Source organism: Oncorhynchus kisutch, linkage group LG14 (genome assembly GCF_002021735.2).
Source record: "Oncorhynchus kisutch isolate 150728-3 linkage group LG14, Okis_V2, whole genome shotgun sequence".
NCBI classification, from domain to species: domain Eukaryota; kingdom Metazoa; phylum Chordata; class Actinopteri; order Salmoniformes; family Salmonidae; genus Oncorhynchus; species Oncorhynchus kisutch.
In genome coordinates, this window is record NC_034187.2 from 11,167,402 (window position 1) to 11,239,490 (window position 72,089).

The 72,089-nt window shown below is 43.7% G+C and overlaps 2 protein-coding genes across 8 annotated transcripts in view; both read left to right on the forward strand.

Annotated features, from left to right (window-relative positions):
• Positions 1–8,907: 8,907 nt before the first annotated feature.
• On the forward strand, positions 8,908–53,651 carry LOC109904306 (syntaxin-binding protein 5). 3 transcript variants are annotated; one of them, XM_031787805.1, is made up of 28 exons: positions 8,908–9,620; positions 10,356–10,453; positions 22,499–22,580; positions 23,848–23,948; positions 24,266–24,400; positions 25,490–25,553; positions 25,696–25,779; positions 29,718–29,841; positions 30,059–30,137; positions 30,238–30,392; positions 31,204–31,276; positions 31,486–31,633; positions 31,748–31,815; positions 33,507–33,547; positions 33,964–34,190; positions 35,284–35,471; positions 35,739–35,864; positions 39,651–39,802; positions 42,667–42,732; positions 42,908–42,967; positions 43,090–43,137; positions 44,447–44,497; positions 45,627–45,866; positions 46,350–46,701; positions 46,825–46,990; positions 50,030–50,141; positions 50,388–50,608; positions 50,857–51,186. In XM_031787805.1, exons 1-28 carry the CDS (start codon positions 9,483–9,485, stop codon positions 50,896–50,898), a joined length of 3,441 nt encoding a protein of 1,146 aa, XP_031643665.1. In that variant the 5' UTR covers positions 8,908–9,482; the 3' UTR covers positions 50,899–51,186. The 3 variants fall into 3 exon arrangements, with proteins under 3 accessions (XP_031643665.1, XP_031643666.1, XP_031643667.1); XM_031787806.1 differs by lacking the exon at positions 43,090–43,137; XM_031787807.1 differs by lacking the exons at positions 42,908–42,967; positions 43,090–43,137 and having other exon boundaries at positions 8,909–9,620; positions 50,857–53,651.
• A 13,509-nt stretch (positions 53,652–67,160) lies between these two features.
• The window catches only part of LOC109904287 (SAM and SH3 domain-containing protein 1), a 101,049-nt gene continuing 96,120 nt past the window's right edge, over positions 67,161–72,089 (forward strand). For 3 of the 5 annotated variants that reach the window (XM_031787809.1, XM_031787808.1, XM_020501531.2), the window contains exon 1: positions 67,458–68,497. In XM_031787809.1, the coding sequence (XP_031643669.1) occupies positions 67,919–68,497 (579 nt within the window). In that variant the 5' untranslated portion in view covers positions 67,458–67,918. Of the gene's footprint in view, positions 68,498–72,089 lie in introns of all 5 variants that reach the window. The other 2 variants (XM_020501530.2, XM_031787811.1) reach the window with 2 other exon arrangements.

Consider the following 72,089-nt stretch of genomic DNA (forward strand, 5'->3'; position numbering starts at 1 on the left):
TACCTAACAGTGATCTGGTTGATACCTCGATAGTCAATACACAGGCGCAGAACTCCATACTTCTTCTTCACAAAATAGAAACTTGAGGAGGCAGGTGAAGTGGAGGGCCGAATGTATCCCTGCCCCAGGGATTTGGAGACATATGTTTCTAAAGCCGCCGTCTCCTCCTGTGACAGGGGATACACATGACTCCTGGGAAGTGCTGCATCTACCAGGAGAATTATCGCACAATCCCTCCGTCGATGGGGTGGTAATTGAGTCGCCCTCTTCTTACAGAAGGCGAGAGCCAAATCGGCATATTCAGAGGGGATGCGCACGGTGGAGACCTGGTCTGAACTTTCCACCGTAGTCGCACCAACGGAAACTCTTAAACACCTCCCCGAGCACTTTCGTGACCACCCCGTGATAACCCTCTGTTGCCACGGAATAGTGGGGTGATGACAGGCCAACCAGGGTTTGCCCAGCACCACTGGAAACGCAGGAGAATCAATAAGGAACAGACTGATTCTCTCCTTGTGACCCTCCTGCGTCACCATTCCCAGTGGAGCGGTGGCCTCCCTAATTAGCCCTGACCCTAATGGTCGACTATCTAGGGCGTGAACTGGGAAGGGCAAATCCACTGGAACAATAGGGATCCCTAAACTATGGACAAATGATCTGTCAATAAAGTTCTCCGCTGCGCCTGAATCTACGAGCGCCTTATGCTGGGAATGCGGGGAAAACTAAGGAAAATTAATATACAAAAACATGTGTGCAACAGAGGGCTCTGGGTGAGCCTGGTGCCGACTCACCTGGGGTGACACGAGAGTGCCCTGCCTGCTGCCTCGACTCCCAAAGGAACCTCCCCAGCACCGACCGGCAGTGTGCCCTCTGCTGCCTCGACTCCCAAAGGAACCTCCCCAGCACCGACCGGCAGTGTGCCCTAGGCGGCCACAGATGGTTTTGACCGGCTCCTCCTCCGGTCTCCCTAAGTGCAGCACATTCCAGCTCCATGGGCGTAGGAGCGGTGGTGCTGGGGGATGGAATCGACAGACCCCAATCTGGACGTCCGCTGGTAGCCAGCAGGTTATCCAACCAGATGGACAGGTCCACCAGCTGGTCAAAGGTAAGAGTGGTGTCCCTGCAGGCCAACTCCCGACGGACTTCCTCGCGCAAACTACAACGGTAGTTATCGATCAGCGCCCTGTCGTTCCATCCCGCGCCGGCGGCCAGGGTCCGAAAGTCCAAGGCGAACTCCTGTGCGCTCCTCGTCCCCTGCCTAAGGTGGACGAGACGTGAAATCCTTGAATTGGTCCAACACCGCTTCTCCTTCCTCCCATACGGCGTTGGCACACTCCAGGGCTTTCCCTGAGAGACAGGAGACAAGGGCTGACACGCTCTCACGGCTCGAAGGAGCCGGGTGGACGGTTGCCAGGTAGAGCTCCAGCTGGAGTAGGAACCCCTGACATCCCGCAGCCATCCCATCATACTCCCTCGGAAGAGCGAGCCGAATCCCACTGGGACCGGGTGAAGGAGGGGTGAGTAGTGGTGCCCTTGGTGGTGCTGGTGGAGGCGCTGGAGGAACTCCTCTTCTCTCCCAGCGATCCATAGTCTGCCGGACGCGATCCATGGCGGTGCCGAGATGTTGTAGCATGGCCACATGCTGCCTGACGCGATCCTCGACCCCAAATATGTGGGTATCTGCTCCTGCTGAATCCATATGGTTGGGTGCGTGATTCTGTCAGAAGGTCAGTGTAGCTGGTGCATGAAGTCAGGCGCAGGAGAGCAGAATGAGTGAGCAACATACTTTACTCAAAATAAAGGCACAAGGTAACAATACACTTTACCAACAATAAACGGTAATCAATTACGCACGGGTGAAAACAGCACCCGTCGAAATCCAGCCACAACATCCCGAATGAACAAGAAACAATCACGCACAAAAACATGGGGGAAACAGAGGGTTAAATACATTAACATGTAATTGGGGAATGAAACCAGGTGTGTAGAAAACAAAGACAAAACAAATGGAAAATTAAAGGTGGATCAGCGATGGCTAGAAGACAGGTGACGTCGACCGCCGAACGCCGCCCGAACAAGGAGAGGGACCGACTTCGGAAGAAGTCGTGACACAAGGACATCCCGGCCGACCAAACCCTTCCCTAAGCCGGACGACGTTGGGCCAACAGTGCTCCGCCTCATGGGTCTCCCGGTCGCAGCCGCCTGTGACACAGCCTTATGTATGTCTGCTTGAATTAATTTCCCAGTTCGGAGTGATTCTTTTCCCACGCATTGTATTTTGTTGTTTATTAATTTTAAAAAGTGAAACCTTGATCCTTATATTTGCTGGCATGTCGTAATTTAGAGACAGGTTATTTTTACCACATATCTGTTCTTTGCTATGCTGTAGTTTTACTTTGCTGTGTCCTCAGACTCTTCATTGTGCGTCTAGGGATCTGTTCTATATACGCTATGGGCTGCTGTGCTATACACTGCCTACACTCTGTAGCACTCAACCACATTCAGGTTTCTGTCTCTATAACATATGGGCTGGTTTCCCGACAAAGGTTAAGCCTGCTCCTGTACTAAAAAGCCCTTTCAATGAAGATGCTCCACTGAGCATGTGTTTAGTCCAGGACTGGGCTTAATCTGTGTCCAAGAAACCGACCCTATATCTTCAAATTAACTTCATCTTGAAAACTGTGAATCTGACAGCACCCTAATAGCTGATACTGTATATTACTGTATATTAAACATGGCCAGGTTTGGTGCAGCACGACAGTCATGATTATGGTCATCCATTGCGTTTTTAGTTTACCTCCTTTGGTAATTAATTGTGCCTGAGGGAAAGTGACTGAGAAGAAGGAACACAACTTCTAAATATGGATTTACGTCCTAGATACAGGAGAGACCTAGATTCAGGAATCAAGCTGAGATGTTGCCCCAAATACTGTTACACTCTGGACAAACACATAATATCTCATTAATAACACATGAATAACATTTCCATTATTGATTATATGCTCAGAAATGTGACATTTTGAATTAAAGACCCTTTATTCAAATCAAATTGTATTTTTCACATGCTTCGTAAACAATAGGTGTAGACTAACAGTGAAATGCTTAATTACGGGCCCTTCCCAAAAATGCAGAGAGAAAAGTAGAGAAATAATAGAAAAATAATAACACAAAGAATAAATACACAATGAGTAATGATAACTAGGTTAATACACGGGGTACAAGGTAATTGAGGTAATTATGTACAGGACATATAGATAGGGATAAAGTGACTAGGCAACAGGATAGATAATAAACAGTAGCAGCAGCATATGTGATGAGTCAAAAGAGTTAGTACAAAAAGGATCAATGCAGATAGACCGGGTAACTATTTGGTTAACTATTTCACTAACTATTTAGCAGTCTTATGGCTTGGAGGTAGAAGCTGTTCAGAATCCTGTTGGTCCCAAACTTGGTGCATCTGTACTGCTAACCGTGCGGTAGCAGAGAGAACGGTCTATGACTTGGGTGGCTGGAGTCTATGACCATTTTTAGGCCTTCCTCTTACACCGCCTGCTATAAAGGTCCTGGATGGCAGTGAGCTCGGCCCCAATGATGTACTGGGCCGTATGCACCATGTTCTATGGCGACTTGCGGTCCAATGCCAAGCAGTTGCCATGCTAAGGGTGATGCAGCCAGTCAAGATGTTCTCGATGGTGCAGCTTTTTGTAAAACAGCCACTATCCACAGCAGTGCCATCCCCACCACAAATTTAACCTGTTCTAATGCTTTTTCAATTCCCCTCTTTTCATTCGCTCTTTCTCAGGGATCAATTCTATTGACCTCTTCTGTTACAATGTTATAAAGAATTCTGATGAGCCAAACTGTTTATTCAATTGGGAAGCATGTGTAGTAGCTAGCACCAGATACTACTTTATGTTGTTTATTGAATTGCCACTGAAGGTCTGCGATACTGGTATCATCCCAGCCCTACTATTGACCAGGGCCCATAGGGAAGTGCACTATTTTGGGAATACGAAGCAGACACACTTTCTGTTATCTGGCTCTTCTTTCTCTTGTACTGCATGTTGTGCACCAACCAGTGAGCTTTAACTAAAACTGCTCTGTCGTTTGTTACGTACTTTAGTCTGACACTGACATCACTGAAGTTGTTTGTGGTGACGAGGGACAAGAGAGGTGTTGTACAAAACAACGTCATCAGCGATTGGATAATCTCTAACCAATCAGATTATCAAAACCAATGACAAATGTGTGCTGCTTTACCCACGTGTGTTCTGGCTCTGGCCCAACCCATCGGTTTTTAGACCAATCACACGGCCCCGAATCTGTTCGCATTCGGTGAAGAGTCGTGGGAAGTACTCAGATCCAGACTCAATGCAGAGAAGAAATTAACGTATGTGGGTGTGGCATAGCGTTTGGCCAGAGCAAGGAGTGTGTGTAGCCAGGCAACCATAATCAGTGGCGTAAATTACTGAAGTAAAAATAGTATTTGGGGGGGGGGGATCTGTACTTCACTATTTATATTTTTGGCAACTTTTACTTTTACTTCACTACATTCCAAAATAAAAGAATGTACTTTGTACTCCATACATTTTCCCTGACACCCAAAAGTACTTGTTACATTTTGACAGGAAAATGGTCCAATTCACACACTTATCAAAAGAACATCCCTCGTCATCCCTACTGCATCTGATCTGGCAGACTCACTCAATACAAATGCTTTGTTTGTAAATGATGTCTGAGTGTGCCTCTGGCTATCTGTCAATAAAAAATATAAATAAATTGTACTGTCTGGTTTGCTTAATAAAAAGAATGTGAAATGATTTACACTTTTACTTTTGATACTTATACACATTTCAGCAATTCCATTTACTTTTGATACTGACGTATTTTTAAAACCAAATACTTTAGACTTTTACTCAAGTAGTATTTTACTGGGTGACTTTAACTTTTACTTGAGTCATTTTCTATTAAGGTATCTTTACTTTTACTCAAGTATGACAATTTAGTACTTTTTCTACCACTGACCATAATATATTGAGATTTCAGTGTTTTGATATTCATAGAAAACATAACAATAAACCCCTCAACTGGTCCATGTGTCACTGTCCATGGTGCTGATTTCTATACACTCAGACCTAAAACACTCTGTCGGTCCTCAGTAGGAGAGAAGGACAGGTTGAGGAGAGAGGGTAAGGATGAGGAGAAAGGGAGATGGTGAGGAGAGGGGGATAGGATGTGGAGAGAGATTGAAACCCTGTGTTCAATATTTCTGATAGATATTACCAATTCCCATCGACGTCACCAATGTCTTTTCTTCGTTTTCTAGTTGTTCCTTCCATGTCGGTAACTCTGTGAGAGTGACTGCTGGGTAGCAATGTTGGTAAATTGTGCCATCTAGTGTACATTTTCCATAGCCTGAGCACCAGGCTGTATGTGCTATCATGCCAACTCCTTGTCACTCACATGCCAAACAATGGCTTGAGCAATGGAGTTGTCATGAACATCTACAGAGGGACCAGGCTATCTTTATCACACTCTGAACTCATAGGTAATAGCTATTAGCCACCTCCAGTAGCAATATTTGACGAATGAAATAATTATATAATGAATTCTCTCATGAGTAATTGTCTGTTTTAATGTTAAATAGTGTTTCATACTTATAAAAAAAACAACGCCGATAACAATGAAAACAACAATATATATTTTTTCTTCCACTGCATGTCTCTGAACATCAGTAAAACGGTCCTCTGGTCATGAGATGCAGACACAAGGTGGTAGGAATTTGGCACTTTTATCCTTTTTTTTCTTCCCCTTTTTAATTTTTTTTTAGTAACAACAAATCAATACAAAAAGTACCTGGGGAAACAAGGATATATAAAGAATATACCAAGGACAATTGGGCTAGGGGCGGGGCTGGACTAGGGGCTGGACTAGGGGGTACAATATCACACTACACAAGGACCTTAAGGGACATACAGACATTTATAATTCTAACATCTTTTTTGTTGGCAGAGTATTTAATTGTCTTAAAATACAGTTACATTTATTTTTGCAAGGTAATAAAATGTGGTGTTTTGTTTGTAAATATACATTTGTGAATATGAAATTTGGCCAAAAGAATGATGAAATGAACATCATAAAATTGTTTCAACTTATTTCTATTGTAGGTAAAGAATCCAAGCATCACATCTCTCCATAATAATGTAAAGTCTTCATAAATGTGTTCAATTATATATCTACTGATGTCTTGCCACAGATTCCTTACATGAATACAAAGCAAAAAAAAAAAGATGCAACACTGTTTCTGGGTGGTCATTACAAAAAGTAAAATTTGAATTTATGTTTTTCTTTTACTTCTTCGTATAGTGGTTGGTAGGATAATATTTATGAATAATTTAAAAAGAAACGTCCTTAATTTTGTTAATAAGTGGGAATGTAGGTACATCCAAACTTTTCCCCAACACATATTATCAATAAAACCATTTCAATAAGGCATGACATAAGGTATAGATCCAACATCCTGTTGAAACAAGGCTTGTAGAGCCCTACTGTTGTTGCTAAAAGAAAAACAAATCTTTCCAACTGATGAGTCAACAGGGGTAATCGTCGGTATGTCCTGAGGGTCAGGTCTTGACACGTTCCTGAATAATGAAGAAACACCTGAGGGAATGGCATCTAAAACAATTGCAAAATCTTTAGGTGTTACAGGGACCTTGTAAAGTGATAATAATTCCTTAAAATTAACTAAAAGACCCTCTGAATTTACAAGTTGGCTCACCAATAGGATATATTCTAAAATCAAGGCAGTATTTTTATACAATATGGCCCGACTTTTCCATATATAATATCTGTGTGGAGAAAATTATGCTTATAAACTAAGGACCATGACAAGAAAACCTGTCTGAATTTGTCACTTTACTTATGGTATAACTGGTCCGTGGTACGCCAATGGTATACATATGCGATTTTGTGATACTTTTAATGATGAGCCACAGAGTTTCTAAACCCAGAGTTGCAACATTGCAAGACTTCCGGGAACGCGAAACAGACCAAACAGACTTGGCCGTTGTTTGGGGTTTGAGAGAAATGAAACATTCTTCCGTAGTTGTTTTCTTGAAACCTAAAGGCTCAATCTAGATTCAAAACAATGTCAAGTAGTTGAACATGTTATTACTCCAACCTCCTAAAGGTGACCAACCAATTTTCGTCCAAAACAACTTTATATAAGAAACATTACTGTGCAGCCGTATTCATTGATCTGGCCAAGGCTTTCGACTCTGTCAATCACCATATCCTCATCGGCAGACTCGACAGCCTTGGTTTCTCAAATGATTGCCTCGCCTGGTTCACCAACTACTTCTCTGATAGAGTTCAGTGTGTCAAATCGGAGGGTCTGCTGTCCGGACCTCTGGCAGTCTCTATGGGGGTGCCACAGGGTTCAATTCTTGGACCGACTCTCTTCTCTGTTTACATCAATGAGGTCGCTCTTGCTGCTGGTGAGTCCCTGATCCACCTCTACGCAGACGACACCATTCTGTATACTTCCGGCCCTTCTTTGGATACTGTGTTAACAACCCTCCAGGCAAGCTTCAATGCCATACAACTCTCCTTCCGTGGCCTCCAATTGCTCTTAAATACAAGTAAAACTAAATGCATGCTCTTCAACCGATCGCTACCTGCACCTACCCGCCTGTCCAACATCACTACTCTGGACGGCTCTGACTTAGAATACGTGGACAACTACAAATACTTAGGTGTCTGGTTAGACTGTAAACTCTCCTTCCAGACCCATATCAAACATCTCCAATCCAAAGTTAAATCTAGAATTGGCTTCCTATTTCGCAACAAAGCATCCTTCACTCATGCTGCCAAACATACCCTTGTAAAACTGACCATCCTACCAATCCTCGACTTTGGCGATGTCATTTACAAAATAGCCTCCAATACCCTACTCAACAAATTGGATGCAGTCTATCACAGTGCAATCCGTTTTATCACCAAAGCCCCATATACTACCCACCATTGTGACCTGTACGCTCTCGTTGGCTGGCCCTCGCTTCATACTCGTCGCCAAACCCACTGGCTCCATGTCATCTACAAGACCCTGCTAGGTAAAGTCCCCCCTTATCTCAGCTCGCTGGTCACCATAGCATCTCCCACCTGTAGCACACGCTCCAGCAGGTATATCTCTCTAGTCACCCCCAAAACCAATTCTTTCTTTGGCCGCCTCTCCTTCCAGTTCTCTGCTGCCAATGACTGGAACGAACTACAAAAATCTCTGAAACTGGAAACACTTATCTCCCTCACTAGCTTTAAGCACCAACTGTCAGAGCAGCTCACAGATTACTGCACCTGTACATAGCCCACCTATAATTTAGCCCAAACAACTACCTCTTTCCCAACTGTATTTAATTTTTATTTATTTATTTATTTTGCTCCTTTGCACCCCATTATTTGTATTTCTACTTTGCACATTCTTCCATTGCAAAACTACCATTCCAGTATTTTACTTGCTATATTGTATTTACTTTGCCATCATGGCCTTTTTTGCCTTTACCTCCCTTCTCACCTCATTTGCTCACATTGTATATAGACTTGTTTATACTGCATTATTGACTGTATGTTTGTTTTTACTCCATGTGTAACTCTGTGTCGTTTTATCTGTCGAACTGCTTTGCTTTATCTTGGCCAGGTCGCAATTGTAAATGAGAACTTGTTCTCAACTTGCCTACCTGGTTAAATAAAGGTAAAATAAATAAAAAAAATAATATCGAAGGTGTGCCTTTGATTTGACGGCCATCACATGCGCAGTTCGGCGCGAGACAACCGTTAGACCCGATGACGTGTTTGTACGCATGAGCCTACTTATCCAACGTCGCCATGACAGCGCCTATAAGTGTGATCGTGGATTTCAGTTTTATCTTCATACTGTACTGTCTGTGAATGAGCGCTTGGTTTGTGACTTTGTCTAGTAAGCTCGATGGATAACACAATTGACGAATGTTACTCTCTTATTCAGTGATTCATAATTTGTTTCCAACATAGGTTTCCAAAAATACAGATTTATTTAGATTTGTACTTTACTGGCTCCAATGTGTAGCTTACATCCGTGTTGCTGCCTCTATCGCGCAGACTCGTCACTGCGGTTCACTGCGTTTCCGTGTTAGCTGGGCTGGCTAGCTGATAGTGGCTGTCGTCAGGAGAGCCTACGATCGACTCCGACTGGATATTGTATCGATGGATAAAACAAATATTTTCGACAATGCATTAATGTTCATAAACTGTGTACTTGTGAATGATGCTATGGAAAGTGCGGTGACTACACCGTCCGTAACATGCGATATTATCAAAACAAGATATTAGCCAAGTGTGCGTCTTAAGAGCAGTTTACGTTATCTAGGTAACTGTTACCGCTATATAACATTTATGGTGGCTTCGTTGATCCATTTTTTGTGTTTTGTCCTCGTCTGTATTGGTGGAAAATGAAGAAGTTCAATATCAGAAAAGTGCTGGACGGCTTGACGGCTTCTTCCTCTGGCACTGCATCTCCACAACCAGGAACTAATCAAAACGATGTGATCCAAGAGACGCTACAATCGGAGCATTTCCAGCTCTGCAAGGTGGGCTACGATCAACTAAGCCGCCGACGATTGTTTTGCTGGGAATCATTGAAGATAACAGCGCGTGATTTCTAAAACGTCGACGTCGGCTAGTCAGTTTTCTGTGTGGCAATAGTAGTTTGTATTTTTGTTATTTGTGTCTATGCTGATATTGCATTGGTGTGGATCTTGTAGCTAGGGGGGTAGCCATCTAGTTAGCTACTAGTGTTGCTAGTTGTCAAACCTGCAGAGGAATGTATTGCTAATCAACTGACTGCCTCCCACGGTCCCCGTTTCTGATATTGCCATTTGCCATAGCTTCATAGCTGCCTAACTAGTTAGCTAAATGACGCCAGGCTAGTGACTATTAGTGTCCACAACAGCCAGCCATAAATTAAATCTGAATAATCCAGTTTCTCTGGATTATAAATAGATAGCTAGGTCATCCAGACATTGGCTAGCTAGCTAACAAACTACAGCAGCTGTCCAGTGATCTGACAGTGAAAGAACATAGCTTGGTTGTCAAGATAGCTACCTTACTAGAAATCTTTGGCTTTTTTGGTTCTGAGAAAAAGCGACACACTCAGCTAGATATTGATTTAAACTGAGCATAAATCGTTGGTATTTAGGTGAAGATTAATGCCTCTCAATGTTGGACAGTTTCCTGGTTATATAAAACATGAGATGACATAACCGTACTTAACTGTCTGTAAACTAGCAGCTAGCTAATGCAGATTGTGTTCTTCTCTCCTCCAGACTGTGCGCCATGGCTTTCCCTACCAGCCCTCCTCCATGGCCTTTGACCCTGTGCAAAAAATTCTGGCCATCGGGACTCAGAGCGGAGCTGTGAGACTGTATCCTTTTTTCTTTTAATAGGAAGGAAACTAAACTACCAATATTGACAGTCCCAGTGCAGTGCCCGAAACAATACAGATGATTGCTTTAGGACCAATTTCCCAGACAATGTCTTAAGTCTTGGTTTAGTCCTTGACTTAAAAGCATGCTCAATGGAGATTCTATGTTGGTAGAGTTGATATGACCTTATATTGGCTTCTATGAAGATCATCATATACAGTTAATGGAGGAAACTGGTTATAGAGGATCACACACTATTACTATCTGTATGTCTGAGCAGCAGAGTTGGGTTGTGTCCCAAATGGAACCCTATCCCCTATTTAGTGCATTACTTTTGACCAGAGCCGTGGTGAAGCAAGTTTATATTATCAAATACAAATATATAGCTCAGTTGTATAGCTATATATTAGCAGGTTGTATAGCTCATTTGGTAGGGCATGGCGCTTACAACACAAGGATTGTGGGTTATTTTCCCGGGGTCCTTATACTAAAAATGCAGGCATGACTCTGTCGCTTTGGATAAAAGCTTCTACTAAATTGCATATTATTCTATTATACACAACATTAAGACCACCTGCTCTTTCCATGACATAGCTTTCACCTGGATTCACTTGTTCAGTCTATGCTCCCTTATTGATGTCACTTGTTAAATCCTCTTCAATCAGTGTAGATGAAGGGGAGGAGACAGGTGAAAGAAGGATTTTTAAGCCTTGAGACATGGATTGTGCATGTGTGCCATTCAGAGGGTGAAAGGGGCAAGACAAAAGATTAAAGTGCCTTTGAATGGGGTATGGTAGTAGGTGCCAGGCGCACCGGTATGATTGTGTCAAGAACTGCAACGCTGCTGAGTGTTTCATGCTCAACAGTTTCCTGTTCATATCAATAATGGTCCACTACCCAAAGGACATCCAGCCAACTTGACACAACTGTGGGAAGCATTGGAGTCAACATTGGCCAGGATCCCTGTGGAACACTTTCAACACCTTGTAGAGTCCATGCCCTCACAAATTGAGGCTATTCTGAGGGCACAAGGGGGTGCAACTCAACATTTAGGAAGGTTTTCCAAATGTTTTGTACACACAGTGTGTATGTAAGCTACATTTGAATCCTGGTAAGTTGACCAGCGCTGACCTTGTGTTTAGCCAAGCTTTAAGCTGGTAGTTAGCATAGCTTGAGGGCGATAGCTATCTGCAGCCGGTTAGCATAGCTTGGGGGATAGCTATCTGCAGCCGGTTAGCATAGCTTGGGGGATAGCTATCTAATAGCTGGCTGATATTTATCTGTCAAATCACAGTTATGCCAAGGTAGCAAGAACCAGTGTCTGGAATGCATTTAATGAGACACTTGTTTAACAACATCTTCCTACTTGTTTGAGGTATCAAATAATATAGCTTGCTAGCTAGTGTAACCAACTCACCGTCACCAACAGCACCAGGCACAGTCTCACGTTTGACAGCTCACAGAATTTGTAGGTAGTGTTGGATGTAATCAATATCCTGGCCATCTGATTGTTGAGCAACTTTACGGAAGACCATTTTCATGAGAGTAGCTATTTAAGTTCCCGATCCATTTGAGCATTGCACATCAAGCTACTGCCAAAGACACCGTGTTGTCTGGGGATCGTTTTGCATTGCACAGTGCGCCGGGTGGACTGGGTTTGCACATTTTTGACCGTTCCATTGGTCCTCCTAAGGAAATGTCTCCGCCTACTTGGGGCACCGATACATGCAAAGCGAACTCGCCCAGTCTTTTCCCAGAAAACACAGCGCCACCACGTGTTGATAGGCAAAAGGGGGCATGAATTGTTGAGGTAATTGTAATCCAGCCCTAAGGGGCAGTTGACCTTTAAACTCGGCTTGGGTAAACTTATGACTTTGAAGGTCATGCAAACGCATGGCACCAGTTTATATCGTTCCCAGAACAGAGAGTATTGTTTTTGCATCATGTCGTTCTCTGTAATTTAGGTGTTTTTCATTGTTCCTTCTTGGTCTGGTGATTATTGTAAAATATGTCTCCAATTAACTTACCTACTTAAATAATATGATGATAATATCAGTGATCTATAGGGATGGGTGATCTACCATTATAGCAGTGATCTATAGGGATGGGTGATCTACCATTATAGCAGTGCTCTATAGGGATGGGTGATCTACCATATAGCAGTGATCTATAGGGATGGGTGATCTACCATACAGCAGTGATCTATAGGGATGGGTGATCTACCATATAGCAGTGATCTATAGGGATGGGTGATCTCGCATATATCAGTGATCTATAGGGATGGGTGATCTACTATATAGCAGTGATCTATAGGGATGGGTGATCTAGCATATAGCAGTGATATACATTGTATTCAGGCCCCTTAACTTTTTCAACATTGTTACGTTACAGCCTTATTCTAAAATGGATTAAATGTTTTTTTCCCCCATCAATCTAAACACAAACCCCATAATGACAAAGCAAAAACAAGTTTTTAGAAATGCTTGCAAATTTATTGCAAAAAAACCCTGATATCACATTTACATAAATATTCAGACCCTTTACTCAGTACTTTGTTGAAGCACCTTTGGCGGCGATTACAGCCTTGTCGTCTTGGGTATGACAGTCCAAGCTTGGCACACCTATATTTGGGGAGTTTCTCCCATTCTTCTCTGCAGATCATCTCAAGCTCTGTCAGGTTGGATGGAGAGTGTTGCTGCACAGCTATTTTCAGGTCTCTCCAGAGATGTTCGGTCGGGTTCAAGTCCGGGCTCTGGCTGGGCCACTCAGGGACGTTCAGAGACTTGTTCCGAAGCCACTCCTGCGTGGTCTTTGCTGTGTGCATAGGGTTGTTGTCCTGTTGGAAGCTGAACCTTCGCCCCAGTCTGAGGAGTGGCATCCGTCTGGCCACTCTACTATAGAGGCCTGATTGGTAGAGTGCTACAAGGATGGTTGTCCTGAAAGTTTCTCCCATCGCCACAGAGGAACTCTGGAGATTTGTCAGAGTGACCATTGGGTTCTTGGTCACCTCCCTGACCAAGGCCCTTCTCCCCCGATTGCTCAATTTGTCCAGGGGGCTAGCTTTAGGAAGAGTCTTGGTGGTTCCAAACTACTTCCATTTAAGAATGATTGAGGCCACTGTGTTCTTGGGGACTTTCAATGCTGCAGACATTTTTAGATAATCTTCCCCAGATCTGATCCCCACATCTCAAGGTTGATCAATGGAAACAGGATGCACCTGACCTCAATTTAAATTCTCACATCAAAAGGGTCAGCATACTTATGTCAATAAGGTATTGCTGTTTTTTGTGTGTTTAAAAATAAAAAAATGTGCACAAAAAAACAGTTTTTGCTCTGTTATTATGGGTTAATGTGTGTAGATACAGTGCATTCAGAAAGCATTTTTCAATCTATACTTATGGATTCTGCATTCTGATTCCCAAACTTGGAATAGTGTTAATTATCAGGTATCCTATTGAAATATTGAGTGCTATAGTCTAAGGTCTACACCAGAAGTTAATGGTTCTGTAGAGGAATGTATATGGTGGAGGTAATTAAGCTTGGAATGTACCAAGTGAAGGAAAGATGATCACATGTTGGCAGGCACTGATCAGGGTGGAGAGATGTGGTTTAGTGAGGAAGCTCTATGACCCAATGGGTGAATAAACTTGGTTTAAGCTTCACTAATCATATCCTAGTCCTTTTAAGGACGTTATTGTTTGGTTATAAGCCAACTCCTAAAGAAGTTGACCTGCCGAAGATCCTTGCAGGATATAAACACTGTTTATTAATAAAGGCACATGGTGGAGCTTATGAGTGTGTGGGCTCTATTTCTTTTATACTTCCTAAAGAACACCCACACAGACACTAATAATGGGGCGGCAGGTAGCCTAGTGGTTAGCGCATTGGGCCAGTAAACAAAAGGTTGCTGGATCGAATCCCCAAGCTGACAAGGTAAAAATCTGTTCAAGGCACTATTCCCCGGTAGGCTGTCATTGTAAATAAGAATTTGTTCTTAACTGACTTGCCTAGTTAAATAAAATAATAATGTGTGGGTCAGCTTTTTTTTTTTTCACCCGCCCGCAATTGCTAATAACCCACCCGCAACTGCCTGACTATATGTGACAAAGTACAAATCTAAGGCCTGCACCTGCAAAGGAGCTGCAGAACGACACCCTGTTCCCCCCCAGTTTACATCAGTTTGACTGGTTTTAAGGACATTTTTAAAGCTGTTAAAACGACCCATGTTTCTGATAAGATTTTTGTTCGGCTTGGATGCATATTTTATGTGGTTGAGATACTGTCAGCTTTTATTAAGCTGATAAAGATGGCACCTTTTCAGACGGTCCCTACCCACGCATTCATTCTCTCAAGATGCTGAAATAAATCAATCATATTTCTCCACTCCTGTTCCAAAGTCAAAACGTACATTTGGTGTATTATTTTACGGCAAGAACTGCTTAATTATTGTTAAATTATGTGAGTGGTTATAAACCTACAGTCAGTTTCCAGATTTCAGTTCGGCTACTATTCCATTTAACCCATCTAAGCAGTAGGCCTAGCCTATAGTTCCTTTGACGTGCCATGTTGAAGTCCCCGTCTTGTGACTGTTGAATTTGTATAGCACCTCACGATCATCACAGATAATATAGACTGCACTGCTGCCATCCTCTTTTACCACTTCACCAAATCTTTCCTAAACTTTAGTCTACTGTTCTGGCCCTCCCTTCTGTTTATTTTCAACTCGCAACTTTCTCTTATTGAATTCAACTCTGACATTGTCCTTTTTGTCTCAGTAGATTGACTTGAACTTCTGCCCAAGTTCACAAAAGCATTCGGTAATTGGCGAGCATACAGTTAGGCCCTAAAGCTTAGGCTTATGCTACGCACTAATGACATATGGATTGTGTATGTGTGCCATTCAGAGGGTGAATAGGCAAGACAAAAGATTTAAGTGCCTTTGAACGGGGTATAGTAGTAGGTGTCAGGCCGCTGGCACACGCTTTGTGTCGAGAACGGCAATGTTGTTGGGTTTTTCCACACTCAAGTTACCCGTGTGTATCAGGAATGGTCCACCACCCAAATTACATCCAGCCAACTTGACACAACTGAGGGAAGCATTGGAGTCAACATGGGCCAGCATCTCTATGGAACACTTTAGACTCCTTGTAGAGTCCATGCCCTGACGTATTGAGGCTGTTCTGAGAGCAAAAGAGGGGGGTGCATCTCATTATTAGGAAGGCGTTCCTAATGTTTGGTATACTCGGTGTATATGAATTGCACAAGAATAATGTATTGTTTTTTTTCCTTTATTTCATGACTCTAAACCCTTGCCACGCAGATAAACCATGGGGACTGCGGGTTATGAGTCAACCCGTGCATCACTAACACACACCTCCATGTCCTAATAATGGCCGACCTAATGGGGATACTGCCGTTGAAGGCAATTGGTCCGTTTTTCATGAGAGCGGCAGTATCGATCCCCCTCAATGGCCCCAGAGTTGTGAAATGCAGCCACAGCTCACCAGATGTAAACTTGTCTACAAACTATAAATGTCTACTTTTACAAGATCTGTCTCTACTACTACAGTGTTTTTATCTCTATTTCATGGATTTTTCCACTAATCTAATCCATGTATTCCTATGGCTCTTGGCCGTTATAGGAAAACTTTAGTAGTGGTTGACTAATACAGTCGTTTGGAGGAAGCTCATTTAACCTATTGTCTAACAAAATCTATAATTTTGTAGTACATTCTTTAAAAATCAGTCTAATCACTGGTTTCTCTCTGTTAATTGCGTTTCTTATTTTTAAATCCCTGATCCTCTCCAGTACTCAATGCTAATAAGTACTTGGTGTTCAGGCCTATAACTGAGGTGATGGATTGAGTGAATATTCATTAGATATTCTTGCACAGATATCAAAAGGCAGAAGAGCGAGTTCTCTGTTGTGTTTATATTGGAAGCGGTCTGTTTTTATATTGAAGCACATTTGTTTGTCAACAGAACACATATTTGAGACATGTCCATATGATTGGGACAGAGGGTTTTAGTTAATGGAAGCCTCTCAAATGCAAATTCAGTTGACTGTGGTGTACCTCAGGGTAGCCGGGTAGGGCCATTGTTTTCTGTTTTTACAAATGACCTTATACAGGCTTTATTCACTGCAGTCAGTTTTAGAATGGGTAACTAGCAATAGGCTGGTGCTAAATATCTCTAAAAACTAAAAACATTATTTTTGGGACTAATCACTCACTCAATACTATACGTTGTTTAGATTTATTATTGAATAATGTGGTTATTGAGCAAGTTGAGGAGACTGAATTGCTGGGTGTAACTCTAGATAGCAAGCTTTCATGGTTAGAACATATAGACTCAATGGTTGCTAAAATGGGAAGAGGTCTGGCCACGATAGGGCGTTGTTATGCCTTCTTGACATATGTCGAGCAGACAGACCTACAGGCCCTAGTTTTATCACACCTGGACTAATGCCCAGCTGTGTGGCAAAGAAGGACATAGGTACATTTCAGTTGGTTCAGAACCAAGCAGCACGTAGATGTACACAGAGGGAAAGTGTCAGTAACATGCATGTCAGTCTCCTGGCTCAAAGTTGAGGAGAGAGTGACTGCATCACTGTTGGTCTTTGTGCGAGGTATTGATTGTGTTGAAGGTACCAAACTGTCCAAGCAGTTGGCACACATCTCGGACACTTATCGGTGCAACCAGAGGTCTCTTCACAGTCCGCAGAACAGAGGCTGGGAACTGCACACTATTAAATATCGCCATGACTACATGGAACTCTCTGCCACCCCAGGTAACTCAAGCTAGCAATAAAACCAGTTAAAAAAAAACGATAAAAGGACACCTTACTGACAAAGGGGGCTGTGAAGAGACACAGACATATGTATTGTAATTTGCACTGCGTATGTATTAGACCTAGATATTGTAGGCTACGTGTGATGTTTTACATGTAAGTATTTCAGTCCTTGACTAATAATGTTTTGTAGTATGCAGTGTGTCATGTTTCATGTGGACCCCAAGAAGAGTAGCTGATGCTTATTGCAGCTTCTAATGGGGATCCTAATAAACACCAAATTCATCTGATATGAACCCTCTTGCTCTTATGAAATGTTGCTGGGCCAACTGCTGTGGTTTACCGATGAGGAAGTGTCTATCAGTCAGCATCCTTCTCTCTCTCTGTAGTGCTGTTTCACTGAGCAGACCTGGGTTCAAATACTGGTTGAAATCTTTCAAAAACTTTTAGCGTTTGCTCTAGCCTGCCTGGAGTGCCAGATGTGTGGGGTTTACAGTTTTGGGACTATTCTATTTGTCCAATTAAGCCAGGCAAACTCAATCATTGCATATTTGAAATTTTATCAAATAGTATTTGAACCCAGGTCTGTCTACTAAGAATAGTTAAGTGCCGCTGATGCTATCATGGGGACCAGGGTGCTATGTGTGACTCAGCATCCTGTGCCATGTCATGCTACAAGAATGTGTTTTGGGTTTCATGAGAAGTGGAGCACATTAACGAATTGGATAAGTTGATTGCGTGGTGATGAATAGTACATATTCTTGTCAGCAGCACAAGCAGCAGCTATGTTAGCTGGAGTCTTCATAAACAGGGTGTACACTACATGATTTTGGCTGCAATTTAGCCGTCCCAGACAAGTTTTTGATATCGGAGACACAATTCCCACGTCGTTGACTACTCGGGGCGCGCAGCCGTCACCGACGCTCGTTTAATGTGAGCGGGTTAAAGACAGAATCTGAGGGTTTACCGATCTCGTCTTTGAGCAGGCCCAATCGTCCCGAAATCCGACACTCAATCTGCAATGCTCTTGTAGTGTGAAACGCACAACGACAAGTTTTGAGAAGGGTGATCAGCAATAGCCAATTAGAGTTTTTTTTCTTTTAGCCAGAATCACCCAGAATGTATTGACTCGATGAAATACTAGTATGCGTTTGTACTTGCCTTTAACCGAAGGCAACATGTCATCGTTACAGCTATGAAGTTCACAAGCAATGTTATTGTAGTATGTTGGCTAGGTATTTCAACTCTGTATGGCAAGCGTGAATGTCTGACTGAACCTTTTATAAGGTTGCTTTGAGCCACAGCTCGTAACCACGTAACAATCTAATCACATCATGGTTTTCGCAAGACAGAATGGCAATGAGGATCCTCACGACCAGGTGAAGAATCTTGTAGTGTGTGTGACCACATTCTGTGCCACATCGTTTAGTGTGCGCACCACTACGTTGGCAACGCACACACACAAAAATGTCAGGAAAGATGGTTGTTCTAATGTGAGAGGCTCAATGATGTTAGGATTTTGAAAGTTGTGTAGTGTCCATCCAGCTTTAGTGTTTAGCCTACTAGGGCCTAGACAATGAACATGAAGTGCTTTTGGACTTGGAAGAATTAACACCACTCACTTGATGACAAGTATTGTGTGTAGAGAATAGAGATGACATCCCTTTATAACTGTGCATGAAATAGCAATGAGAAACTTCAACAGTTTTGTTTGTGGTGGTGTAAAGGACTTAAGTAAAAATACGTTAAAGTACTACTTAAGTAGTTTGTTTAGGTATCTGTACTTTACTATTCATATTTTTTAAATTACTTTTACTTCACTACATTCCTAAATAAAATTATGTACTTTTACTCCATGCATTGTCCCTGACACCCGAAAGTAATTTTCAATGCTTAGCAGCAAGGAATGTGGTCCAATTCACTCACTTGTCAAGAAAACATCCCTGGTCATCTCTGCCTCTGATATGGACTACTCATTAAACAAATGCTTTGTTTGTAAATTATGTCTGCGTGTGGTAGTGTGCCCCTGACTATCCATAAATAAATAAATAAAACAATTGAAGAAAATTGTGTCGTCAGATCTTCTTATTATAAGCAATTTGAAATGATTTATACTTTACATTTGTATAATTTTATTTTGACCCCGTTTTCTCCCCAATTTCGTCGTATCCAATTGGTAGTTAGTCTTTTGCAACTTCCGTATGAACTCAGGAGAGGCGAAGTTCGAGAGTCATGCGTCCACCGAAACACAACCCAACCAAGCTGCACTGCTTCTTGACACAATGCCCACTTAACCCGGAAGCCAGCCACAGCACCGCTACACCTGGCAACCGTGTCAGGGTGCACTGCGCCCGGCCCGCCACAGGAGTCACTAGTGCGCGATGGGACAAGGACATCCCTGCCGGCCAAACCCTCCCCTAACCCGGAAGATGCTGGGCCTATTGTGCGCCGTCCCACGGGTCTTCCGGTTGCGGCCGGCTGCGATACCTTTCTATGAAGGTATCTTTTTACATTTTTACTCAACTATGACAATTGGGTACTTTTTCCTCCACTGGTCATCAGGTAGCTTACTGGTTAGAGCTCTAATCCTGAGTCGATTAGGTGAAATCTGTCAATCTTCTCTTGAGCAAGGCACTTAACCCTAATAGACCCCACTCTCCGAGGGTGTCTCAGGGGGAGTGGAATATGCAAAAAAAACATTTCCATTTCACACCACACACTTGAACAGGGACTTGTGTGAAACAGGACAAATATAAGCACGGCCAATTTGATGAAGTGACGTTATGGCCCTCTGATTAAACGATATTGTGATGCCCACACACAGTTGAGCCAGGTTAATGGAAGTATGTTGGGCTGTAATGTAACCCCACCCTAGTTTGTTCAAGGCATTCAGAGGTTGTTTGATAACAGCTTTGTTAATCCTGTTCAGACATACAGATCTTATTTCGGTGTGCCTGTCAGATCCAAGCTAACTGGATACTGTAGCACTAGCATGCATAGAAGGCCTCATCTCTGAGCGTGCCTGCCATCTGCTGCTTTCCATTTGCTTATCATATTCACTGCCAGGTACAGTAAGGCTGAGGCTGGCAGTCACGGTGCTTTTGTGTTCCTACTGGTCTGCCTGTTGGGCCAGCTGTCATCTTTTTGACTGGCTCTCTGTCTATGATTTTTATGATTTTTTTTCTTTTTAGGTTGCATTACTCTTTGTCCAACATCTCTTTGGGTGCAGAGAAACTCCATCTTGAAATAAGGTTGAGTTGTTTACACATTCAGAATGGACTAATTCGGAACTATAAAATAATTTGGCTCATTAGCTTTGATAAGTTAACAACCTTATAGACTAATTCAGGATCAAAAACAGTTGACGGAAGAGTAGTCAAGGTGTTGTCCCGGGTCTTGTTCTTCTGTGTTCGTTGTATAGACATGTTATCCTCTGACTCCAGAGTATTTAGGTTTACTTCCTGAAACAACTGTGTACTCAGGTAATGTTACTTCCACTCATTTCCTCATTCCGCTGTCCACTTCACACCTGTCACACGGCACCTGCTCCTCCTTTCATTGGAACGGTATCATTATTCTGTTCTGTGAAATCAGCTTTCTATCCATCTTTCTTTCTAGTGAAAAGGGGGCCAATTTGGATTCAGCCAGAGAAAGAGCGGTGACTCCACAGTAGCTCTCTGCTGCCTGCCTGCAAAAAGAGACATTGGTAGAGCAGCACCCACCACCTTATTAAATGATCCCATCTACAGAATGTCAAGAGGACGGAGGCATTCCTGGCTTCCTGCCTGGCTTCCTGCCTGCCTGGCTTCCATGCTGACTGGTGCATGGTTATGAATAAATAACAGTCATTGTCCACTGGTTTTTATTTATAACTCCCCAACTCAAACGTTGTGCCAATTGTGGTGAAGGTCGACTGGACCCGTAACTGGTTAAAGCTGACTGGACCGTAACTGGTTAAAGCTGACTGGACCGTAACTGGTTAAAGCTGACTGGACCGTAACTGGTTAAAGCTGACTGGACCGTAACTGGTTTTAAAGCTGACTGGACCGTAACTGGTTTTAAAGCTGACTGGACCGTAACTGGTTTTAAAGCTGACTGGACCGTAACTGGTTTTAAAGCTGACTGGACCGTAACCGGTTAAAGCTGACTGGACCGTAACCGGTTAAAGCTGACTGGACCGTAACTGGGTATTAAAGCTGACTGGACCGTAACTGGGTATTAAAGCTGACTGGACCGTAACTGTGGTGATGGCCGACTGGACCGTAACTGTGGTGATGGCCGACTGGACCGTAACTGTGGTGATGGCCGACTGGACCGCAACTGTGGTGATGGCCGACTGGACCGCAACTGTGGTGATGGCCGACTGGACCGCAACTGTGGTGATGGCCGACTGGACCGCAACTGTGGTGATGGCCGACTGGACCGCAACTGTGGTGATGGCCGACTGGACCGCAACTGTGGTGATGGCCGACTGGACCGCAACTGTGGTGATGGCCGACTGGACCGCAACTGTGGTGATGGCCGACTGGACCGTAACTGGTTAAAGCTGACTGGACCGTAACTGTGGTGATGGCCAACTGGACCGCAACTGTGGTGATGGCCGACCCGACCGCAACTGTGGTGATGGCCGACTGGACCGCAACTGTGGTGAAGGCCGACTGGACCGTAACTGTGGTGAAGGCCGACTGGACCGTAACTGTGGTGAAGGCCGACTGGACCGTATGAATAGATTTAGTTGTTGTGTGGAGCAGAGTCAGTCAGTGTTTTGAAATCTGAGGGCGGGAGACAAGTGAATGCCTTGTTTTGAATGCCTTTCGAAATTCTGTAGATGGGATCATTTGATAAGTTGGTGGGTGCGGCTCTACCAATGTCTCTCTTAAAGCTCTTTACTCTTGGGCTCAGGGAAAAGAGATCATACAGACTCATTGCTGAAGTTAAATGCAACATGGACAGTAAGCATAGGAGGATCCCTGCCCCATGTGCCAAGTCATATACAGTCCTACCATGCCTCACGTCAATCACTGTATATCTGCATTGATCTCATGGTTTACTTGAGCCTCTGCCAGAAAGGATTGTATATTTGGAATATTTACATTATTGCTGTATGTGTCTTGCTGGTGACAAATCAAATGACAAATCAAATGTGCCCTTGTGTGATTGATACAGTTTAGCCTATTCAAATCAGTCTGCTGATGATAAATGTACACACTGTCCATCTCTGTAGCATGGTCTCTTCCTTGAATGAACTGTTTAGTTTTGGCCGTGCGGGTGTGGAGTGTTACTGTCAGCATGACAGTGGTGCAGCTGTAATCCAGCTTCAGTTTCTGGTCAACGAGGTGAGTCCTATATCCAACTCTATGGTCCCCCTCCCCAGTAGCACTCCCCTGTGTCTCAACAGTCTTTACTTGATTCCTTGTGTCCTCTCTTTGTTCTCGCCTCCTTCTCAAAACGCATTCAAGAAGAACGTCAGAGGGGAGGATTCTTCTGCGTTTTGAGAAGTAATCGAGGAGAAAGCCAGACATTATGGAGTCGAGGAAATACTATTGAGAAAGTCCTGGATTGTATCATTGCCTTGTCGCTTCAACCTTAGTTGTCCATCCCTCAGCCAGGTTCCTCTCCGTATAGGTCTGTCTTATCGTCTCACTAGCATGCACTACAGTCAGACATTATGTTAACCATCTGTTTGCAATGTGCTTTTAGTGAACACATTGATTAAACACTAATGTAGGCTTTGTGGAAGCAAGACTCTCTGTATGTGGTTCTCTATTTAGTGAACACATTGATTAAACACTAATGTAGGCTTTGTGGAAGCAAGACTCTCTGTATGTGGTTCTCTATTTAGTGAACACATTGATTAAACACTAATGTAGGCTTTGTGGAAGCAAGACTCTCTGTATGTGGTTCTCTATTTAGTGAACACATTGATTAAACACTAATGTAGGCTTTGTGGAAGCAAGACTCTCTGTATGTGGTTCTCTATTTAGTGAACACATTGATTAAACACTAATGTAGGCTTTGTGGAAGCAAGACTCTCTGTATGTGGTTCTCTATTTAGTGAACACATTGATTAAACACTAATGTAGGCTTTGTGGAAGCAAGACTCTCTGTATGTGGTTCTCTATTTAGTGAACACATTGATTAAACACTAATGTAGGCTTTGTGGAAGCAAGACTCTCTGTATGTGGTTCTCTATTTAGTGAACACATTGATTAAACACTAATGTAGGCTTTTTGGAAGCAAGACTCTCTGTATGTGGTTCTCTATTTAGTGAACACATTGATTAAACACTAATGTAGGCTTTGTGGAAGCAAGACTCTCTGTATGTGGTTCTCTATTTAGTGAACACATTGATTAAACACTAATGTAGGCTTTGTGGAAGCAAGACTCTCTGTATGTGGTTCTCTATTTAGTGAACACATTGATTAAACACTAATGTAGGCTTTGTGGAAGCAAGACTCTCTGTATGTGGTTCTTTATTTTATGGACCTGATTATCTCTTAATCCACCACATCTCTGACCTGTCCTGTTACCATGTTTACTGCAGTTTCTTATAGTATTACTTGTGTCGAGGTCTTTTAACCCTATTATAACCCCCGTCAACAGGGGGCGCTGGTGAGTGCCTTAGCTGATGACAGCGTTCACCTGTGGAACCTGCGGCAGAAGCAACCAGCTATCCTGCACACTCTCAAATTCAATCGGGAGAGGTACGTAGGGATAATGTAAACAGTGGTGTTGTGTTGAGGTTCATTGTGGTGTTGAGATTGTGCCTCGTGCTTATTTTTATTCTATTCTTCTTTTCATTTTTGTGAGAAAATGGTTGAACTCTGGTCACCATTGGGGAATGGGCTACTTGAGAGAACAAAAGTAAATAAAATAAATAAATCATCATCATATCTGCATCCAAAATGGCACCCTATTCCCAATATAGTGCACCTGGTCAAAAGTAATGCACTATATACACAATAGGGTGTCATTTGAGAGGCACCTCTTGATTGATTGCTCTCCCTTTTTGCCCCTACAGGATCACGTTTTGTCACCTGCCCTTCCAGAGTAAATGGCTGTACATCGGCACAGAGAAAGGAAACATCCACATCGTCAACGTTGAGTCCTTCACACTGTCAGGCTACGTCATTATGTGGAACAAAGCCATCGAACTGTGAGTCTGCCTGTCTGCCTTATATCTGCTTGGGTTTCTACAGTATGTGTACATCCCAAATAATACCCCATTACCGTTCCTACTGTATGTCTCTGGATTAGAGCGTCTGCTAAATGACTCACTACTGTAAGTGTCTCTGGATTAGAGCGTCTGCTAAATGACTCACTACTGTAAGTGTCTCTGTTTTAGAGCGTCTGCTAAATGACTCACTACTGTAAGTGTCTCTGGATTAGAGCGTCTGCTAAATGACTCACTACTGTAAGTGACACTGGATTAGAGCATCTGCTAAATGACTCACTACTGTAAGTGTCTCTGGATTAGAGCGTCTGCTAAATGACTCACTACTTACTATAAGTCTGTCGATAAGAGCGTCTGCTAAATGACTCACTACTTACTATAAGTCTCTCGATAAGAGCGTCTGCTAAATGACTCACTACTTACTATAAGTCTCTTGATAAGAGCGTCTGCTAAATGACTCACTACTTACTATAAGTCTGTCGATAAGAGCGTCTGCTAAATGACTCACTACTTACTATAAGTCTCTCGATAAGAGCGTCTGCTAAATGACTCACTACTTACTATAAGTCTCTCGATAAGAGCGTCTGCTAAATGACTCACTACTTACTATAAGTCTCTTGATAAGAGCGTCTGCTAAATGACTCACTACTTACTATAAGTCTCTCGATAAGAGCGTCTGCTAAATCACTCACTACTTACTATAAGTCTCTCGATAAGAACGTCTGCTAAATGACTCACTACTTACTATAAGTCTCTTGATAAGAGCGTCTGCTAAATAACTAAAATGTACAATGTCTTAGTTAGAAGTCTGTCAAAGATGGTGTTTATTATTCTGCTGTGCTATGCCCCTGTGCTATATGCCCCTGTGCTATATGCCCCTGTGCTATATGCCCCTGTGCTATGCCCCTGTGCTATGCCCCTGTGCTATGCCCTTGTGCTATGCCCTTGGGAAGTTGGTATAGAAACCAGGAAGAAGAAGTTAAGGACATAAGAATATTGTATTGTTTGATTCACACAGACGGTAGAAGTTAAGAGTGAGGCTGTTTCCTCCATCTCCCCGTTCCCCCTCAGGTCCTCCAAGTCACACCCTGGGCCTGTGGTCCACATCAGTGATAACCCCATGGATGAGGGAAAGGTAGGAACTTTCCAAAGAGCCATCAATCAATCAATTATTCATTAATTCCAGAGCTTCAGAACATTGCTGATTATTTACAACCTGCTTCTAAAAATCCAATTCTCAAAAAGGAAAATAATCATGTTGCTTGTTATTGTGGCAGATTTTGATTGGATTTGAATGTGGGACCGTGGTGTTGTGGGATCTGAAATGCAAAAAAGCTGACTACCGCTACAATCATGATGAGGTAAGGCATCTTTCTGTGGCTGTTGGTTCCTGTGGGGACTGACTGGGGAGAGGGGGACTTGCATTTAGAAATGAAATACACAGTGAACAATTATGTTCATTTGACATACGACTCTATCAATCTTCACTGCAAAACATTGCAATTCAGCAAATACATTGGAAATGTATCAATGCATTTGTAAGCAATGGATATTATTGTGGATTCAGACTGATTTATGTAACACTCTGTTGGAAAAATAATGTGTTAAGAGATCTCCTTGTCTGAAAGATCCACATCACAACTTGCTGTTATGAGTTTCCTGATCCACTATGAAGCAGCCACTCAGTACACAGTGTTTCTTCTTCTCTCTGTGTATCTTTATCCTCCAGGCTATCCACTCAGTACACACTGTTTCTTCTTCTCTCTGTGTATCTTTATCCTCCAGGCTATCCACTCAGTACACACTGTGTTTCTTCTTCTCTCTGTGTACCTTTATCCTCCAGGCTATCCACTCAGTACACACTGTTTCTTCTTCTCTCTGTGTATCTTTATCCTCCAGGCTATCCACTCAGTACACACTGTGTTTCTTCTTCTCTCTGTGTACCTTTATCCTCCAGGCTATCCACTCAGTACACACTGTGTTTCTTCTTCTCTCTGTGTACCTTTATCCTCCAGGCTATCCACTCAGTACACACTGTGTTTCTTCTTCTCTCTGTGTATCTTTATCCTCCAGGCTATCCACTCAGTACACACTGTGTTTCTTCTTCTCTCTGTATCTTTATCCTCCAGGCTATCCACTCAGTACACACTGTGTTTCTTCTTCTCTCTGTGTACCTTTTATCCTCCAGGCTATCCACTCAGTACACACTGTGTTTCTTCTTCTCTCTGTGTATCTTTATCCTCCAGGCTATCCACTCAGTACACACTGTGTTTCTTCTTCTCTCTGTGTATCTTTATCCTCCAGGCTATCCACTCAGTACACACTGTGTTTCTTCTTCTCTCTGTGTATCTTTATCCTCCAGGCTATCCACTCAGTACACACTGTGTTTCTTCTTCTCTCTGTGTACCTTTTATCCTCCAGGCTATCCACTCAGTACACACTGTGTTTCTTCTTCTCTCTGTGTATCTTTATCCTCCAGGCTATCCACTCAGTACACACTGTTTTTTCTTCTCTCTGTGTATCCGCTAAAGGACTACAGGTTGACACGGGAATGAAAATTCAAATTGGTCTTGCCCTGTCAGCATTTTTCCCGTACTGTCCTGATCCCGCAACAGTTCTATAACCCCGGAACTTTCCTGTCCTGTCCCGATAAAAATCACTCCCCTCCTGTGCTGATTTTTACGTGCAGAAATAACTTATTCCGTTAGCTGCTCGTCTGTCTGTCCCCCGCTCTGCATGTGAGTAACCATAGCAACTGCTCTGTTTGGCTGCTGCTCACTAATCACCAGACAGTTGCCTGCCCTGAACACACAGCTGATAACAACAACATTACCCGATTTTGGCAATGAAGGCAGGCCTCTTCTACATACTCAGAGGCAGATGAACTCATGATATGGACATGTGTAATTGTGTACAGTACCAGTCAAATGTTTGGACACACCTACTCATTCAAGGGTTTTTCTTTATTTTTCACAATTTTCTAGATTTCTATAATAATAGAAGACAAAACTATGAAATAACACATATGGAATCATGTAGTAACCAAAACAGTGTTAAACAAATCCAAATATATTTGAGATTCTTCGAAGTAGCCACCCTTTGACTTGATGACAGCTTTGCACATGCTTGGTATTTTCTCAACTAGCTTCACCTGGAATGTTTTTCCAACTGTCTTGAAGGAGTTCCCAGATATGCTGAGTACTTGTTGGCTGCTTTTTCTTCGTTCTGCGGTCCTTCACTTTTCCTTCACTCTGAGGTTGGGTGATTGTGGAGTCCAGGTCATCTGATGCAGCACTCTATCACTCTCCTTGGTCAGATAACCCTTACACAGCCTGGATGTGGGTCATTGTCTTGTTGAAAAACAAATGATAGTCCCACTAAGCGCAAACCAGATGGGATGGCGGATCGCTGCAGAATGCTGTGGTAGCCATTCTGGTTAAGTGTGCAGTGCCACCAGCAAAGCACCATCACACCTCCTCCTCCATGCTTCACGGTGGGAACCACGCATGCGGAGATAATTCGTTCACCTACTCTGCGTCTCACAGGATAGCCTAGTAGTTAGAGCATTGGACTAGTAACCGGAAGGTTGCAAGTTCAAACCCCCAAGCTGACAAGGTACAAATCTGTCGTTCTGCCCCTGAACAGGCAGTTAACCCACTGTTCCTAGGCCGTCATTGAAAATAAGAATTTGTTCTTAACTGACTTGCCTAGTTAAATAAAGGTAAAATAAATAAAATAAACAAAGACACATTGGTTGGATCCAAAAATCTCAAATTTGGACTCATCAGACTAAAGAACAGATTTCCACCAGTCTAATGTCCATTGCTCATGTTTCTTGGCCCAAGCAAGTCTCTTCTTATCATTAGTGTGGTTTCTTTGCAGTAATTTGACCATGAAGGCCTGATTCACGCAGTCTCCTCTGAACAGTTGATGTTGAGATGTGTTTGTTACTTGAACTCTGTGAAGCATTTATTTCGGCTGCAATTTCTGAGATTGTTAATTCTAACGAACTTGTCCTCTGCAGCCAAGGTGACTCTGGGTCTTCTATTCCTGTGGCGGTCCTCATGAGAGCCAGTTTCATCATAGCGTTTGATGGTTTTTGAGACTGCACAAGTTTTCCAGATTGACTGACCTTCATGTCTTAAAGTAATGATGGACTGTTGTTTCTCTTTGCTAATCTGCACTTGAAGAAACTTTCAAAGTTCTTAGAATTTTCCAGATTGACTGAACTTCATGTCTTATAGTAATGATGGACTGTCATTTCTCTTGAGCTGTTCTTGCCATAATATGGACTTGGTCTTTTACCAAATAGGGCGATCTTCCGTATACCACCCCTACCTTGTCACAACACAACTGATTGGCCCAAATGCATTAAGAAGGAAAGAAATTCCACAAATGAACTTTTAACAAGGCACACCTGTTAATTGAAATGCATTCCAGTTGACTACCTCATGAAGCTGGTTGAGAGAATGCCAAGAGTGTGCAAAGCTGTCATCAAGGCAAAGGGTGGCTACTTTGAAGAATCTAAATTCTAAAATCTATTTTGATTTAACACTTTTTTGGTTACTACATGATTCCATATGTGTTATTACTATTATTCTACAATGTAGAAAATAGTAAAAATAAAGAAAAACCCCTGTGAGTAGGTGTGTTCAAACTTGTAACTGGTACTGTCTCCGAGTAAATTTTGAAGGAACATCTAGGCCTAAACGGTAACGTTATTTGTTGTAGAACAGCTAGCTATGCTGCTGCTTCAGGGCGCTTATCCCGCTCTCCGGTTGTTATTTGATTAAACCGCTGCCGCGTACCCAGTTCCTTCATGCCAAAGACAACTCTAATACATTTTGTTACAACATTGCTCTTTCTTTTTATTGGCTTTAATGTTATTGATGGGTCCTTGGCTGTAACAAGACGTTGCAATTCCTCTCTTGAAGGAATCATCATTCACTGACGTACTTGGAGGCATCTGTAAAGTAGTGACTGGCTTACAACTGGAGTGAGAGTGAGCCAACGGAAGTTACCATATTACCATTTTTTTTTTTACCATATTTTTTCAAATAGATTTTAATGAGCTATAATAGGCCTACACACAGTGTGTTTTATTTTTATGAAATCCTACACACATGACACATTTCTACCCCCCCCAAAAAAATACTCAGTTCAGAATTATTTGTGTACTGCTGCCCATTCCTGTGGACTGTCGATCCTGTCCCGTTCTGTTCTGCACTTGACTCTAGAACTTCACTCCCATTCCTGCCTGAAGACCCGTGTCAACCCTTAGTATCCTCCCCTCCTCCAGGCCATCCACTCAGTAGCCTGGCACCATGAGGGAAAACAGTTCACCTGCAGCCACTCAGATGGAACTCTGACCACATGGAACGTACGTGTCCCCGCCAAGCCTACAATCACCATCACACCACACGGTAGGTTCTGATGCACACACAGACAACAATGGCCTCAGGAAGACAAAGATGGATGGAAACAGCACAACATACGAAAGCATGCCCAAATCAGTCAGATAATAGGCTATGGTACAATATGTTAATGTGTGCTTTTAATCGCATGTGCTTAGTACAGTTGTATTTATCAGTGTACAGAAAATTGATTTTTTTTTTTTTTCTCTGCAAAATTCCCTCCCAGGTAAGCAGCCCAAGGATGGAAAGAAGCCAGAACCATGTAAACCTATCCTCAAAGTGGAGTATAAAACGACTAGAGCTGGGTGAGTGATTGTTTGTCCTAGTAAACAATCATCCATAAAGGCTTGACCATGTGATCTGTCTAATTCATTTATTGAATGAATGTCTTTATTTCATATCCAGGGACGCCTTCGTGGTCATGTCTGGAGGCCTGTCCTATGACACAGGGTGCAGGAGGTCCTGTCTGACGGTGATGCATGGGAAGAGTACTGCTGTCCTGGAGATGGACTATCCCATCGTAGACTTCCTCACGCTCTGCGAAACACCATATCCTAATGGTAAGTTACATTATTATAGCACTGTTACGGAAGCACCATACCCTAATGGTAAGTTACAGTATTATAGCACTGTTACGGAAGCACCATATCCTAATGGTAAGTTACAGTATTATAGCACTGTTACGGAAGCACCATATCCTAATGGTAAGTTACAGTATTATAGCACTGTTACGGAAGCACCATACCCTAATGGTAAGTTACAGTATTATAGCACTGTTACGGAAGCACCATATCCTAATGGTAAGTTACAGTATTATAGCACTGTTACGGAAGCACCATACCCTAATGGTAAGTTACAGTATTATAGCACTGTTACGGAAGCACCATATCCTAATGGTAAGTTACAGTATTATAGCACTGTTACGGAAGCACCATATCCTAATGGTAAGTTACAGTATTATAGCACTGTTACGGAAGCACCATATCCTAATGGTAAGTTACAGTATTATAGCACTGTTACGGAAGCACCATACCCTAATGGTAAGTTACAGTATTATAGCACTGTTACGGAAGCACCATATCCTAATGGTAAGTTACAGTATTATAGCACTGTTACGGAAGCACCATACCCTAATGGTAAGTTACAGTATTATAGCACTGTTACGGAAGCACCATATCCTAATGGTAAGTTACAGTATTATAGCACTGTTACGGAAGCACCATATCCTAATGGGAAATTAAGTTTGAAATACAAATTGGATAGTGATACATTTTGGCAGCTTATGCTTCCATATCTAACACTGTCATAAGGATTTTTAATTTTTTTTTATCAAGACAGTTGAATGTTGTTGTTTTTGCTGCTTCATCACAGATTTCCAGGAGCCTTATGCTGTAGTTGTCCTCTTGGAAAAGGATTTGGTTGTCATCGACCTTGAACAAATTGGGTGAGTCTTGTAGTGACAATATGCTACATTATGCTTACTAATGCTGGCACAATACATGGAACAATGTCCTGCTGTTAGCTAACTTCAGTAGTAGGGTAGAGGGGTTGGAATAAAAGCAGAAGACAACAATCTATTGGACATCAGCGTACGTTAGACAATAAAGTCGTCTTCTGAATCTGGGTCTTACAACCACCCTTTTTGATTGACAGGTACCCAATATTTGAGAACCCGTACCCTCTGTCGATCCACGAGTCTCCAGTGACGTGCGTGGAGTACTTTGCTGACTGCCCTCCTGAACTCATACCTGCACTTTACTCTGTGGGCTCCCGGCAAAAGAGACAGGGTTACAGTAAGAAGGTAATGTGTCCCACTTAAAAAAAAAAATAGAGTAAGTAGTTCTATATTTTGCTTGTATCTATATGGTCACACGGTTATTGTTGTGTAGTAAAGGCATTTTTTTTGTATTTCCAGGAATGGCCTATAAGTGGTGGTAACTGGGGCCAAGGCACACTGAGCTACCCTGAGATCATCGTCACTGGGTGAGTACCTACCGAACACCTGAGGGCTGAAACACAACCATAGAGATTGTATAATGCACTTATATACGCAAGTCTTTTGAAGTGTGCACAACATTTACCTAACAAACTGTATTACAATTATGTACAGTGCCTTCGGAAAGTATTCAGACCCCTTGACTTTTTCCAAATGTTGCTACGTTACAGCCTTATTCTAAAATGGATTAAACAAAAAAGAAATCCTCAGCAATCTACACACAATACCCCATAATGACAAAGCGAAAACAGGTTTTTAGAGATTTTAGCAAATATATTAAAAATAAAGAACAGATACCTTATTTCCATAAGGAGACCCTTTGCTATGAGACTCAAAATTAGGCTCAGGTGCATCCTGTTTCCATTGATCATCCTACAACTTGATTGGAGTCCACCTGTGTTACATTCAATTGATTAGATAGGATTTGGAAACCATGCCCCTGTCTATATAAGGTTGTTGACAGTTGACCGTGCATGTCAGAACAAAAACCAAGCCATGAGGTCGACGGAATTGTCCGTAGAGCTCCAAGTCGGGATTGTGTCAAGGCACAGATCTGGGGAAGGGTACAAAAACATTTCTGCAACATTGAAGGCCCCCAAGAACACTGTGGCCTCCATCATTCTTAAATGGAAGAAGTTTGGACCCACCAATTATCTTCCTAGAACTGACTACCCTGGCAAACTGAGCAATCTGAGGAGAAGAGCCTTGGTCAGGGAGGTGATCAAGAACCTGATGGTCAGTCTGACAGAGCTCTAGAGTTCCTCTATCCAGAAGGACAACCATCTCTGCAGCACGCCACCAATCAGGCCTTTATTGTAAAGTGGCCAGATGGAAGCCAGTCCTCTGCAAAAGGCACATGACAGCCCGCTTGGAGTTTGCCAAAAGGCACCTAAAGACTCTCAGACCATGAGAAACAAGATTCTCTGGTCTGATGAAACCAAGCTTGAATTCTTTGGCCTGAATGCCAAGCATCACATCTGGAAGAAACCTGTCACCGTCCTTACGGTGAAGCGGCAGGGACTGGGAGACTGGTCAGGATCGAGGCAAAGGTTAATGGAGCAAAGTACAGAGCGATCCTTGATGAAAACCTGATCCATAGCACTCAGGACCTCAGACTGGGGCAAAAGTCCACAACAGGACAACAACCCTAAGCACACAGCCAAGACAACACAAGAGTGGCTAAATGTCCTTGAGTGGCCCAGCCAGAGCCCGGACTTGAACCCGATCGACCATCTCTGGAGAGACCTGAAAATAGTTGTGCAGCAACGCTCCCCATCCAACCTGACAGAGCCTGAGAGGATCTGCAGAGAAGAATGGGAGAAACAGCCCAAATATAGTTGTGCCAAGCTTTCAGCGTCATACCCAAGAAGACTCACGGATGTAATCGCTGCCAATGGTGCTTCAACAAAGTACTGACTAAAGGGTCTGAATATTTATGTAAATGTAATATTTCAGTTTTTTTATTTGTAGTAAATAAGCAACATTTTCTAAAAACCTATTTTTGCTTTGTCATTATGTGTGTCGATTGATGGGGGGAGATTTAATAAATTTTAGAAAACGGCTGTAACGTAACAATGTGGAAAAGGTCTAGCGTTCCAAATACTTCCTGAAGGCACTGTATTTACCATAGGAGTTTACCAACACAGCTGATCCCATTTTCCTTCTTTGCCATGAACAGACATGCTGACGGATCAATCAAGTTTTGGGATGCTTCTGCAAGTGAGTATGCTTTTTATTTGGATTCCTTCGAGAGAGATATATATATATATATATATATTTATTTATTTATTTATTTATTTGGATGAAATGAGAATTACCACAACGGTTTGTCCCTTTTGTGAAGAAATGTAATTCATTTGTATACAGTATGTAGAGCCAATGATACCTGTAGATCAATGCTCATAGTCCATTATAATATATATTAACATTACAGTTCATTCATTTAGCAGATGCTCTTATCCAGAGTGACTTACAGGAACAATTAGGGCTAAGTTCCTTGCTCAAGGGCACATGGACAGATTTTTCACATAGTTGGCTCTGGGATTTGAAAAAGCGACCCTTTCAGTTACTTGCCCAATGCTTTTAACCACACTAGACTAACTGCCACCCCCATTGTCTCCCTTCCTCTGTCCTAGTAATGCTCCAAGTACTGTACAAGCTGAAGACTGCCAAGGTATTTGAGAAGGCTCTAAAGGGCGGTAAGGAGGAGAAGCCGAGCACAGAGATAGTGGATGAGGATCCCTTTGCCATCCAGACTTTGTCGTGGTGCCCAGAGAGCAGAATGCTGTGTGTGGCCGGAGTCTCCGCCCACGTCATCATCTATAGGTTCAGCAAACAGGAAATGACCACAGAGGTGGTGCAGGTAACCATAGCAACCAGTTTCAATATTCTGTTTATGCAGTGTTTTGTATAATATCTGTACCGTATTATAATGTAAACAGTTTCTCAATATTATATCAAAACATTATGAACACCTGCTCTTTCCATGACTTAGACTGACCAGGTGGAAGCTATGATCCCTTATTGATGTCACTTGTTAAATGCACTTCAATCAGTGTAGATGAAGGGGAGGAGACAGGTTAAATAACATTTCAATCATTTAAATAATATTTAAGCCTTGAGACAATTGAGCCATGGATTGTGTGTGTGTCATTCAGAGGGTGAAGATGTGTCTTTGAACGGGGTATGGTAGTAAGTGCCAGGCGCACCGGTTTGTGTTAAGAACTGCAACGCTGCTGGGTTTTTCACGCTCAACAGTTTCCTGTGTGAATCAAGAATGGTCCACCACCCAAAGGACATCCAGCCAACTTGACACAACTGTAGTAAGCATTGGAGTCAACATGGGCCAACATCCCTGTGGAACACTTTCAACACCTTGTAGACTCCATGTCCCAATGAATCGAGGCTGTTTTGAGGGCAAAGGGGGGTGGGGGGTTATGGGGTGCGCAACTCAATATTAGCAAGGTGTTCCTGATGTTTTGTACACTCAGTGTATTGTATACCAGCGACGTAAGGATGTGTACCAGCAATGTGAGGCTGTATACTGTACCAGCAATGTGAGGGTGTTTACCAGCAATGTGAGGCTGTATACTGTACCATCGATGTGAGGGTGTATACCAGCAATGTGAGGCTGTATACTGTACCAGCAATGTGAGGCTGTATACTGTACCAGCAATGTGAGGGTGTATACCAGCAATGTGAGGCTGTATACTGTACCAGCAATGTGAAGGTGTATACCAGCAATGTCAGGCGGTATACTGTACCAGCAATGTGAGGGTGTATACCAGCAATGTGTTTTTTACCTGACTAATCAGGAATTCCTTATTTTCTGGCATTGATAAATAATTTAAAAAATAAATTCCAATTTTATTTGATATGCCTTTTATTATCGTTTGCCAGATGTTTCCCAGCTATTAGTCTTTCTGTTTCTAGGTATTATTACTCTCTCTCCTCAGCTGTTGGAGGTGCGTATGCAGGGTGAGCTGAACGATGTGGATTCTCCAGACCCAGCAGGAGACCATCCTCCCACCCCCTCTACCCCAGTACCCCCCTCCTCCTCCAGCCCTACCCAGGAGAGAGAGCCCCCTGAGGCACAGCCCTTCACCTCTGATGACCGGCCCAGGGATAACGTACCAGGCCTTAAGTATGGACCACCAGACAGTGCATGTTCTTCTCCTGCCAGGCATTGACATTTTCTATTGTAGACTTCAAAACTCCAGTATTCTGTTTTATTACAAGAAGTGTCATCCATGAAGAAAAGACAAGATCATGATAAGTAGGCTGTTTGAATGTAAGATTAATGCACGTACAAATGCATTATAAACCGTGAACAATGGGTGATGGTGTAGCATTGAATCTAGGTGCAGTAAGGACTGTTCACTGCATGTTGTCTGGTGTGTCGTGTCTGCAGGGTCTGGAGCGCCCCTCTGAAGCAGTCTCCTGGTTACCAGGTGGAGCTGGTCATTCAACTGGTCTGGGTTAGTGGGGAGCCGCCGCAGCAGATCACCAGCCTGGCCGTCAGCTCGTCAGACGGACTGTAAGTCCGCCTGTCTGTCCATCTGTCAGCATGAACCTCTGCTCTCTTGATGGTCAAGGTGTACATGAGACACATCACCTACAGCTGTATTCATGTAGTGAGCAAAGATCACAGACAAATGGAATATACTGGAACTCAGGGCATATCATTTACTTTTTGGTCAATCAGGTCAAAAAATCTACCAGCCGCTCAGATGTTTTACCAGCCAAAATATTTTTTCTGGCTAAAATTACACCAACAAAAGACACACAAAAGGATGAGCATGCTTTGTAATGTTTCTAATATATATATATATATATATATTTTTAAATTCATTATTTTACCTGGTAAGTTGACTGAGAACACATTCTCATTTACAGCAACGACCTGGGGAATAGTTACAGGGGAGAGGAGGGGGATGAATGAGCCAATTGTAAACTGGGGATTATTAGGTGACCGTGATGGTTTGAGGGCCAGATTGGGAATTTAATACCCCTACTCATTCGATAAGTGCCATGGGATCTTCAATGACCTCAGAGAGTCAGGACACCCGTTTAACGTCCCATCCGAAAGACGGCACCCTGCACAGGGCAGTGTAATCACTGCCCTGTGGCATTGGGATATTTTTTTAGACCAGCGGAAAGAATGCCTCCTACTGTGGCCCTCCAACACCACTTCCAGCAGCATCTGGTCTCCCATCCAGGGACTGACCAGGACCAACCCTGCTTAGCTTCAGAAGCAAGCCAGCAGTGGCTGGTATGCTGCTGGCGCAATACATGTATTACTAGTAAGAAGTAATGTGGTATATTGTTTAATTATATTTTTATTAACCAAAATATCATGTGAGACAAAAATGTTCACCTGCCCCTTTAAGGGCGTGAGTTTACCTCGGTAGCGCGACTTCAGTCATGTTTGTGCCTGTGAGATTGAGTCTGACTAATAGAGGCGTTGTCTTCTCTTCCCCTAGCAGTTGAAACTCAAACATAGAAATACGACCTAGCTTGTGAACAAAACAATGAAACTAGCCAAGAAACACCAGGACAAAGTCTCACATCAGTAGACTTTGGTTTCAAGTAAATTAGACCAACTTTTATGCCTGCGCTAGCACTTCTAAATGAATCTTTCATTCAGCTCTTCACTTGCTGCGCACAGCTATGGAGCGAGATACCTGCCAAAAGGTTGGGGTAGGATAGTAAGAAAATCCATACGGAAATTGTTAGGATCGTAAGAAAAGCCATGTGTGAAATGTAAACATGAAATTGAATCTGTGAACATACGAACACCATGTTACGATTACGGAAGAACATTTTAGACTTGAACAAATCTAGTGTTGCAATTCTGACGTACAATAATACCTTTCAGAGTTTTGGCAGTTTCATCTCACCAACCCCAAAAAAATGTACACAAACGGCCTGTGTAGAAGTAAGGGAAACCGGAAAGAGGCATCTTGCACGTTTTCAAGTTAAAAGTCTCCGTTCTCTCGTACTCTTCAGTTGAGTTTACTTCACATTTAGGTTGCTAATGTAATGGATTTATTTACCAGCGCATGTCTAGATAGCACCAGCTGTATTATGCCTACAGTTAAGTTTCAGTCTGCTAGTTGTATCTCTACAGCATGGACATATCTCTGGGTGACGTGGACATCCTCATGCACCTTATCAAAATATGACTCTGTATCGCACCATCCCATTCTCTGGGGTCTGTCTGCAATCATAACCAGTAGAATCTAACAGGAATATTGAATCATAACCAGTAGTAGTATCTAACAGGAATATTGAATCATAACCAGTAGTAGTATCTAACAGGAATATTGAATCATAACCAGTAGTAGTATCTAACAGGAATATTGAATCATAACCAGTAGTAGTATCTAACAGGAATATTGAATCATAACCAGTAGTAGTATCTAACAGGAATATTGAATCATAACCAGTAGTAGTATCTAACAGGAATATTGAATCATAACCAGTAGTAGTATCTAACAGGAATATTGAATCATAACCAGTAGTGGTATCTAACAGGAATATTGAATCATAACCAGTAGTGGTATCTAACAGGAATATTGAATCATAACCAGTAGTGGTATCTAACAGGAATATTGAATCATAACCAGTAGTGGTATCTAACAGGAATATTGAATCATAACCAGTAGTGGTATCTAACAGGAATATTGAATCATAACCAGTAGTGGTATCTAACAGGAATATTGAATCATAACCAGTAGTGGTATCTAACAGGAATATTGAATCATAACCAGTAGTGGTATCTAATATATATCCATATCATTTATTGATATGGATATAGCCTCTACGTGATGGGGTTGTGCAACGTAAATGGCTATAACAAGCCTCCATGCAGAGTGGAATTTACAAATACAACAGTCAAAAGGCCTAGTTTAAGGCCTACGGTCCGTGCTCCGAAATACTGGGAAAAGTGTGATTCATTAGGTTACATGATCACCACAGTAGCCGCACACGGCTATAAAAATTCATTCTGAGTCAGTTAAGAATAACACACAACAGCATGGTATATTTAGATAGTGGAATAGGCCCAGCGCAGGCAGTTATTCTAGACAAGGCTCTTCTGTGACTTTATCATTCTCACACAAGTCATTTGCTGAAGGCCCAAGCCTATACTACGCCATGTACTTGTATAACGGCATTATTGAATGCAGTTTTAAAACAAGCTCTAGACTTTTATTTTGGAAATGAAACCTGAAGCTGCAAAGCAACACTAACGTCTCGGTTAGAGTTGCTCGATAGACTAGCAACGTTCGGTTTATGTCCGTTGCAGATGCCACATCACTGACAAAAGTTTGTACGTATAAAAAAGATCTGTAACCAAGTGAAGGGAGAAGTAAAGAGTGTTTACAAATCTAATTGAACATTTACGTTTAGTGTTTCACTTCAATTTACTTCTGGATGTTTTTTACGATCCTAACGAAGCGTACGTTCAACCTTTTTGTCAGCGATCTCGCTCCATACACATCCCCCAGCCAGGCAGTGTTACAGGGAGAGATCTCGCTCCATACACATCCCCCAGCCAGGCAGTGTTGCAGGGAGAGATCTCGCTCCATACACATCCCCCAGCCAGGCAGTGTTACAGGGAGAGATCTCGCTCCATACACATCCCCCAGCCAGGCAGTGTTGCAGGGAGAGGTGGAATTAGACTATATAGGATTTGTAGTTATTTGACTTTGTGCGATTAATTTACCAGCTATGAAACAAAACGGCAGAAATCATTTGAAAACAGCTACTGCAGCATTTATTTTACTATAAATGTGATCGTACTTGACTATTTTTTTAAATATTTTTTATTAACAAATGTGAGTGAAATGCTCGCACTGTGGAGCCCTGACCACAAGGCAACATGGTGCACTGTGGAGCCCTGACCACAAGGCAACATGGTGCACTGTGGAGCCCTGACCACAAGGCAACATGGTGCACTGTGGAGCCCTGACCACAAGGCAACATGGTGCACTGTGGAGCCCTGACCACAAGGCAACATGGTGCACTGTGGAGCCCTGACCACAAGGCAACATGGTGCACTGTGGAGCCCTGACCACAAGGCAACATGGTGCACTGTGGAGCCCTGACCACAAGGCAACATGGCTGGTGAAATAGACATCTTACCCACAAATTGCCTAAATCTACCTGCATTTGGCAGGTGTTAATTTTAGGCCCTGCTGTAACTGAATCAAAGACTTTATTGGTTGCATGTTGGGCTTAAAACAGTTTGTGTTGTTTCTAAAACTGCAGGTGACCTGTGTTCAGTAAAAATTATGAACCTTTTCTTTTCCTCCCACAGTGTGGTGTTTGGCAACAGCAGCGGTCTGGCTGTCGTGGACTACCTTCAGAAGAGCCTCCTCCTGAACATGAGCACGTCAGAGCTGTACAGTCCCTCAGACCCCTACCAGAGACAGCCTCGGTCGCCTCGCAAGACACGCCAGCCATCTGGAGGTGAAGGGAGCATGCGTTCACATTTTAATGTTCAGTTGAGTAGGCTACGGCATGTAGCTATGTTCACAGAAATTAAAGGAAGTATGTTCACGCAGAATGTTGTGTCAAAAAGACTACAATATCTTCCTTGTGTTGTTTTAACTGTCTCCCCCCATACTTAAGTATGTTCTCTAGAACCCCTACCTGATAGTGTCATGAAAGTGATTAGTGTAGTAGTGTGTTGTCAAGTGAGTTGTAGTTTGGACTGAAAAGTATTGATAGTCCAGAGTATAGAATGAGAACACAACTACTGTATATAACGGAGATCTCTGTGGTCCAGTGTATGCCTGACCTATTAAAGCCAGTAAGCTAGCTAGAGGAGCAGGCCTCACACTAGGCTTGGGCGGTAACCAGATTTTCATTTCGTCATACAGTCCTTCTCTCATCCCGGGATTTACAATATTACCGACATAGCACACAAGGGGGTGATAAAAACGCAAGAAAAGCCCATTGGTCCTCTATTACCAGAATGTTGACAAAATTAGCACAAACTAATAGAGAAATCGCATAAATGCTAACGAAAACAAGCAAACTAATTTTAAAGACAGGCAAATCCAGCTCATAAAGTTACACAAGCATAGCTAGTAGCTACCAAATGTCACTTTCATTGACTGTTGACATTTACAAGCGAAAGTGAACGAGATAAACGGTGCAAATGAACGAAGAGGTGATGCATGCTTTGTTGAAGGAAGAGCAGCATGTGTACACAGAGCATAGGGGAGAAGGAAGAGCAGCATGTGTACACGGAGCATAGAGGAGAAGAATAGAGAAGGAAGAGCAGCATGTGTACACAGAGCATAGAGGAGAAGAATAGAGAAGGAAGAGCAGCATGTGTACACAGAGCATAGAGGAGAAGACTAGAGAAGGAAGAGCAGCATGTGTACACGGAGCATAGGGGAGAAGAATAGAGAAGGAAGAGCAGCATGTGTACACAGAGCATAGGGGAGAAGAATAGAGAAGGAAGAGCAGCATGTGTACACAGAGCATAGAGGAGAAGGAAGAGCAGCATGTGTACACAGAGCATAGAGGAGAAGGAAGAGCAGCATGTGTACACAGAGCATAGAGGAGAAGAATAGAGAAGGAAGAAAAGGGACAGTAGGAAGCACAGGGAGAAAATGGCAGCTGTACAGATCTCATTCAGAGCTCTTTGACTTCCAACGGTAAGCCATTATAAGATATTTGATAGCAATCATTTAGTAGTGATTTTCATACAAGTGTAACTTCATGACCTCACAACAGAGTCGCTCATAGATATAGAATGCTATGGACTCAGCAGCTTCTGCTTTCTCCATTGGGCAATTTATAAGCAAACACGTGACTGGCTCAAATGTTCTGGGGAACTACAGTAAACTTCATTACACCTAGGACATTATTTTGCATTATGAAGAACACAATCTGCTTTATCTCCTAAGGTATTGCACAAGTTGACTGCCCGTATTAACTTAAACAGTAGCTACAAATATTCAAACTTATTGGAAACCTTTTTTCCAAACTTCCCCCGGTGTACTCTATATACAGTATACCACCCAAGCCTACCAGTTTGGCTTCACACCCCTGAGTGCGCCACCCCCTGCAGTAGCATTAGTCTCTCAACAGGAGGCATCCCTGGTGGACTGTCCATCTGTTCAGTGCCACTATAGAAGCCACAGAGAAACATGCTCATCATGACTGGGCTCGGTCTGTGCCGTGTTGGGAGTGCCCTGCCTTTTGCTTCCACTGGTCGAAAGTAAATGGACATTTTTGGAACACTGTACACAAACACATTAGAGTAGGGCTTCACGCTTGTTGTTGCTTCTGACTGCCTTGTCATTTCTGTCACCAATACATGCTATCTCTCTCTGTGTTGCCATACTTCCTCTTATGCTCTTTCTTTATCTTGCCGTCCTACCACTCATGTTTCTCATTGTGGTCATGTCATCCTTGGCTTAGTGAGCCTCCAGGGGCTCAGCAAGGACTGGGTTCAATAGTGCTCTTCAGTCATGCCTTGACTCAAATGTTGATAACTAAGCCTACAATTTCAATTCACTCACAAATCGAGTCATCTTGTCATCATTTGATTTACTGTTTAACTGTATGAGAGTTAATTTATATTTAATTAATTAGTCTCAAAAACGGTGGTATTGTTTTTAAACCCATACATACTGATCTGCAGTACTATTGGAGTGAATGCAGTTGCTAGCCTCTGTGAGTTAGCTGTTTTTCTGTTCTGATTCACTATCATTGTTTTGTCTCACCTATTTTCCTCTGTTGATCTCTCTCTATGGCCTTGTAAAGACAAAGACATTCCGCCTGTGACATCTTGCATGTCCCGCCTTTCTATATTTTATACGTCTATGAAAAAGACCTATCATTCTTCTAACTCCCGTAAGTCATCTCATGTTTATCACAATCTTTGTTGTCTTCTCTCTTTCTCTCTCCACCTCTCTTTCTCTTCAATCTGCCTTTTCTGTCAAGGCAGATTCCTCTCACTGTTTATTTCGTGCCTGTTCTCCACATCTCTGTGATAATATCACATTGGTCTAAGACATGTCTGTTCTCCACAGCTCTGTGATAATATCACATTGGTCTAAGACATGTCTGTTCTCCACAGCTCTGTGATAATATCACATTGGTCTAAGACATGTCTGTTCTCCACAGCTCTGTGATAATATCACATTGGTCTAAGACATGTCTGTTCTCCACAGCTCTGTGATAATATCACATTGGTCTAAGACATGTCTGTTCTCCACAGCTCTGTGATAATATCACATTGGTCTAAGACATGTCTGTTCTCCACAGCTCTGTGATAATATCACATTGGTCTAAGACATGTCTGTTCTCCACAGCTCTCAGTGATAACAGCGATGGAAACAACATTTCAGAGGAGAAAAGCAGCAAATCACCAACGTCAGGTAACATTTAATTCTCCATTACTGCATAATAAAAAAACGCAATAAAAAAATCTACCTTTTTCTTGAGAAAGTACGAAAAGGACATGTTCGATATACATGTTTATCCATTTAGCTGCTTTTCAGTATTAAGGAGTGTTGAATGAGTTGATGTCCACTGAAGTGTTCTTGTTACCAGGCTCTACGACACCCACCAATTCAGACGATGAACACAAACAGAAAAGGTTTATAGAAATGGGTACTGTATAACACTTATAAATCAACAACATCTACAGAGCTTCATTCTTCCCAAACGTTCTGGCCGTCGGAAATGCAATGCAATTTTACATTTGCCTTTGTCTTTTTAAAACACATTTGCAGTGAAGTCCAAAAGCAGGCGCTTTTCCAAGACGGTTGCCAATGACTTTGGTAGTGTATGATCCCTGTGTTATAAACTCTACTGCTTTCTTTCTCTCACCGACCTCACTGGGCTTCTAACCAAGGCTATGCCCTAATCCAACATGGCTGACCTCACTGGGCTTCAAACCAAGGCTATGCCCTAATCCAACATGGCCGACCTCACTGGGCTTCTAACCAAGGCTGTGCCCTAATCCAACATGGCCGACCTCACTGGGCTTCTAACCAAGGCTATGCCCTAATCCAACATGGCCGACCTCACTGGGTTTCTAAACAAGGCTGTGCCCTAATCCAACATGGTCTCTTACCGACTTCACTGGGCTTCTAACCAAGGCTATGCCCTAATCCAAGATGGCCGACCTCACTGGGTTTCTAAACAAGAGGTTGTGCCCCAATCCAACATGGCCGCCTATGCATCATGTGCTAATGAAGGTGATGGAGAAGAAACGTACTCAATCTGTGGGTTGTTTTTGTCAATCACAAGGTTGCTGATGTCTATTAAAGTGATCCTCTGCACTTTGTCAAATGCATGATTGATAGAGGGGTATACACTTGTATCTCTTAGGACCAAATGTATTATGCTTTTTTGCACTAATTATGCTTTTTTGCATTGTTGTACCTGTTCTCTCTAGAGGGAATATAATGGGAATATAATGTCAAATAAAGACACTAAAAACATTTTATTTTATCACTCATCTAAAAGTAGTGTATGTTTTCACTGGTTCAAATGTATACTAACTCTGACCATTAATCTCTTAACTAATTTCTAACAAATTGAGGTATTGGGAATGTTCATCAGTAGAATAACGCAAGATTCGGTTTGACCAACAAAAATAACATATTTGTATTACAGAGCTTTGATCCTTGATTATTCACTTTAATGATTTTCCCTCCCATTCCTCCCTAGTCATTTAAAAAAATAAAAAAATAATAATCAATGTCTTTTTCTTGTCTACCTCTTGCTTTGTGCGTGCGTGATGCACTCAATGACCGGCTGCCTCTGAGTCTCAATGCTAATTCTACATTCTAATGCTAATTCTACAGTCGAATTTTACATTCTAATGCTAATTCTACATTCTAATGCTAATTGTACATTCTAATGCTAATTCTACAGTCTAATTCTACATTCTAATTCTACAGTCTCCTCAAACTTTTTGCCAATGAATGATGGATGACACAAATTGCTGAAAGTGATCAAAACAAGTAGCGTTTTAATGGAGATCATTGTATTTGACATTCATTTTGCTTGATTCCAAAGTATTAATTTGTAAAGAGGGCATGTTTTATTTAATTTATTTATTTGTATTTATTTTCCTTGCAGCCAAGATGTCAAAGAAAATGAGCTCACCTACAGAGCAAAAGACAGGCCTGGGTAAGCCCCTATAACTTTGTGTTGATTACATTCCATAGTAGTCCTTTTACCTTTCAGGTTCTATTCCCACTTCCTAATTAAACCAAACTTTCCTTACAGTTTCAATGTTTGTTTGTGAGAGTGTAGCTCTAGCCTGGTGGTACCAGCCTAATAGCTGCGTTCTCCATTGTGCATCAGAATTGTGTGCTATCTCACGATCAGGCTGGTTCCACCTGTAAGAAAGACGTGTCACAGAATGTGTAAAATTCAAATTCTGGTATCTTGTAAACTGACACATATGTACTCTCTGTTTGGCCTTGTCCTCTCTATAAGCAGAGGAGAGGGTGCGACAGCAGCGCTCTCTCCCATACAAGAGGTGCTTTTGTTGTATGAAGGAGGGCAAGGAGTCCAGAACTTTAACCTTTGACTTTTGACACTAACTCCCTTACTGACTGACAGACTTGTTGGTTCCAGCCTCTGCACCTCTCTGTTTCAGAGGGGTTGGGTTAAATGCGGAAGACACATTTCAGTTGAATGCATTCAGTTGTACAACTGACTAGATATCTCCCTTTCCCTTGTTTAGTTTGCCATGCTATTCAAACTGCTAAACATGTGGTAAAGTATTGCCCCCTCCTGTCTCCTTAAGTTAAATACTGCTTAAGGAAGGTATGGCTTTTTCTAGATGTTTCACATTGAGAACACAGCTTCATCTTTGGCCAAATGCCCATGGTCCTACTGTAGGTGAATTAGGTGCTAAACTTATTTGTCGTTTTGAAAACTAAATTAACACCAGATCTCATGTGATTTCTCAATGATGAAACACCATGTGGTTCTTCTGGAATTACCTTTATTTTGTGCTACTGTAGTTCTTAAGATGGGTGTTTCATGTGCTGCTCCTTGTGTGCATTGTGAACAAATGTGATGCTTTTTTTCTCTAGCTTGGATATACCTCTGCATAACTAACTTGCTCATGAGACAATGCAGGACTTCTCCTGAATTTCAGTGTCTACATGAAAGTACACAGGTCTAACCTTCCGTTGGGTTATTAACCAATCCTATTTTCCTTTCCTTTTCCAACTCTATCAAAGCATCCACTTTCATATTATCCATCACTTCTCCTCTCTATTTGTCCTCTCTCTATACCATCCAGATGCCAAGGACAGTTCGTTCAGCCGCTCGAGGAGTTCCAGTGTGACCAGTATAGAGCGGGAGTCCCGCGAAGCCATCTCCTCCTTCCACTTCAGTGAGAGTTTCCCCAGGAAGACGGACAGCAGCCCCAGCCCCAGCCTGTGGTTGGGTACTACCCAGGGTACTGTCCTGGTCCTCTCCCTCAGCCTGCCACCTACAGGGGACCAGAGGCTGCAGCAACCTGTCGGAGTCTCTTCCTGTGGTAAGTGTGATTGCTGATATGAGTTAGGTTTGCGTCCCAAATTTAACCCTATTCCCTATGTAGTGTACTACTTTTGACCAGGGCCCGTAGGGCAGCCATGGTAACCTTAATAACAATAAATGACACAGTGGAGCCCATTCAACATTTCAGGTCTCGGACAAGGTTAGCCGGTTCACTGACCCATCTCTGTGACAGCAGAAGCATTACCACCACCTTGACTGTGGTGGCTGAATCTGGATGGAAATAGAACTAGTTTGCGGCGACATATACTCTCACAAATGTTCCAAATATGTATTAGTTTCTTTGCATTAAAGCAGTGGTCCCCAAACTGTGGTTCGGGTAGCACTAGTCGTCTGCATGTTTACTGAAGGTTGTCAGCAAACCTATATATTATTAATGAGAGCGAGAGATCCAGTATAAGGCCTTATAAATGTGTTTATAATGAAGCAAGAGGTCTAACATGTCTCTTTCTATGTCCTCCAGGTACTCTGGTCAGACTAAAAGGAGGTATCCTGACTATGGCCTTCCTGGACTCCCTTGGGGCGGTCCTACCCCCTTCCTACGAGCCATGGTCCGAGCCCAACGCTCCAGACGAGGAGAAGACAAGGAGGCGCAGGCCGGCCTCCCCACCCCCCACCCAGGAGGGTCAGGACAGCCAGTACGCTGTGGTGTGCTCAGAGAAACAGGCCAAGGTGGTGGGTCTGCCCTCCCAGTCCTGCTTCTTCAAACACAACATCACAGAGAGCTCCTTCGTGCTGAGAGCTGACGTGGTGCAGATGGCCGCTGGACTCTGCCTCGCCTGCTTCTGTGCTAATGGACACATCATGACTCTGAGGTACTCTGAAAGGCCCAGTCTGTGGTACTGTAGTTACTCTGAGATACTCTGAAAGGCCCAGTCTGAAATACTACACAGTGCCTACTTCATTCATACTGTTTGTGTGTCTCTCCCCTCTCCCAGTCTACCCAGTCTCAGACCACTCCTGGATGTGAACTACCTTCCCCTGACAGACATGAGGATAGCCCGGACCTTCTGCTTCTCCAACCTGGGCCAGGCCATGTACCTCACCTCCCCCACCGAGATACAGAGGATCACATACAGCCAGGAGACCTGCGACAATCTGCAGGTGTGTGCGTGTCTCTGTGTTAGGGCTGGGCGGTATACTGTATTTTACTATATACCACTTAGTTTTTTAAACTTGAACTTCTATAATGGTATTTCAATGTATGGTTTGTTATATGTGATACGCCACTCCGCCACGTGTAACATCTATTTTTTTAGTTTACTCTGTTTGCTACTTGCTAGTCATTTTCCTCCCTCCGCCTCCGGAGTCACGACCACTTGCTGTTCACTCTGTCTGCATGGTCAGAAACAACCAGATGTTGGTGACAACGATGCCACTTTGCTTCTTAATATAAATCCACAAGCGTTCTATAGTTACAATATTAGTTTGTGTATCTTACAGTAGCTGTTTGCTGACTGTGTTTTAGCAAGTTGTGGCTAAAATAAAACGTGTTAATGCTAATCGCTAGTTATAGCTGGCTCGCTAGCTAAACCCTCTTTAGTCCTCACTCCCCCCTATCTGAGATATTTTCTGCAGCCCTCATCCTCCACATACAACACCCGTTCTGCCAGTCACATTCTGTTAAAGGTCCCCAAAGCACACACATCCTTGGGTCGCTCGTCTTTTCAGTAGCGACTGGAACGAGCTGCGACAAACACTCAAACTGGACAGTTTTATCTCGATCTCTTCATTCAAAGACTCGATCATGGACACTCAAATCAAATTTTATTTGTCACATACACATGGTTAGCAGATGTTAATGCGAGTGTAGCGAAATGCTTGTGCTTCTAGTTCCGACCGTGCAGTAATATCTAACAAGTAATCTAACAATTTCACAACAACTACCTTATACACACAAGTGTAAAGGAATGAATAAGAATATGTACATATGAATATATGGATGAGCGATGGCCGAACAGCATAGGCAAGATGCAGTAGATGGTATAGAGTACAGTATATACATATGAAATGAGTAATGTAGGGTATGTCAACATTATATAAAGTGGCTAGGGATACATTTATTACATCCAATATTGAATTATTAAAATGGCTAGAGATTTGAGTCAGTATGTTGGCAGCAGCCACTCAATGTTAGTGATGGCTGTTTTAACAGTCTGATGGCCTTGAGATAGAAGCTGTTTTTTAGTCTCTCGGTCCCTGCTTTGATGCACCTGTACAGACCTCACCTTCTGGATGATAGCGGGGTGAACAGGCAGTGGCTCGGGTAGTTGTTGTCCTTGATGATCTTTATGGCCTTCCTGTGACATCGGGTGGTGTAGGTGTCCTGGAGGGCAGGTAGTTTGCCCCTGGTGATGCGTTGTGCAGACCTCACTATCCGCTGGAGAGCCTTGCGGTTGAGGGCGGTGCAGTTGCCGTACCAGGCGGTGATACAGCTGCTGCGCCTTCTTCACCACGCTGTCTGTATGGGTGGACTCTTACTGACAGTTGTGGCTGCTTTGCGTGATGTATTGTTGTCTCTACCTTCTTGCCCTTTGTGCTGTTGTCTGTGCCCAATAATGTTTGTACCATGTTTTGTGCTGCTACCATGTTATGTTGCTGTCATGTTGTGTTGCTGCCTTGCTATGTTGTTGTCTTAGGTCTCTCTTTATGTCGTGTTGTCTCTCTTGTCGTGATGTGTGTTTTGTGCTATATTTTATACATTTTTATTTTGAATCCCCCGTCCTCGCAGTGATTTCATCTGTGAACATAGAACTCCAGTGCCATGCCAAAAAACTCCAGTTTTGACTCATCTGTCCAAAGGACATTCCCCAGAAATATTGTGTCTTGTCAATATGCATTTTAGCAAATTCCAGTCTGGCTTTTTTATGTTTTCAAAAGTGAAGTCCTGGGTCCTCTTCCGCTCAAAAAGCGATGGATGGTGCGATCAGAAACTGACGTACCTTCACCTTGGAGTTCAGCTTGTATCCTGCTTTCTTTTTCTACCATTCACACTCTCCTTCTGTTCAACCTGGGGTTGATTTTCCTGTTGTGGCTGCGCCCAGCGAGGTTGGCTACAGTTCCATGGACCTTAAACTTCTTAATAATATTTGCAACTGTTGTCACAGGAACATCGAGCTGCTTGGAGGTGGTCTTGTAGCCTTTACCTTTACCAGGCTTGTCTGTTATTTTCTTTCTGATCTCCTCAGACAAATCTCTCCTTTGATTTCTCTGGTCCATGTTCAGTGTGGTGCACACAATGATACCAAACAGCTCAGTGACTACTTTACTCTGGTCCATGTTCAGTGTGGTGCACACAATGATACCAAACAGCTCAGTGACTACTTTACTTCATTTAAATAGGCTGAATGACTGATTACAAGATTGGAGACGTGTGATACTAATTAAATAAACTATTCGTTTGAAATATCACCATAATCCATGTATTTATTATATTTTCTAAGGGATACTAACAAATGTTTCCAGGCCATTTTAGAATATCTTTGTAGAATAAGCAATAATTCATCTATTTTCACAGCTTCTTTGCTTTATTCTATGACAAACCAAAGGCATGCAAGTATATATGATAAAATAGCTTTTAATGTCATCTCTTTTCAGGAAGTGTACCAACACATTTCAGCATGTCTGTATTTCCATGATTCCAAGTGTTTTGATCTAAATCTCAAGCCCAATATTTGGTCAAAAAGAAATCGCAATTGAGCCTAGATTTGTTGTTGTTGTCCATAATCATGCTGCCCTATGTAGCACATAGGATAACAAATAGAAAGGATAACAAATGAGTACAGCAATTGATGAAAATGCAGAAAATGATTTTGGGTTGAAGTTGAATTGAACAGTATAAAAAACAATGAAAATAGAGAAAGCCCCATTGAAATCACCTTGAATGTATGTTGCCACCTTAGTCACACACTATTCATAAAGCTTATTCAGAACTTGGATTATTAAAAATCATAAAATACAGTCAAATACAGTAATGTTACTGTAAAATAAATAAAAAAGGAACAAATATTGTGATATGATATCTTGGCCATATCGCCCAGCCCGTGTGTCTGTGTGAGAAAGAGAGATATCACATTTTGTGTTTGTGGGTATGATAAATACTGAAGTTATTTTTGACATATAGTGCTACATCTGAATCTTTAGGAGATGATGGGAGAGCTGTTTACACCGTTAGAGACACCAGAAGCTCCTAATAGAGGTTTCTTCAAGGGCCTGTTTGGGGGAGGAGCTCAGTCGCTGGATAGAGAAGATCTGTGTGAGTATCATTCCCACAATACACCTCTCCTTCAGTAGCTATAGAACCGTGTTCTATTGACCTGTGACTGACATTCTAGAGCATTTTGAGGACACATCTGATTTATTTGGACATGGATAATGCCGTACAATATGCTTGGCATATGATTACTAATGACGGTGTTATTGGACACAGCGATAATGGCGTTGCAGTTATAAAGCCTGTTTATGTGGCACATCTTGGTTTCTCTCCCTCTGTCCTCTACAGTTGGTGAGACTGCGGCGGGTAAGGCATCTCGTAGCCTGGCGCAGCACATCCCCGGGCCCCAGGGCATGGAGGGTATGAAGGGAGCAGCCTCTGGGGTGGTGGGGGACCTGGCCCGTGCCAGGATAGCCCTGGATGAGAGGGGGCAGAAACTGGGCGAGCTGGAGGACAGAACCGCAGCCATGATGGCCAGCGCTGACTCCTTCTCTAAACACGCTCATGATGTAAGGCCAATGCTCTACCAGGTCATCTGTGAGGTGCAAACCTGGGTTCAACTACTATTTGTTTCCCCCAAATACTTTCATTGTTTGATTGAGCCTGCCTCGAGTGCATGATGGACAGGGTTTGCACTTTGGGCTAAATCGAGCACGACTCAAGTATTTGAAAGAAAATGAATACTACCTGAACCCAGGTGTTGTCTATGAGTCGTGTACTGTCTCATCCTCTTCTCTCACTTCCTTCCCTTTCTCAGATGATGCTGAAGTACAAAGATAAGAAGTGGTACCAGCTCTGATGGCAGCGAGGGGAGACAGTGGGACGCAGTTGTTTTGTTGCACCACTTCATTATCTACAGGTGATGCAGCTCCTCCTCCTCTTCTCCTTCATCTCTCTGCAGGAGGAAGAGGTGTTGTATGACAGACTGAGAGGCTTTCTTCCGAGCAGCACAATACAACACTGCATTACCTCAGTCACCTGGTTACAGCAGACTGACTGACTGAAGCAGACTGACTGACTGAAGCAGACTGACTGACTGAAGCAGACTGACTGACTGAAGCAGACTGACTGACTGAAGCAGACTGACTGACTGAAGCAGACTGACTGAAACTGACTGACTGACTGAAACTGACTGACTGAAGCTGACTGACTGAAGCTGACTGACTGAAGCTGACTGACACAGACCTACTGACTGATTGACACAGACCTACTGACTGACTGACACAGACCGACTGACTGACTGGCTGACGCTGACTGACTGGCTGACGCTGACCGACTGGCTGACGCTGACCGACTGGCTGACGCTGACCGACTGGCTGACGCGGACCGACTGGCTGACGCGGACCGACTGGCTGACGCGGACCGACTGGCTGACGCGGACCGACTGGCTGACGCGGACCGACTGGCTGACGCGGACCGACTGGCTGACGCGGACCGACTGGCTGACGCGGACCGACTGGCTGACGCGGACCGACTGGCTGACGCGGACCGACTGGCTGACGCGGACCGACTGGCTGACGCGGACCGACTGGCTGACGCGGACCGACTGGCTGACGCGGACCGACTGGCTGACGCGGACCGACTGGCTGACGCGGACCGACTGGCTGACGCGGACCGACTGGCTGACGCGGACCGACTGGCTGACGCGGACCGACTGGCTGACGCGGACCGACTGGCTGACGCGGACCGACTGGCTGACGCGGACCGACTGGCTGACGCGGACCGACTGGCTGACGCGGACCGACTGGCTGACGCGGACCGACTGGCTGACGCGGACCGACTGACTGGCTGACGCTGACCGACTGGCTGACACTGACTGACTGACTGGCTGACGCTGGCTGACTGACTGGCTGACGCTGACTGACTGGCTGACTGACTGGCTGACGCTGACTGACTGGCTGACGCTGACTGACTGGCTGACACTGACTGACTGACTGGCTGACGCTGACTGACTGACTGGCTGACGCTGGCTGACTGACTGGCTGACGCTGACTGACTGGCTGACGCTGACTGACTGGCTGACGCTGACTGACCGGCTGGCTGACGCTGGCTGACCGGCTGGCTGACGCTGGCTGACCGACTGGCTGACGCTGGCTGACTGACTTGCTGACGCTGACTGACTGGCTGACGCTGACTGACTGGCTGACGCTGACTGGCTGACGCTGACTGACTGGCTGACGCTGACTGACTGGCTGACGCTGACTGACTGGCTGACGCTGACTAACTGGCTGACGCTGACTGACTGACTGGCTGACGCACTGACTGACTGGCTGACGCTGACTGACTGGCTGACGCTGGCTGACTGACTGACTGGCTGACGCTGGCTGACTGACTGACTGGCTGACGCTGGCTGACTGGCTGACTGACTGACTGACTGACTGACTGGCTGACGCTGGCTGACTGACTGGCTGGCTGACGCTGGCTGACTGACTGGCTGACACTGACTGACTGACTGGCTGACACTGACTGACTGACTGGCTGACACTGACTGACTGACTGGCTGACACTGACTGACTGACTGGCTGACACTGACTGGCTGACACTGACTGACTGACTGGCTGACACTGACTGACTGACTGGCTGACACTGACTGACTGACTGGCTGACACTGACTGACTGACTGACTGGCTGACACTGACTGACTGGCTGACACTGACTGACTGGCTGACACTGACTGACTGACTGACTGGCTGACACTGACTGACTGACTGGCTGACACTGACTGACTGACTGGCTGACACTGACTGACTGACTGGCTGACACTGACTGACTGACTGGCTGACACTGACTGACTGACTGGCTGACACTGACTGACTGACTGGCTGACACTGACTGACTGACTGGCTGACACTGACTGACTGACTGGCTGACACTGACTGACTGACTGGCTGACACAGACAGATTGACTGGCTGACACAGACAGATTGACTGGCTGACACAGACAGATTGACTGGCTGACACAGACAGATTGACTGGCTGACACAGACAGATTGACTCGGACGGACAGATGGAGGAGGAGGAAGAGTTATTCTGGATCTTTCTTTCTATGTCATCTGAGGAGATGATGCTCATTCCCTTAGTCCCTCTCCTCTGGGTTAAGGGGACTGATCCTGTGTTTCATCAGTCATGCTCTTATCTGTTCAGCTGTTTGGTTCTCCAAGAGGTAAGATAACTATACACAATGAGTACTGTTGGAGGTTACCTGTGAGGTTACCTGTGCAGGGGCCAGGTGAGGTGTTGTCTGCTCTTCACAGTGTCAACCAATCACAATGGACCTCTAAGGGGAGTCTCCTGTGTGTGGAGGAAAACTCCATGTAAACCAGCCAGTGGAACCATCTCTGCTCCTGAAGTCCTAATATCTATAGCAATGGTTATAATGTATCAACGATTGATTCATCCCCTCTGTGTTTTATCTCTGGTTTCTCCATTTCTTTCTATCTTATGTTGGATTTAGATCTATATTTGTCATCTTTATTTGCTGTTTTTTGTTTTTCAAGAAATTCCATCCAAGCACTTAATTAATTAAACATAAGTTTATTGATGAGTCATATTGATGGTGTGATGAATAACTTTTTTCCATATTTTTTACTACTGCTACAGTAGGCCTGGCTATACACTATTATCACATATCATTCATACGGTCAGTTTGAACAGTAGGCCTGGCTAGACACTTATCACTTATCATTCATACGGTCAGTTTGAACAGTAGGCCTGGCTATACACTATTATCACATATCATTCATACGGTCAGTTTGAACAGTAGGCCTGGCTATACACTATTATTACTTATCATTCATACGGTCAGTTTGAACAGTAGGCCTGGCTAGACACTTATCATTCATACGGTCAGTTTGAACAGTAGGCCTGGCTAGACACTTATCACTTATCATTCATACGATCAGTTTGAACAGTAGGCCTGGCTATACACTATTATCACTTATCATTCATACGGTCAGTTTGAACAGTAGGCCTGGCTAGACACTATCACTTATCATTCATATGGTCAGTTTGAACAGTAGGCCTGGCTAGACACTTATCACTTATCATTCATACGGTCAGTTTGAACAGTAGGCCTGGCTATACACTATTATCACTTATCATTCATACGGTCAGTTTGAACAGTAGGCCTGGCTATACACTATTATCACTTATCATTCATACGGTCAGTTTGAACAGTAGGCCTGGCTAGACACTATTATCACTTATCATTCATACGGTCAGTTTGAACAGTAGGCCTGGCTAGACACTTACTTATCATTCATATGGTCAGTTTGAACAGTAGGCCTGGCTAGACACATCACCTATCATTCATATGGTCAGTTTGAACAGTAGGCCTGGCTATACACTATTATCACGTATCATTCATACGGTCAGTTTGAACAGTAGGCCTGGCTAGACACTATCACTTATCATTCATACGGTCAGTTTGAACAGCAGGCCTGGCTATACACTATTATCACTTATCATTCATACGGTCAGTTCGAACAGTAGGCCTGGCTAGACACTTATCACTTATCATTCATACGGTCAGTTTGAACAGCAGGCCTGGCTAGACACATCACTTATCATTCATACGGTCAGTTTGAACAGCAGGCCTTGCTATACACTTATCACTTATCATTCATACGGTCAGTTTGAACAGCAGGCCTGGCTAGACACATCACTTATCATTCATACGGTCAGTTTGAACAGCAGGCCTGGCTAGACATATCACTTATCATTCATACGGTCAGTTTGAACAGTAGGCCTGGCTAGACACTATTATCACGTATCATTCATACGGTCAGTTTGAACAGCAGGCCTGGCTAGACATATCACTTATCATTCATACGGTCAGTTTGAACAGTAGGCATGGCTAGACACTATTATCACGTATCATTCATACGGTCAGTTTGAACAGCAGGCCTGGCTAGACACTATTATCACGTATCATTCATACGGTCAGTTTGAACAGCAGGCCTGGCTAGACACTATTATCACGTATCATTCATACGGTCAGTTTGAACAGCAGGCCTGGCTAGACACATCACGTATCATTCATACGGTCAGTTTGAACAGCAGGCCTGGCTAGACACTATTATCACGTATCATTCATACGGTCAGTTTGAACAGCAGGCCTGGCTAGACACATCACGTATCATTCATACGGTCAGTTTGAACAGCAGGCCTGGCTAGACACTATTATCACTTATCATTCATACGGTCAGTTTGAACAGCAGGCCTGGCTATACACTATTATCACTTATCATTCATATGGTCAGTTTGAACAGCAGGCCTGGCTAGACACTATTATCACGTATCATTCATACGGTCAGTTTGAACAGCAGGCCTGGCTAGACACTATTATCACGTATCATTCATACGGTCAGTTTGAACAGCAGGCCTGGCTAGACACATCACGTATCATTCATACGGTCAGTTTGAACAGCAGGCCTGGCTAGACACATCACGTATCATTCATACGGTCAGTTTGAACAGCAGGCCTGGCTAGACACATCACGTATCATTCATACGGTCAGTTTGAACAGCAGGCCTGGCTAGACACATCACGTATCATTCATACGGTCAGTTTGAACAGCAGGCCTGGCTAGACACTATTATCACGTCTCATTCATACGGTCAGTTTGAACAGCAGGCCTGGCTAGACACATCACGTATCATTCATACGGTCAGTTTGAACAGCAGGCCTGGCTAGACACATCACTTATCATTCATATGGTCAGTTTGAACAGCAGGCCTGGCTAGACACATCACTTATCATTCATATGGTCAGTTTGAACAGCAGGCCTGGCTAGACACTTATCATTCATACGGTCAGTTTGAACAGTAGGCCTGGCTAGACACTTATCATTCATACGGTCAGTTTGAACAGTAGGCCTGGCTAGACACTTATCATTCATACGGTCAGTTTGAACAGTAGGCCTGGCTAGACACTTATCATTCATACGGTCAGTTTGAACAGCAGGCCTGGCTAGACACATCACTTATCATTCATATGGTCAGTTTGAACAGCAGGCCTGGCTAGACACTTATCATTCATACGGTCAGTTTGAACAGTAGGCCTGGCTAGACACTTATCATTCATACGGTCAGTTTGAACAGCAGGCCTGGCTAGACACTTATCATTCATATGGTCAGTTTGAACAGTAGGCCTGGCTAGACACTTGTCACTTATCATTCATACGGTCAGTTTGAACAGCAGGCCTGGCTAGACACTTTTATCACGTATCATTCATACGGTCAGTTTGAACAGTAGGCCTGGCTAGACACGTATCATTCATACGGTCAGTTTGAACAGTAGGCCTGGCTAGACACTTTTATCACGTATCATTCATACGGTCAGTTTGAACAGTAGGCCTGGCTATACACTATTATCACGTATCATTCATACAGTCAGTTTGAACAGCAGGCCTGGCTATACACTATTATCACGTATCATTCATACGGTCAGTTTGAACAGTAGGCCTGGCTATACACTATTATCACGTATCATTCATACGGTCAGTTTGAACAGTAGGCCTGGCTATACACTATTATCACGTATCATTCATACGGTCAGTTTGAACAGTAGGCCTGGCTATACACTATTATCACGTATCATTCATATGGTCAGTTTGAACAGTAGGCCTGGCTAGACACTAATAGAACACAGTTCCCTTGTTTGTTTACTGAAAGTTCTTCCTTTTTTTGTTGTATTGTTTATCATGGAATGTCAGTTGTGTGTTGTCAGTGTATACATTACGGGCTCTTACTACAGTATCCACTAAACAGTTGTGTGTTGTCAGTGTATACATTACGGGCTCTTACTACAGTATCCACTAAACAGTTGTGTGTTGTCAGTGTATACATTACGGGCTCTTACTACAGTATCCACTAAACAGTTGTGTGTTGTCAGTGTATACATTACGGGCTCTTACTACAGTATCCACTAAACAGTTGTGTGTTGTCAGTGTATACATTACGGGCTCTTACTACAGTATCCACTAAACAGTTGTTTGTTGTCAGTGTATACATTACGGGCTCTTACTACAGTATCCACTAAACAGTTGTGTGTTGTCAGTGTATACATTACGGGCTCTTACTACAGTATCCACTAAACAGTTGTGTGTTGTCAGTGTATACATTACGGGCTCTTACTACAGTATCCACTAAACAGTTGTGTGTTGTCAGTGTATACATTACGGGCTCTTACTACAGTATCCACTAAACAGTTGTGTGTTGTCAGTGTATACATTACGGGCTCTTACTACAGTATCCACTAAACAGTTGTGTGTTGTCAGTGTATACATTACGGGCTCTTACTACAGTATCCACTAAACAGTTGTGTGTTGTCAGTGTATACATTACGGGCTCTTACTACAGTATCCACTAAACAGTTGTGTGTTGTCAGTGTATACATTACGGGCTCTTACTACAGTATCCACTAAACAGTTGTTTGTTGTCAGTGTATACATTACGGGCTCTTACTACAGTATCCACTAAACAGTTGTGTGTTGTCAGTGTATACATTACGGGCTCTTACTACAGTATCCACTAAACAGTTGTGTGTTGTCAGTGTATACATTACGGGCTCTTACTACAGTATCCACTAAACAGTTGTGTGTTGTCAGTGTATACATTACGGGCTCTTACTACAGTATCCACTAAACAGTTGTGTGTTGTCAGTGTATACATTACGGGCTCTTACTACAGTATCCACTAAACAGTTGTGTGTTGTCAGTGTATACATTACGGGCTCTTACTACAGTATCCACTAAACAGTTGTGTGTTGTCAGTGTATACATTACGGGCTCTTACTACAGTATCCACTAAACAGTTGTGTGTTGTCAGTGTATACATTACGGGCTCTTACTACAGTATCCACTAAACAGTTGTGTGTTGTCAGTGTATACATTACGGGCTCTTACTACAGTATCCACTAAACAGTTGTGTGTTGTCAGTGTATACATTACGGCCTCTTACTACAGTATCCACTAAACAGTTGTGTGTTGTCAGTGTATACATTACGGGCTCTTACTACAGTATCCACTAAACAGTTGTGTGTTGTCAGTGTATACATTACGGGCTCTTACTACAGTATCCACTAAACAGTTGTGTGTTGTCAGTGTATACATTACGGGCTCTTACTACAGTATCCACTAAACAGTTGTGTGTTGTCAGTGTATACATTACGGGCTCTTACTACAGTATCCACTAAACAGTTGTGTGTTGTCAGTGTATACATTACGGGCTCTTACTACAGTATCCACTAAACAGTTGTGTGTTGTCAGTGTATACATTACGGGCTCTTACCACAGTATCCACTAAACAGTTGTGTGTTGTCAGTGTATACATTACGGGCTCTTACTACAGTATCCACTAAACAGTTGTGTGTTGTCAGTGTATACATTACGGGCTCTTACCACAGTATCCACTAAACAGTTGTGTGTTGTCAGTGTATACATTACGGGCTCTTACTACAGTATCCACTAAACAGTTGTGTGTTGTCAGTGTATACATTACGGGCTCTTACTACAGTATCCACTAAACTGAACCCATTTCACAGGCATGTGCAGGAAATGTTTAGCCAAAAATAAGTCTACAAACATGGATATAATCTAAACCTGAAGGGTTGTTAGTATGTTGGAAACACTGTGCAGCTTAAATATAGTTCTCTCTTACGAGGTTATAGAGTGACGGTCATAGATGACGTCAGGGCCAGTTTTCTATTTTGTTCTCAGCTCCGATTGGCTGAGACATAGCGTTGAGGTTAATCTTCTGGTTTATGATTGGCTCAGAGATAGAGTTGAGAGTTTATGTACAACAGACTAAGGTGAAGATACCCCTGGACACTCATCTTGGTTCAGTTTTGCATTGTCCTCACTAATGGTTAAGGTTAGGATTGGGGGAGGGGATTATAGCTGATCCTAGATCTGTACCTAGGGGAAACGTGAAGCCATTCAAATCTTTACCTCCACCTACCGAACAATGTGGTAATATTGCGTTACAGGTTAGGTTACTCTCTTAGTCTTCTCACAATCCTTCCATAGTGATTCTAATACAATTTTGTCATGGCTTATTCATTTAAAATGGTTTTGAATGTTTAGAGAAGAAAAGCATGTCTCTTATAGCACAAGCAAACCTATACAGCTGTCTTTGTATTCGTAGTGTCAGCAGAAGAAGTGACCAAGTGCCATGTAATGTTCAGTAAAACATTAATTGGTCATTATTTTCTGAATCAACCACTATCTTAACAGACAACTCTCTTCTGCCTTTGCTTATCATGATGCATATATGCTAACCTCGACCTATTTATGTGTGTATCTGTGTTTGTCAACATCCATATATTCAGGAATATGTGTATGGGCACATATATTTATACTTGCAGCCATAGATGCAGTATATTTCAAAAGATGTGTAGAGATTTTTTTATTTTCTTCCTTAATGGTGTTTTTCAGTGTGACTATTTGATTTAATGTTGTTGTTTTTTTCAACGTGCAAGGAGATGCTGCCATTTGTGTTGAGGTAGAGTAATTTATCTTTTGTTCTTTTTTTCCCAAATGATTTTTCATTTGGTAACTGAAGGTTATGTTTTCACTCCAGGTGGCTGCCAACAGCTGTATATAAACAAGTAGTGGGACAAGACAACTGGAGGCAAATCTGATAGTGCTGGTTTTGGCAAAGTGACGCAGGATGTATCCCAAATTACACCTTATTCAAAAGTAGTGCACTACATACTCTAGGGAATAGGGTGCCATTTGGGATTCTTCATTTTAAACTGTCGTCTTGATTGACCAATCTCCGACCGTCTGTCTGGATGTGATGATAACTACATAACTCTATATTCTTGATCATACAGTGTGAGAAATGACCGTCTGTCTGGATGTGATGATAACTACATAACTCTATAGGCCTGACCATACAGTGTGAGAAATGACCGTCTGTCTGGATGTGATGATAACTACATACCTCTATAGGCCTGATCATACAGTGTGAGAAATGACCGTCTGTCTGGATGTGATGATAACTACATAACTCTATAGGCCTGATCATACAGTGTGAGAAATGACCGTCTGTCTGGATGTGATGATAACTACATAACTCTATAGGCCTGATCATACAGTGTGAGAAATGACCGTCTGTCTGGATGTGATGATAACTACATAACTCTATAGGCCTGACCATACAGTGTGAGAAATGACCGTCTGTCTGGATGTGATGATGACTACATAACTCTATAGGCCTGATCATACAGTGTGAGAAATGACCGTCTGTCTGGATGTGATGATAACTACATAACTCTATAGGCCTGGCCATACAGTGTGAGAAATGACCGTCTGTCTGGATGTGATGATGACTACATAACTCTATAGGCCTGATCATACAGTGTGAGAAATGACCGTCTGTCTGGATGTGATGATAACTACATAACTCTATAGGCCTGGCCATACAGTGTGAGAAATGACCGTCTGTCTGGATGTGATGATGACTACATAACTCTATAGGCCTGATCATACAGTGTGAGAAATGACCGTCTGTCTGGATGTGATGATAACTACATAACTCTATAGGCCTGGCCATACAGTGTGAGAAATGACCGTCTGTCTGGATGTGATGATAACTACATAACTCTATAGGCCTGACCATACAGTGTGAGAAATGACCGTCTGTCTGGATGTGATGATAACTACATAACTCTATAGGCCTGATCATACAGTGTGAGAAATGACCGTCTGTCTGGATGTGATGATAACTACATAACTCTATAGGCCTGACCATACAGTGTGAGAAATGACCGTCTGTCTGGATGTGATGATGACTACATAACTCTATAGGCCTGATCATACAGTGTGAGAAATGACCGTCTGTCTGGATGTGATGATAACTACATAACTCTATAGGCCTGGCCATACAGTGTGAGAAATGACCGTCTGTCTGGATGTGATGATGACTACATAACTCTATAGGCCTGACCATACAGTGTGAGAAATGACCGTCTGTCTGGATGTGATGATAACTACATAACTCTATAGGCCTGACCATACAGTGTGAGAAATGACCGTCTGTCTGGATGTGATGATAACTACATAACTCTATAGGCCTGATCATACAGTGTGAGAAATGACCGTCTGTCTGGATGTGATGATAACTACATAACTCTATAGGCCTGACCATACAGTGTGAGAAATGACCGTCTGTCTGGATGTGATGATAACTACATAACTCTATAGGCCTGATCATACAGTGTGAGAAATGACCGTCTGTGATGATAACTACATAACTCTATAGGCCTGACCATACAGTGTGAGAAATGACCGTCTGTCTGGATGTGATGATAACTACATAACTCTATAGGCCTGATCATACAGTGTGAGAAATGACCGTCTGTGATGATAACTACATAACTCTATAGGCCTGACCATACAGTGTGAGAAATGACCGTCTGTCTGGATGTGATGATAACTACATAACTCTATAGGCCTGATCATACAGTGTGAGAAATGACCGTCTGTCTGGATGTGATGATAACTACATAACTCTATAGGCCTGGCCATACAGTGTGAGAAATGGTGGTAAAGCTTCTCCATGTTTGTCACTCCTTTATCCAGAAGAACCTAGGATGATTTTCAGTTGAGCGGATTTGACCTTACTCATACTACTGACTTGTTAGCTGTTTTTGCACTATTTTTCCTTCCTTGAATCACTTTTGTCAGTTTAAGTTTGTTGTTTATATTTTTTTCCTTTTTCTTGTTTATTTCTCTGAAGTACAAAAACATGTTGGACATGTTAACTGTGTGATCTGCCAGTAATATACTGACTGGCTTCAGTTTCAGATTTGTTTCCATTGCCCATTAATGATATTCTATTTATATATTACAGAAGAAAGTATATCATTTTCATTTAAATATATTGCAAATAAATACTTTTAATGTATAATTTAAGAAGAATAGAATTGTGCATTTTAAGATGTCTCCAAAACAATGCTTGTACATAATGCCCATTATACAAACATGAAAATAAACATTTCTGGTGGTATATTTAATGTGTGCATCTCAGATTCAGCTATATATATATACCACATTTTTGGAGATTGTCTGTTGAATGAGCTCCCGGTATATTTGAATTCACTAGAAGCCATTCAGTCAGGTTGCAACATATACCCCATAATGACAAAGCAAAAACAGGTTTGTAGACATTTTTGCAAATGTATTAAAAGTAAAAAACTCATACCTTATTTACATTAATATTTAGACCCTTTGCTATGAGACTCAATTGAGCTCCGGTGCATCCTGTTTCCATTGATCATCCTTGAGATGTTTCTACAAAGTAATTGTGGAGTCCACCTGCGGTAAATTCCATTGATTGGACATGATTTGGAAAGGCACACACCTGTCTATATATAAGGTGTCACAGTTCACAGTGCATGTCAGAGCAAAAACCAAGCCATGAGGTCAAAGGAATTGTCCATAGAGCTCCGAGACAGGACTGTGTCGAGGCACAGATCTGGGGAAAGGTACCAAAACATTTCTGCATCATTGAAGTTCCCCAAGAACACCGTGTCCTCCATCATTCTTAAATGGAAATGGAAGTTTGGAACCACCAAGACTCTTCCTAGAGCTGACCGCCTGGCCAAACAGCAATTTGGGGAGAAGGGCCTTGGTCAGGGGGGTTGTTGTCTGTAATAAAGCCCTTTTGTGGAGAAAAACTCATTCTGATTGACAGGGTCTGGCTACCCAGTGGGTGGACCTGGCTCCCAAGTGGGTGAGCATTTGGCCTCCCAGACCCACCCATGGCTGCACCCCTGCTCAGTCATATCAAATCCATAGATTAGGGCCAAATGAATGTATTTCAATTGACGGATTTCCTTCTATGAACTGTAACTCACTAAAATCTTTGGAATTGATGCATCTTGCGTTTTATTTTTCTGTTCCGTTTTTATATATATATATATACTGCTCAAAAAAAATAAAGGGAACACTAAAATAACACATCCTAGATCTGAATGAATGAAATATTCTTATTAAATACTTTTTTCTTTACATAGTTGAATGTGCTGACAACAAAATCACACAAAAATGATCAATGGAAATCAAATTTATCAACCCATGGAGGTCTGGATTTGGAGTCACACTCAAAATTAAAGTGGAAAACCACACTACAGGCTGATCCAACTTTGATGTAATGTCCTTAAAACAAGTCAAAATGAGGCTCAGTAGTGTGTGTGACCTCTACGTGCCTGTATGACCTCCCTACAACGCCTGGGCATGCTCCTGATGAGGTGGCGGATGGTCTCCTGAGGGATCTCCTCCCAGACCTGGACTAAAGCATCCGCCAACTCCTGGACAGTCTGTGGTGCAACGTGGTGTTGGTGGATGGAGCGAGACATGATGTCCCAGATGTGCTCAATTGGATTCAGGTCTGGGGAACGGGCGGGCCAGTCCATAGCATCTATGCCTTCCTCTTGCAGGAACTGCTGACACACTCCAGCCACATGAGGTCTAGCATTATCTTGCATTAGGAGGAACCCAGGGCCAACCGCACCAGCATATGGTCTCACAAGGGGTCTGAGGATCTCATCTCGGTACCTAATGGCAGTCAGGCTACCTCTGGTGAACACATGGAGGGCTGTGCGGCCCCCCAAAGAAATGCCACCCCACACCATGACTGACCCACCACCAAACCGGTCATGCTGGAGGATGTTGCAGGCAGCAGAACGTTCTCCACGGCATCTCCAGACTCTGTCACGTCTGTCACATGTGCTCAGTGTGAACCTGCTTTCATCTGTGAAGAGCACAGGGCGCTAGTGGCGAATTTGCCAATCTTGGTGTTCTCTGGCAAATGCCAAACGTCCTGCACGGTGTTGGGCTGTAAGCACAACCCCCACCTGTGGACGGCGGGCCCTCATACCACCCTCATGGAGTCTGTTTCTGACCGTTTGAGCAGACATGCACATTTGTGGCCTGCTGGAGGTCATTTTGCAGGGCTCTGGCAGTGCTCCTCCTGCCCCTCCTTGCACAAAGGCGGAGGTAGCGGTCCTGCTGCTGGGTTGTTGCCCTCCTATGGCCTTCTCCACGTCTCCTGATGTACTGGCCTGTCTCCTGGTAGCGCCTCCATGCTTTGGACTCTACGCTGACAGACACAGCAAACCTTCTTGCCACAGCTCGCATTGATGTGCCATCGTGGATGAGCTGCACTACCTGAGCCACTTGTGTGGGTTGTAGACTCCGTCTCATGCTACCATTAGAGTGAAAGCACCGCCAGCATTCAAAAGTGACCAAAACATCAGCCAGGAAGCATAGGAACTGAGAAGTGGACTGTGGTCACCACCTGCAGAACCACTCCTTTATTGGGGGTGTCTTGCTAATTGCCTATAATTTCCACCTGTTGTCTATTCCATTTGCACAACAGCATGTGAAATTTATTGTCAATCCGTGTTGCTTCCTATGTGGACAGTTTGATTTCAAGAGAAGTGTGATTGACTTGGAGTTACATTGTGTTGTTTAAGTGTTCCCTTTATTTTTTTGAGCAGTGTATACAGTGCCTTGCGAAAGTATTCGGCCCCCTTGAACTTTGCGACCTTTTGCCACATTTCAGGCTTCAAACATAAAGATATAAAACTGTATTTTTTTGTGAAGAATCAACAACAAGTGGGACACAATCATGAAGTGGAACGACATTTATTGGATATTTCAAACTTTTTTAACAAATCAAAAACTGAAAAATTGGGCGTGCAAAATTATTCAGCCCCTTTACTTTCAGTGCAGCAAACTCTCTCCAGAAGTTCAGTGAGGATCTCTGAATGATCCAATGTTGACCTAAATGACTAATGATGATAAATACAATCCACCTGTGTGTAATGAAGTCTCCGTATAAATGCACCTGCACTGTGATAGTCTCAGAGGTCCGTTAAAAGCGCAGAGAGCATCATGAAGAACAAGGAACACACCAGGCAGGTCCGAGATACTGTTGTGAAGAAGTTTAAAGCCGGATTTGGATACAAAAAGATTTCCCAAGCTTTAAACATCCCAAGGAGCACTGTGCAAGCGATAATATTGAAATGGAAGGAGTATCAGACCACTGCAAATCTACCAAGACCTGGCCGTCTCTCTAAACTTTCAGCTCATACAAGGAGAAGACTGATCAGAGATGCAGCCAAGAGGCCCATGATCACTCTGGATGAACTGCAGAGATCTACAGCTGAGGTGGGAGACTCTGTCCATAGGACAACAATCAGTCGTATATTGCACAAATCTGGCCTTTATGGAAGAGTGGCAAGAAGAAAGCCATTTCTTAAAGATATCCATAAAAAGTGTTGTTTAAAGTTTGCCACAAGCCACCTGGGAGACACACCAAACATGTGGAAGAAGGTGCTCTGGTCAGATGAAACCAAAATTGAACTTTTTGGCAACAATGCAAAACGTTATGTTTGGCGTAAAAGCAACACAGCTCATCACCCTGAACACACCATCCCCACTGTCAAACATGGTGGTGGCAGCATCATGGTTTGGGCCTGCTTTTCTTCAGCAGGGACAGGGAAGATGGTTAAAATTGATGGGAAGATGGATGGAGCCAAATACAGGACCATTCTGGAAGAAAACCTGATGGAGTCTGCAAAAGACCTGAGACTGAGATGGAGATTTGTCTTCCAACAAGACAATGATCCAAAACATAAAGCAAAATCTACAATGGAATGGTTCAAAAATAAACATATCCAGGTGTTAGAATGGCCAAGTCAAAGTCCAGACCTGAATCCAATCGAGAATCTGTGGAAAGAACTGAAAACTGCTGTTCACAAATGCTCTCCGTCCAACCTCACTGAGCTCGAGCTGTTTTGCAAGGAGGAATGGGAAAAAATGTCAGTCTCTCGATGTGCAAAACTGATAGAGACATACCCCAAGCGACTTACAGCTGTAATCGCAGCAAAAGGTGGCGCTACAAAGTATTAACTTAAGGGGGCTGAATAATTTTGCACGCCCAATTTTTCAGTTTTTGATTTGTTAAAAAAGTTTGAAATATCCAATAAATGTCGTTCCACTTCATGATTGTGTCCCACTTGTTGTTGATTCTTCACAAAAAAATACAGTTTTATATCTTTATGTTTGAAGCCTGAAATGTGGCAAAAGGTCGCAAAGTTCAAGGGGGCCGAATACTTTCGCAAGGCACTGTATATTAGTTGTGCAATAGAAATAAAATCTATGTAAAACAAATTGTTTGTCTTTTTTTCAAAATGACCATTCCATGTTTTAAGGATTGATAAAACACACAATTCATCATCACAGGGGTCCAACAATCCTCCTGGAGAAAGCTTCTGGTCCAACAGTCCTCCTGGAGAGAGTTACTGGTCCAACAGTCCTCCTGGAGAGAGCTACTGGTCCAACAGTCCTCCTGGGGAGAGTTACTGGTCCCACAGTCCTCCTGGAGAGAGTTACTGGTCCAACTGTCCTCCTGGAGAGAGCTACAGTACTGGTCCAACTGTCCTCCTGGAGAGAGCTACAGTACTGGTCCAACTGTCCTCCTGGAGAGAGCTACAGTACTGGTCCAACAGTCCCCCTGGAGAGAGCTTCTGGTCCAACTGTCCTCCTGGAGAGAGTTACTGGTCCAACTGTCCTCCTGGAGGTAGTTACTGGTCCAACTGTTCTCCTGGAGAAAGCTACTGGTCCAACTGTCCTCCTGGAGAGAGTTACTGGTCCAACTGTCCTCCTGGAGAGAGCTACTCATCCAACTGTCCTCCTGGAGAGAGTTACTGGTCCAACAATCCTCCTGGAGAGAGCTACAATACTGGTCCAACAGTCCTCCTGGAGAGAGCTACTGGTCCAACAGTCCTCCTGGAGAGAGCTACTGTTCCAACAGTCCTCCTGGAGAGAGCTCCTGGTCCAACTGTCCTCCTGGAGAGAGTTACTGGTCCAACTGTCCTCCTGGAGAGAGCTACAGTACTGGTCCAAGAGAGCTACTGGAATCGATTTCCTTCAGTGGCTGACAATTACAGCGTTGATTGATCTGACATGTACTCAATCAGTCAATTGTGGTATATGTCGAACAGAGGGCGCCAGAGTACAGATAATGCTCAATTGCCTTCTTTTTTTTAAACAAACGCGAAGCAGAATTCGCTTGGATGGAATGGCACTCTGGACCAACTCTAGACCAGAGAGACAAAGTTAATTCCGGGGAGAGAGAGGGTGCTTTGTACCATGTGCTACAACAAGTGTATTCGGACCTAGGCATACAGATAAGAAGCAGCGAAAAGCGTTTCATCTCGCATTTACCGCCACTCTGAAGTTTGCAGTACTGAGTGATTAAAAACAACGATATTTGGACGTAGCCGTGCCAGGAGTGCCCTTTTCGAAACAGCAGCAATAAAACAAACAAAAGCGGTGAGGAACAAAGAATGTTTGAAATTCAGCTCTTGGACACTTAATGCACAATTCCTTCAGTTTTGTTTATCTCATGTATATGTTGTGTTTCTTTGGTTGGATATCATGCCTTCTCTTTCTCTCACCTGCTTGGATTAATTGATGACCAGACCACACCTACTAGGTTGGATTTTTGGACGCCATGGTCTATTCATAATAAAATATTTGCATTGTTTGTTATCCAGAATTTTGGGAACACCAATATTGCAGCGTTTAACATTACCTTTATTTTATTGTAACAGTAGTAGACTCGGCTCTTTTTAGATTTCGTTTTGTATTCTTCATCAGTTTAATAACCTCTGCATGCGTTTGTAATTTTGGATCCAATAAGAATGACCGAGGCCGCGGCGGGTGTAAAAATGTGTCAAAGATACCGGCGCTCCTGAGGTTTACATTTTGGAGGTAACGGAACCATTTCTAACACAGCCTATGCATGGAAAACATTGCTCATCGTATGTCAAAATGATGCGCACCGGCCCCGGCCTTGTCTATGAGTGGCTACAGAATCTTAAACTGCCTCAATACTTGGAGGGATTTGTGGACAATGGATACGATGATCTCGAAGTTTGTAAACAAATTGGTGACCCCGATCTGGACGCCATAGGGGTCCACGTCCAGCACCACCGACAAAAATTGCTCGACGCAGTGAAGAGGTTGAGAGAGCAGGAGAAGGAAAAATCTCCGGGTCTTTACTTCACCCTCGAGCCCCTGAACCCCCTGTACCCCTCTTCCTGTAGACCCTCGTTGGGCACCAACATAATGCACATCACAGAGTGCGAGAATGACCTCCAGGGGTCAAGTTCATGGACAGAATCCAACCAGGAGGAAGTTGAAATTGGGGCTCACCAAAGATGTCACCAAGAGTCATCATGTCCTAAAAACAACAATTTGAGTTTCACTGATTGTAAAGAGTTGGTGATTTACCCAAAACTGAAACTGAAGCTCTTGATCAGGGATAAACTTGTGAAAGATGGAATCGACCTCAGTGAGACGCCATACACCCACAAGGTAGGCTCCTATGTCATTTATTAATGTTGATAATTAGAATGCTTGTTCATAGACTGTCACATTCGATTACACTCTTCCCTCTGTGTCCGCTGTGATGAATAGTATGGTCAATTTCTTTGTTGCTGTATACCAGCAATTGTGCTCTGACACTTTCAGAGTCAGGATGACTACTGCTCGAGGCCTTATGGGCAGTCATGGACTTTAATACACACAAATTTAGAAATGTATCTACTCAGAAGTGATTTTGGGTCTATAGGTCTGACCGACACGCCTGCTGAAGCAATGCTCTGTTGTGAGAGTCCATTTAATTTATAATTCCTATGGGACACATTATTGACCTGGCTGGGTTAATGAGCTCAGATCTTTCAGACTTTCTGAGCTAACCGCTATATCATTGTTACTTAACTGTATCTTACTGTTGGTTAATCTGATAGCTTCCATTGTCTGTCACTGTAGCGTTGGAGACATAGTGTGCGTTCCAATTGGCACCCTATTCCCTACATAGTACACTCATTTTTACCAGAACCCTATGGGTCCTGGTCAAAAGTAGTGCACTAAATAGGGATTAGTTTCCATTTGATTGCCATTTGGAACTGACACAGAGTATTCAGACAGTGTATCTATGTCTACCTCTCATTCCATCCCTCTGCTCTGACAGTTGTTTTACGGAGTATGGCGTCACTTTACTGTTGTGACCCAAAATGCATAGCACATAGAATAAATGTTTTATCAGATAGGTGTTTTACATGGATGATACATTGGAGCTAATGTAAGACAATTACTTGAAACAATAGAACACTATGAAACGCCAAAGAAACCAGGTCTGATGACATCACATACGGTACGGATGCTCTGTGTACATCCCCCTCAGATGAATGCTTATTCACGGTCAGAGAGCTAGGCAGGGTCTGCAGTTGCAGACTGTAGTATTGGCTTTAACCTTCATTGTGGCGTAACGTATAGGTCTATTTAGTAATTGGAATCAGCACCACATTGCAGCAAAGGCCAACTCCTATTCTCCAGTATGGGGTTGAGCAGATTTTTGATTTGGGTTGCTGTCTGGTGGTGTTCTAAAATTGGTTCTGTGTCAGTGGATAGTGGTTAGACCTATACCGTATGAATTTGATTTCCTGACTCTGTGAACCAGACAATGCTGTCAAAAATGGCTCTGCCTTTCCACAAAGTCTTATTGGAGCTGAGATGTTACAACAGATGAAGAATACCTGCTCAGGCTGCGTGTTTAGGCTACAGTCTCGGGCTGCGTGTTTAGGCTACAGTCTCGGGCTGCGTGTTTAGGCTACAGTCTCGGGCTGCGTGTTTAGGCTACAGTCTCGGGCTGCGTGTTTAGGCTACAGTCTCGGGCTGCGTGTTTAGGCTACAGTCTCGGGCTGCGTGTTTAGGCTACAGTCTCAGGCTGCGTGTTTAGGCTACAGTCTCAGGCTGCGTGTTTAGGCTACAGTCTCGGGCTGCGTGTTTAGGCTACAGTCTCGGGCTGCGTGTTTAGGCTACAGTCTCGGGCTGCGTGTTTAGGCTACAGTCTCGGGCTGCGTGTTTAGGCTACAGTCTCGGGCTGCGTGTTTAGGCTACAGTCTCGGGCTGCGTGTTTAGGCTACAGTCTCGGGCTGCGTGTTTAGGCTACAGTCTCGGGCTGCGTGTTTAGGCTACAGTCTCGGGCTGCGTGTTTAGGCTACAGTCTCGGGCTGCGTGTTTAGGCTACAGTCTCGGGCTGCGTGTTTAGGCTACAGTCTCGGGCTGCGTGTTTAGGCTACAGTCTCGGGCTGCGTGTTTAGGCTACAGTCTCGGGCTGCGTGTTTAGGCTACAGTCTCGGGCTGCGTGTTTAGGCTACAGTCTCGGGCTGCGTGTTTAGGCTACAGTCTCGGGCTGCGTGTTTAGGCTACAGTCTCGGGCTGCGTGTTTAGGCTACAGTCTCGGGCTGCGTGTTTAGGCTACAGTCTCGGGCTGCGTGTTTAGGCTACAGTCTCGGGCTGCGTGTTTAGGCTACAGTCTCGGGCTGCGTGTTTAGGCTACAGTCTCGGGCTGCGTGTTTAGGCTACAGTCTCGGGCTGCGTGTTTAGGCTACAGTCTCGGGCTGCGTGTTTAGGCTACAGTCTCGGGCTGCGTGTTTAGGCTACAGTCTCGGGCTGCGTGTTTAGGCTACAGTCTCGGGCTGCGTGTTTAGGCTACAGTCTCGGGCTGCGTGTTTAGGCTACAGTCTCGGGCTGCGTGTTTAGGCTACAGTCTCGGGCTGCGTGTTTAGGCTACAGTCTCGGGCTGCGTGTTTAGGCTACAGTCTCGGGCTGCGTGTTTAGGCTACAGTCTCGGGCTGCGTGTTTAGGCTACAGTCTCGGGCTGCGTGTTTAGGCTACAGTCTCGGGCTGCGTGTTTAGGCTACAGTCTCGGGCTGCGTGTTTAGGCTACAGTCTCGGGCTGCGTGTTTAGGCTACAGTCTCGGGCTGCGTGTTTAGGCTACAGTCTCGGGCTGCGTGTTTAGGCTACAGTCTCGGGCTGCGTGTTTAGGCTACAGTCTCGGGCTGCGTGTTTAGGCTACAGTCTCGGGCTGCGTGTTTAGGCTACAGTCTCGGGCTGCGTGTTTAGGCTACAGTCTCGGGCTGCGTGTTTAGGCTACAGTCTCGGGCTGCGTGTTTAGGCTACAGTCTCGGGCTGCGTGTTTAGGCTACAGTCTCGGGCTGCGTGTTTAGGCTACAGTCTCGGGCTGCGTGTTTAGGCTACAGTCTCGGGCTGCGTGTTTAGGCTACAGTCTCGGGCTGCGTGTTTAGGCTACAGTCTCGGGCTGCGTGTTTAGGCTACAGTCTCGGGCTGCGTGTTTAGGCTACAGTCTCGGGCTGCGTGTTTAGGCTACAGTCTCGGGCTGCGTGTTTAGGCTACAGTCTCGGGCTGCGTGTTTAGGCTACAGTCTCGGGCTGCGTGTTTAGGCTACAGTCTCGGGCTGCGTGTTTGGGCTACAGTCTCGGGCTGCGTGTTTGGGCTACAGTCTCGGGCTGCGTGTTTGGGCTACAGTCTCGGGCTATGTGTTTGGGCTACAGTCTCGGGCTGCGTGTTTGGGCTACAGTCTCGGGCTGCGTGTTTGGGCTACAGTCTCGGGCTGCGTGTTTGGGCTACAGTCTCGGGCTGCGTGTTTGGGCTACAGTCTCGGGCTGCGTGTTTGGGCTACAGTCTCGGGCTGCGTGTTTGGGCTGCAGTCTCGGGCTGCGTGTTTAGGCTGCAGTCTCGGGCTGCGTGTTTGGGCTGCAGTCTCGGGCTGCGTGTTTGGGCTACAGTCTCGGGCTGCGTGTTTGGGCTACAGTCTCGGGCTGCGTGTTTGGGCTACAGTCTCGGGCTGCGTGTTTGGGCTACAGTCTCGGGCTACGTGTTTGGGCTACAGTCTCGGGCTGCGTGTTTGGGCTACAGTCTCGGGCTGCGTGTTTAGGCTACAGTCTCGGGCTGCGTGTTTGGGCTACAGTCTCGGGCTGCGTGTTTAGGCTACAGTCTCGGGCTGCGTGTTTGGGCTACAGTCTCGGGCTGCGTGTTTGGGCTGCAGTCTCGGGCTGCGTGTTTGGGCTGCAGTCTCGGGCTGCGTGTTTGGGCTGCAGT

Bases quoted from the DNA above. Each gene is read 5' to 3' on its own strand.
- LOC109904306 (XM_031787805.1), top strand. From the start codon at position 9,483: ATGAAGAAGTTCAATATCAGAAAAGTGCTGGACGGCTTGACGGCTTCT. The intron at 25,554-25,695 runs GTAGGAACTTTC...TTATTGTGGCAG, and splicing joins ACCCCATGGATGAGGGAAAG to ATTTTGATTGGATTTGAATG. The intron at 33,548-33,963 runs GTGAGTATGCTT...CCTCTGTCCTAG, and splicing joins GTTTTGGGATGCTTCTGCAA to TAATGCTCCAAGTACTGTAC.